General features: G+C 44.7%; 2 protein-coding genes across 3 annotated transcripts; both read right to left on the bottom strand.

The window, feature by feature from the left end:
- Positions 1 to 10,222: 10,222 nt before the first annotated feature.
- Positions 10,223 to 38,930, bottom strand: pkz (protein kinase containing Z-DNA binding domains). 2 transcript variants are annotated; one of them, XM_046368410.1, is made up of 11 exons: positions 37,872 to 38,930; positions 35,960 to 36,470; positions 35,521 to 35,562; positions 34,608 to 34,727; positions 32,636 to 32,749; positions 32,375 to 32,527; positions 27,852 to 28,029; positions 27,599 to 27,739; positions 27,292 to 27,393; positions 11,900 to 11,962; positions 10,223 to 11,811 (listed from the first exon to the last, which is right to left on the bottom strand). In XM_046368410.1, the coding sequence occupies exons 2-11, from the start codon at positions 36,463 to 36,465 to the stop codon at positions 11,686 to 11,688; spliced, it is 1,545 nt and encodes a 514-aa protein (XP_046224366.1). In that variant the 5' UTR covers positions 36,466 to 36,470; positions 37,872 to 38,930; the 3' UTR covers positions 10,223 to 11,685. The 2 variants fall into 2 exon arrangements, with proteins under 2 accessions (XP_046224366.1, XP_046224365.1); XM_046368409.1 differs by lacking the exon at positions 37,872 to 38,930 and adding an exon at positions 37,313 to 37,865.
- A 3,303-nt stretch (positions 38,931 to 42,233) lies between these two features.
- On the bottom strand, positions 42,234 to 51,966 carry LOC124048038 (double-stranded RNA-specific adenosine deaminase-like). The gene is made up of 5 exons (XM_046368411.1): positions 51,728 to 51,966; positions 51,549 to 51,597; positions 47,839 to 48,204; positions 46,114 to 46,624; positions 42,234 to 42,655 (listed from the first exon to the last, which is right to left on the bottom strand). The coding sequence occupies exons 2-5, from the start codon at positions 51,595 to 51,597 to the stop codon at positions 42,592 to 42,594; spliced, it is 990 nt and encodes a 329-aa protein (XP_046224367.1). The 5' UTR covers positions 51,728 to 51,966; the 3' UTR covers positions 42,234 to 42,591.
- Positions 51,967 to 72,089: the final 20,123 nt, after the last annotated feature.

Raw genomic sequence — 72,089 nt, forward strand, 5'->3', positions numbered from 1 at the left:
GCGTTAAAGAACCAAATGCTGCCCGCGGCCAGTGACGGACTTCTACGTCACATTACCTTCCTCCTCTCCTGAAGCGACCATGTACGGGAGCCTTGATAGGTAGTCCGCAGTAACGTTCTCTTTTCCTGCCTTGTGACGGACACAGAACCTGAAGGGCTGGAGCTCCAGATACCACCTGGTCACACGAGAATTCCGGTCCTTCATGGTCTGGATCCAGGTCAGTGCTCTGTGGTCCGTGTGCAGGTCAAATTCCCTCCCAAGAAGGTAGTAACGGAGGCTATCTAGGGCCCACTTTATAGCCAGGCACTCCTTTTCGATTGTAGAATACCTGGTTTCCCTGGGCAACAGCTTCCGACTCAGGTACAGCACAGGAAGCTCTTCTCTTGGCTCCCCTTGGGCCAGTACAGCTCCAATTCCTACAGCCGAAGCGTCCACCTGCACGAGAAATCTCTTCTGAAAATCAGGGGTCTGGAGAACAGGGAATGAGCACAGTCGGTTTTTCAGTGTCATGAAGGCTTCCTCACACTCCTCAGTCCACTTCACAGGGTTGCTGGCCCCCTTCGAAGTGAGGTTGGTCAGAGGGACAGCGATGGTCGAAAACTGTGGAATGAATCTCCGGTACCACCCTGCCAGACCTAGGAAGGACTTCACCTGTTTCTTGGTTCTGGGTTGAGGGCTATTCCTGATGGACTCCACTTTCTCCACCTGAGGCCGAACTTCACCCTTACCCAGCTGGTAACCCAGGTACTCTACAATCGAAAAGGAGTGCCTGGCTATAAAGTGGGCCCTAGATAGCCTCCGTTATGAGCAGTCAGTTTGCCAGTCTGATGTTCAGATGACATGTTCAGTTGTCACTCGTGCCAGGCCAAAGCTGGTTTACAACCTCTGCCTGACTTGTGTGATAGTCTGTGCGAGGGGGGAACCAAAGGGCCCAGAAAGTCTACTGTCTGCTGATGATCTGGTGTTTCTGTCCCCAACTAAGGAGGGCCTACAGCAGCACTTAGATCTTCTGCACAGATTATGTCAGACCTGTGCCCTGACAGTGAATCTTAGTAAGACAAAAATAATGGTGTTCCAAAAAAAGGTCCAGTAGCCAAAACAATAAATACAAATTCCATCTAGACACTGTTGCCCTAGGCAACACAAAGAATTACACCTACCTCGGTCTAAACATCAACAACACAGGAAACTTCAACAAGGCTGTGAACGATCTAAGAGACAAGAATGGCATCATTAAGTCATCAAAAGGAACATAAAAATCGACATCCCAATTAGAATCTGACAAAAAAAATACTTCAATCGGTTGTCGAACCCATTGCCCTCTATGGTTGTGAGGTCTGGGGTCCACTGACCAACCAATAATTCACAAAAAGAGCCCCAGGATAGCAACACAATTAGACCCAACCAAATCACGAGAAAACTAAAGTAAAAAGTATTACTTGACACGTTGGAAAGAATTAACAAAAAAACAGAGAATGCTATTTAGCCCTAAACAGACAGTACAGAGTGGCAGAATACCTGACCATTGTGACTGCCCCAAAATTAAGGAAAGCTTTGACTATGTACAGACTCAGCATATCATAGCCTTGCTATTGAGATAGGCCGCCGTGCTCACTGCCCACAAAATGAGGTGGAAACTAAGCTGCATTTCCTAACCTCTCCCCAAATGTATGTCCATATTAGAGACACATATTTCTCTCAGATTACACAGACCCACAAAGAATTCCCCAAAATATCAAATTTTGATAAGCTCCCATATCTACTGGGTGAAATACCACAGTGTGACATCACAGCAGCAAGATGTGTTTCCCCTGAGCCTGCCTGCCTCCCGGTACCGTTGCCCCACCTCTGGTTACCGACCCCTGCCTTACCCTGACCCTGACCCTGCCTGCCGCCCGGTACCGTTGTCCCGCCTCTGGTTACTGACCCCTGCCTTACCCTGACCCTGAGCCTGCCTGCCGCCCGGTACCGTTGTCCCGCCTCTGGTTACTGACCCCTGCCTTACCCTGACCCTGAGCCTGCCTGCCGCCCGGTACCGTTGCCCTACCTCTGGTTATCGACCCCTGCCTGCCTTGATCTGTCTATTGCCTGCCGCCCGGTACCGTTGCCCCACCTCTAGTTACTGAACCCTGCCTGCCTCGACCTGTCTATTGCCTGCCGCTCGGTACCGTTGCCCCACCTCTAGTTACTGACCCGTGCCTGCCTCGACCTGTCTATTGCCTGCCGCCCGGTACCGTTGCCCCACCTCTGGTTATCGACCCCTGCCTGCCGCCCGGTACCGTTGCCCCACCTCTGGTTATCGACCCCTGCCTGCCTTGACCTGTCTATTGCCTGCCGCCCGGTACCGTTGCGCCACCTCTAGTTACTGACCCTTGCCTGCCTCGACCTGTCTATTGCCTGCCGCCCGGTACCGTTGCCCCACCTCTGGTTACTGACTCCTGACTCCTGCCTGCCTTAACCTGTCTACTGTCTGCCGCCCGGTACCGTTGCCCCACCTCTGGTTACTGACCCCTGCCTGCCGCCCGGTACCGTTGCCCCACCTCTGGTTTACTGACCCCTGCCTGCCTCGACCTGTCTATTGCCTGCCGCCCGGTACCGTTGCCCCACCTCTGGTTTACTGACCCCTGCCTGCCACCCGGTACCGTTGCCCCACCTCTAGTTTACTGACCCCTGCCTGCCACCCGGTACCGTTGCCCCACCTCTAGTTTACTGACCCCTGCCTGCCACCCGGTACCGTTGCCCCACCTCTAGTTTACTGACCCCTGCCTTCCACCCGGTACCGTTGCCCCACCTCTAGTTACTGACCCCTGCCTGCCACCCGGTACCGTTGCCCCACCTCTAGTTTACTGACCCCTGCCTGCCACCCGGTACCGTTGCCCCACCTCTAGTTTACTGACCCCTGCCTGCCACCCGGTACCGTTGCCCCACCTCTAGTTAACTGACCCCTGCCTGCCACCCGGTACCATTGCCCCACCTCTAGTTTACTGACCCCTGCCTGCCACCCGGTAGAGTTGCCAACCCTCTAGTTTACTGACCCCTGCCTGCCTTGACCTGTCTATTGCCTGCCACCCGGTACCGTTGCCCCACCTCTAGTTACTGACCCCTGCCTGCCTCGACCTGTCTATTGCCCCACCTCTGGTTTACTGACCCCTGCCTGCCTCGACCTGTCTATTGCCTGCCGCCCGGTACCGTTGCCCCACCTCTAGTTACTGACCCCTGCCTGCCACCCGGTACCGTTGCCCCACCTCTAGTTTACTGACCCCTGCCTGCCACCCGGTACCGTTGCCCCACCTCTAGTTTACTGACCCCTGCCTGCCGCCCGGTACCGTTGCCCCACCTCTAGTTACTGACCCCTGCCTGCCTCAACCTGTCTATTGCCCCACCTCTAGTTTACTGACCCCTGCCTGCCACCCGGTACCGTTTCCCCACCTCTAGTTACTGACCCCTGCCTGCCTTGACCTGTCTATTGCCTGCCGCCCGGTACCGTTGCCCCACCTCTAGTTTACAGACCCCTGCCTGCCTCGACCTGTCTATTGCCTGCCACCTGGTACCGTTGCCCCACCTCTAGTTACTGACCCCTGCCTGCCACCCGGTACCGTTGCCCCACCTCTAGTTACTGACCCCTGCCTGCCACCCGGTACCGTTGCCCCACGTCTAGTTTCTGACCCCTGCCTGCCTCGACCTGTCTATTGCCCCACCTCTAGTTTACTGACCCCTGCCTGCCACCCGGTACCGTTGCCCCACCTCTAGTTACTGACCCCTGCCTGCCATCCGGTACCGTTGCCCCACCTCTAGTTACTGACCCTTGCCTGCCTCGACCTGTCTATTGCCCCACCTCTAGTTACTGACCCCTGCCTGCCACCCGGTACCGTTGCCCCACCTCTAGTTACTGACCCCTGCCTGCCACCCGGTACCGTTGCCCCACCTCTAGTTTACTGACCCATGCCTGCCGCCCGGTACCGTTGCCCCACCTCTAGTTACTGACCCCTGCCTGCCTCGACCTGTCTATTGCCCCACCTCTAGTTTACTGACCCCTGCCTGCCACCCGGTACCGTTGCCCCACCTCTAGTTACTGACCCCTGCCTGCCTCGACCTGTCTATTGCCTGCCGCCCGGTACCGTTGCCCCACCTCTAGTTTACAGACCCCTGCCTGCCTCGACCTGTCTATTGCCTGCCACCTGGTACCGTTGCCCCACCTCTAGTTACTGACCCCTGCCTGCCACCCGGTACCGTTGCCCCACCTCTAGTTACTGACCCCTGCCTGCCACCCGGTACCGTTGCCCCACGTCTAGTTTCTGACCCCTGCCTGCCTCGACCTGTCTATTGCCCCACCTCTAGTTTACTGACCCCTGCCTGCCACCCGGTACCGTTGCCCCACCTCTAGTTACTGACCCCTGCCTGCCATCCGGTACCGTTGCCCCACCTCTAGTTACTGACCCCTGCCTGCCTCGACCTGTCTATTGCCCCACCTCTAGTTACTGACCCCTGCCTGCCACCCGGTACCGTTGCCCCACCTCTAGTTACTGACCCCTGCCTGCCACCCGGTACCGTTGCCCCACCTCTAGTTACTGACCCCTGCCAGCCTCGACCTGTCTACTGTCTGCCGCCCGGTACCGTTGCCCCACCTCTAGTTACTGACCCCTGCCTGCCGCCCGGTACCGATGCCCCACCTCTAGTTACTGACCCCTGCCTGCCTCGACCTGTCTACTGTCTGCCGCCCGGTACCGTTGCCCCACCTCTGGTTTACTGACCCCTGCCTGCCTCGACCTGTCTATTGCCTGCCACCCGGTACCGTTGCCCCACCTCTGGTTTACTGACCCCTGCCTGCCTCGACCTGTCTACTGTCTGCCGCCCGGTACCGTTGCCCCACCTCTGGTTTACTGACCCCTGCCTGCCTCGACCTGTCTATTGCCCCACCTCTAGTTACTGACCCCTGCCTGCCTCGACCTGTCTATTGCCCCACCTCTAGTTACTGACCCCTGCCTGCCTCGACCTGTCTATTGCCCCACCTCTAGTTACTGACCCCTGCCTGCCTCGACCTGTCTATTGCCCCACCTCTAGTTACTGACCCCTGCCTGCCTTGACCTGTCTATTGCCCCACCTCTAGTTTACTGACTCCTGCCTCGACCTGTCTATTGCCCCACCTCTAGTTTACTGACTCCTGCCTCGACCTGTCTATTGCCCCACCTCTAGTTTACTGACTCCTGCCTCGACCTGTCTATTGCCCCACCTCTAGTTTACTGACTCCTGCCTCAACCTGTCTATTGCCCCACCTCTAGTTTACTGACTCCTGCCTCGACCTGTCTATTGCCCCACCTCTAGTTTACTGACTCCTGCCTCGACCTGTCTATTGCCCCACCTCTAGTTTACTGACCCCTGCCTCGACCTGTCTATTGCCCCACCTCTAGTTTACTGACTCCTGCCTCGACCTCGCCCCACCTGTCTATTGCCCCACCCCACCTCTAGTTACTGACCCCTGCCTCGACCTGTCTATTGCCCCACCTCTAGTTTACTGACTCCTGCCTCGACCTGTCTATTGCCCCACCTCTAGTTTACTGACTCCTGCCTCGACCTGTCTATTGCCCCACCTCTAGTTTACTGACTCCTGCCTCGACCTGTCTATTGCCCCACCTCTAGTTTACTGACTCCTGCCTCGACCTGTCTATTGCCCCACCTCTAGTTTACTGACTCCTGCCTCGACCTGTCTATTGCCCCACCTCTAGTTTACTGACCCCTGCCTCGACCTGTCTATTGCCCCACCTCTAGTTTACTGACTCCTGCCTCGACCTGTCTATTGCCCCACCTCTAGTTACTGACCCCTGCCTCGACCTGTCTATTGCCCCACCTCTAGTTTACTGACTCCTGCCTCGACCTGTCTATTGCCCCACCTCTAGTTTACTGACTCCTGCCTCGACCTGTCTATTGCCCCACCTCTAGTTTACTGACTCCTGCCTCGACCTGTCTATTGCCCCACCTCTAGTTTACTGACTCCTGCCTCGACCTGTCTATTGCCCCACCTCTAGTTACTGACCCCTGCCTCGACCTGTCTATTGCCCCACCTCTAGTTTACTGACTCCTGCCTCGACCTGTCTATTGCCCCACCTCTAGTTACTGACTCCTGCCTCGACCTGTCTATTGCCCCACCTCTAGTTTACTGACTCCTGCCTCGACCTGTCTATTGCCCCACCTCTAGTTTACTGACTCCTGCCTCGACCTGTCTATTGCCCCACCTCTAGTTTACTGACTCCTGCCTCGACCTGTCTATTGCCCCACCTCTAGTTTACTGACTCCTGCCTCGACCTGTCTATTGACCCACCTCTAGTTTACTGACTCCTGCCTCGACCTGTCTATTGCCCCACCTCTAGTTTACTGACTCCTGCCTCGACCTGTCTATTGCCCCACCTCTAGTTACTGACCCCTGCCTCGACCTGTCTATTGCCCCACCTCTAGTTTACTGACTCCTGCCTCGACCTGTCTATTGCCCCACCTCTAGTTACTGACCCCTGCCTCGACCTGTCTATTGCCCCACCTCTAGTTTACTGACTCCTGCCTCGACCTGTCTATTGCCCCACCTCTAGTTACTGACCCCTGCCTGCCTCGACCTGTCTATTGCCCCATCTCTAGTTTACTGACTCCTGCCTCGACCTGTCTATTGCCCCACCTCTAGTTACTGACCCCTGCCTGCCTCGACCTGTCTATTGCCCCACCTCTAGTTTACTGACTCCTGCCTCGACCTGTCTATTGCCCCACCTCTAGTTACTGACCCCTGCCTGCCTCAACCTGTCTATTGCCCCACCTCTAGTTTACTGACTCCTGCCTCGACCTGTCTATTGCCCCACCTCTAGTTACTGACCCCTGCCTGCCTCGACCTGTCTATTGCCCCACCTCTAGTTTACTGACTCCTGCCTCGACCTGTCTATTGCCCCACCTCTAGTTACTGACCCCTGCCTGCCTCGACCTGTCTATTGCCCCACCTTTAGTTTACTGACTCCTGCCTCGACCTGTCTATTGCCCCACCTCTAGTTACTGACCCCTGCCTCGACCTGTCTATTGCCCCACCTCTAGTTTACTGACTCCTGCCTCGACCTGTCTATTGCCCCACCTCTAGTTACTGACCCCTGCCTCGACCTGTCTATTGCCCCACCTCTAGTTTACTGACTCCTGCCTCGACCTGTCTATTGCCCCACCTCTAGTTACTGACCCCTGCCTGCCTCGACCTGTCTATTGCCCCATCTCTAGTTTACTGACTCCTGCCTCGACCTGTCTATTGCCCCACCTCTAGTTACTGACCCCTGCCTGCCTCGACCTGTCTATTGCCCCATCTCTAGTTTACTGACTCCTGCCTCGACCTGTCTATTGCCCCACCTCTAGTTACTGACCCCTGCCTGCCTCGACCTGTCTATTGCCCCACCTCTAGTTTACTGACTCCTGCCTCGACCTGTCTATTGCCCCACCTCTAGTTACTGACCCCTGCCTGCCTCGACCTGTCTATTGCCCCACCTCTAGTTTACTGACTCCTGCCTCGACCTGTCTATTGCCCCACCTCTAGTTACTGACCCCTGCCTGCCTCGACCTGTCTATTGCCCCACCTCTAGTTTACTGACTCCTGCCTCGACCTGTCTATTGCCCCACCTCTAGTTACTGACCCCTGCCTGCCTCGACCTGTCTATTGCCCCACCTTTAGTTTACTGACTCCTGCCTCGACCTGTCTATTGCCCCACCTCTAGTTACTGACCCCTGCCTGCCTCGACCTGTCTATTGCCCCACCTCTAGTTACTGACCCCTGCCTGCCTCGACCTGTCTATTGCCCCACCTCTAGTTACTGACCCCTGCCTGCCTTGACCTGTCTATTGCCCCACCTCTAGTTTACTGACTCCTGCCTCGACCTGTCTATTGCCCCACCTCTAGTTACTGACCCCTGCCTGCCTCGACCTGTCTATTGCCCCTGCTGGATTATTAACCTGTTGTTTCTGTGATGTGGTTTGCATCCGTCTTACCTTCATACCTGATATGTGTGACCTGTTAAGGAAAGGTCAACCAGTAAACCCCAACACCATTGTAAATATAGCCCATATTTTTTGCTTATTTATTTTCCCTTTAGTACTTTAAATATATATATATATGTGTTTATATATATATATGTTGTATTATATATATATGTGTTTATATTATATATATATATGTGTTTATATTATATATATATATGTGTTTATATTATATATATATATATATATATGTGTTTATATTATATATATGTGTTTATATTATATATATGTGTTTATATTATATATATGTGTTTATATTATATATATATGTGTTTATATTATATATATGTGTTTATATGATATATATATATATATATATGTGTTTATATGATATATATATATATATGTGTGTTTATATTATATATATATATGTGTTTATATTATATATATATATGTGTTTATATTATATATATATATATATATATGTGTTTATATTATATATATATGTGTTTATATTATATATATATATATGTGTTTATATTATATATATATATATGTGTTTATATTATATATATATGTGTTTATATTATATATATATATATGTGTTTATATTATATATATATATGTGTGTTTATATTATATATATATGTGTTTATATTATATATATATGTGTTTATATATATATATGTGTTGTATTATATATATATATATATATATATATGTGTGTTTATATATTTGCACATCGTTACAACACTGTATATAGACATAATGTGACATTTGAAATGTCTCTATTCCTTTGGATGTTTTGTGAGTGTAACATTTACTGTTCATTTTTTATTGTTCATTTAACTTTTGTAGATTATCTATTTTATTTTATTTATTGGCATGTTTCCCAAATAATAAAGCCCCTTACATTTAAATTGAGAGAGAGAGAGACAACTAACCTATGAGTAAAAGGTTTATAAATGGTCTACTGCTTTGAAATAATTGAGTTTTTTTTTGCCCTCATTAAGTCCCCTTCCACGGGTTCATGGTGAGAACGTAGGCTACATGGCTCTAATGCAAATATGATCTGTTACATGGTTCCATGATGTCTATAAAACATGACATTTGTGAGCAGTACAACCGAGTGGAAATTCTCTTTATATCGGATCTATATTCAGCTCCTGTGAACAGTTTGGATGTGCATAAAACCCTCCCTCTAAGTTCCCTTGTCTGTATTGTCATCGACTGTATTTAGACTAGGGCTCTATTTTCTGCTGGCGTTAAAGCGGCGTAAGTGTCAAACGCACGTTTGTTTGAAATCTCGTCATGTAAAAAACTGGCACAGTGGCATTTTCCAGCCCTAATAATAGGTTCGGCAATTGACCTGTTTAATATCAGCTCATTGTGCTCAGATGGGCGGGGGGGGTATTTGAGGTGTGTCCTTAAAATCATGGTCCAAAGTGGTCATTTCAGGCAGCGCTGATAGGAATATTCAAGACAAACCACAAGCTGGTTTTAGCGGTAACGCGGTTGGTTATGGCATGGATTTTGACAGCACAAACGCACCCAATCCAGCCGTGACACCCACTGCCCATGTGTGCATGGAACAAGAGAAGCCGAATGTGCTTTTGCTGCCCGTCTACTTCCTATTTACAAACATAAAAACACGTTTTTTCCCCCTTCCATTTTGTTTTATTTAATTAAATACCAAGCCTCCTCTCAACGAAGGCTTTATAGTGTCTGTCAATAAGGGGTTAAATATTAAAATCACCAAAGCTTTATTAAATTAACGCCAAGTTTGAGAGGAGTAAATCCTCTCCTGCATATTATGCAATGGCATGCATAAAACAGTTATATCATCGCATTATTATTGCATAAAACAGACCCATCACTGCAGTACAAAAAACCTGGGCTCACAATTTCAACCAATCACTGCATTTACTACGTGATCTGGTTGAATCAAGCCACACGTCAACAACTTTCCCCCTCGTCATTGCATTTGTGATAAAATCATTGCATATTGCCATGCAAAATGTCAGAATTGCCGCCGCAAAATCAAGCATTTTTCACCAAATATCACCAACAATCCCCGCAAAATCTTGAAGGGACTGCTAAAAGCTCGAGTCATCCGTATCGCGGAGACTGAATTCACGGTAAACGCTACATACGTCTGATCAATTGGAAGCTCTGAGACTCACAGCTGTAATCGTTGCCCAAGGTGCTTCTAAAATGTGTCGACTCAGGACTGCGAATTCTTATGTCAATTAGATAGTTCATTTTATTAGCAAACATTTCTAGAAACATGTTTTCACTTTGTCATTATGGGGTATTGAGTGTAGATTAAAAAATAAATATTGAATCCATTTTGAATGCAGGCTGTAACGTCACAGAATATGATATGTCAAGGGGTGTGAATACTCTGAAAACACTGACTGCCATATAACAACTAGACCGAGACCGCCCCCATGTGTTACAAAGTATACATCTCTTCTAAACATCGAGGTACGGGCTTTATGGTCTTAATAATATACAGAAAATAAAAACAACTTAACATTGGCGTTGGACATTTATTTCATAAGCTCTTTATACAGTATGCGTCTGTAACATTTAATTCTAAATCACGTTAATTATATATATATATTTTTTTTTTAAAGCACAAGTTGCGTAGACTTGCCACATTGGGAAGAAACCATATGAGTGCCCATCTCCCTGTAACAACATTCAATGTTTTCATTTACTTTTAAATAAACTCCATGATTCTGTCAATGTGCCCTTTAAAAAAAAAAGTAGAAATGATCACAATAAAATTATCATTTCAACTCCCTACATGTTGTGATTACTAACCAGATCAGTCACTCAATACAGTCTTCGTTCACAATCGCTGCTGTCCTTGTCTGTTCCTAGGGCTACAACTGAGATGGGGAAACAATATTTGTCCCCACAATTCCTCTTCATCTTTGAACATGCTTCAGAAGATTGTAAAGTTAGGGGAGTTAGTGTCCTTGTCTGTTTTTAAGACACTGATCGACAACACTGTTTGTGACAACTGCAGTTGTTTCTGATCTTCAATTGTATCTTTAACTTGTGAAATTGTCTTGTGTGTATTCTGTATCTTTCTGTCATGTTTTATGGACACGGCTTCTATTTCCCTGTTTTGACTTCTTGCCAGGTCACCCTCGAAAAATAGTTTGTTACTTAAAAATGGGTCTTACCTGGTTAAATTAAGGTTAAAAAACCTCTAAGAAGAACACCTTGGGTTCTGCATTAGAAATATGTGGTGGACTTTTTCCTACACATAATATTAACCCTCTATTCCGTAACTTTTAAAAAGTTATCACATTTGAGAAACCATACAGCAGAAACAAAAGTGAAAAGATAAGTGCCAAAATGTTCCTGAGAAATACAGTAGGATACTGTACTGATACCGATCCCCCTCCCAGTTCACTGCTAACCATGTGTATGTGACAAATAAAATTTGATTTGAGTTGATTTGCTTCAGTTGAGGCATGGCATCATCACTATGCGCTCTGTCTGGAAGAGAACGTGTCTTCTATCAAATCAAGTGTATTTATACAGCCCTTCGTACATCAGCTGATATCTCAAAGTGCTGTACAGAAACCCAGCCTAAAACCCCCAAAACAGCAAACAATGCAGGTGTTCTATGCCGACATCACTGTTTTCCCCAAAGCATTTCAAGCCACTACCCTGCAACATTTCATACAGTTTTCTGTTGTAATCCAGTTTGGTTTCCGAGCAGGTTTCTTTTCAGGATCGCAGCGATCTCTTCTGCGTTTGGTCGGTTTGCTGGAGTCTCCGAGAGCATTTTACTGATGAGTTTATGCTGTGGCAGAAAACACATGGGACAAAATGAAGATACTGTGTACTCACTCTAAAACAAGTTGTATAGACAGGCAAAACAGACTCCTTACCTCTAAGATAAACTTCTCACGGAAGTCAGAAGGAAATGTCCTTGTCTGCAGGCTCTGGAACACCTATGATAACATGGGGCAAAACTACAGAGTAAAAAGTGATGCTTTAGAAGTCAACAGCTTCTATAATATAATAGGTTTCCATCCAATTGGCGACAGCTTCTCATGCAAATACCCTACAATCTGCATAAAAACAGCACTTTCCAACCAGAGATGTTTCCATCAAATGTACTTGTTTCAGATAAAAGGCTGTGATGACGTAGTGATGATAGTAGATGGGGGTTATATGATGATGATAGGGGGTTATATGACGGTGATAGTAGATGGGGAGGGGGGGGAGGGGGGTATATGACGGTGATAGTAGATGGAGGGGGGTTATATGATGATGATAGGGGGGTTATATGACGGTGATAGTAGATGGGGAGGGGGGGGCTATGGATGGGGGAGGGGGTTTATATGACGGTGATAGTAGATGGGGGTTATATGACGGTGATAGTAGATGGGGGGGGGGTTATATGACGGTGATAGTAGATGGGGGGGGGTTATATGACGATGATAGTAGATGGGGGGGGGGTTATATGACGGATGGGGGGGGGGTTATATGACGATGATAGTAGATGGGGGGGTTATATGACGGTGATAGGGGGGGGGGGTATATGACGGTGATAGTAGATGGGGGGGGGTTATATGACGGTGATAGTAGATGGGGTGGGGGGGTTATATGACGGTGATAGTAGATGGGGGGGGGGTTATATGACGATGATAGTAGATGGGGGGTTATATGACGGTAGATGGGGGGGGGTTATATGACGATAGTAGATGGGGGATGGGGGGGTTATATGACGGTGATAGTAGATGGGGGGGGGGTTATATGACGGTGATAGTAGATGGGGGGGGGTTATATGACGGTGATAGTAGATGGGGGGGGGGGGGGTTATATGACGGTGATAGTAGATGGGGGGGGTTATATGACGGTGATAGTAGATGGGGGTGGGGTTATATGACGATGATAGTAGATGGGGGGGTTATATGACGATGATAGTAGATGGGGGGGTTATATGACGATGATAGTAGATGGGGGGGTTATATGACGGTGATAGTAGATGGGGGGGTGGGGTTATATGACGGTGATAGTAGATGGGGGGGTTATATGACGGTAAGATGGGGGGGGGCTTATATGACGATGATAGTAGATGGGGGGGGGGTTATATGACGGTGATAGTAGATGGGGGGGGGTTATATGACGGTGATAGTAGATGGGGGGGGGGTTATATGACGGTGATTATGTGATGGGGGGGTTATATGACGGTGATAGTAGATGGGGGGGGGTTATATGACGATGATAGTAGATGGGGGGGTGGGGTTATATGATAGTAGATGGGGAGGGGGTTATATGATGATGGGGGGGGGGGTTATATGACATAGTAGATGGGGGGGTGGGGTTATATGATGATGATAGGGGGGTTATATGACAGTAGATAGTAGATGGGGGGGTTATATGACAGTGATAGTAGATGGGGGGGGGGTTATATGACGGTGATAGTAGATGGGGGGTGGGGTTATATGACGATGATAGTAGATGGGGGGGGTTATATGACGGTGATAGTAGATGGGGGGGGGGGGTATATGACGATGATAGTAGATGGGGGGGGGTATATGACGGTGATAGTAGATGAGGGGGGTTATATGACGGTGATGGGGGGGGGGAGGGGGTTATATGATAGTAGATGGGGGGGGGGGTTATATGACGGTGATAGTAGATGGGGGGGGGGTTATATGACGATGATAGTAGATGGGGGGGTGGGGTTATATGACGATGATAGTAGATGGGGGGTGGGGTTATATGACGGTGATAGTAGATGGGGGGGGGGTTATATGACGGTGATAGTGATGGGGGGTTATATGACGGTGATAGTAGGGGGGTTATATGACGGTGATGGGGGGAGGGTTATATGACGGTGATGGGGGGGGGTTATATGACGGTGATGGGGGGAGGGTTATATGACGGTGATGGGGGGAGGGTTATATGACGGTGATGGGGGGGAGGGTTATGTGACGGGGATGGGAGGGGGTTATGTGACGATAGGGGGAGGGGGTTATGTGACGGTGGGAGGGGATGGGGGGGGAGGGGTTATGTGATGGGGGGAGGGGGCTATGTGATGGGGGGGTTATGTGATGGGGGGAGGGGGGGGTTATGTGATGGGGGGAGGGGGTTATATGACGGTGATGGGGGGAGGGGGGGGGTATATGACGGTGATGGGGGGTTATATGACGGTGATGGGGGGGGTTATATGACGGTGATAGTAGATGGGGGGGGGGTTATATGACGATGATGGGGGGGGGGGGGGTTATATGACGGTGATGGGGGGGTTATATGACGGTGATAGTAGATGGGGGTGGGGTTATATGACGATGATAGTAGATGGGGGGTGGGGTTATATGACGATGATAGTAGATGGGGGGTGGGGTTATATGACGATGATAGTAGATGGGGGGGGGGGCTTATATGACGTGATGGGGGGGGGGGGCTTATATGACGGGGGGAGGGGGTTAGTGATGGGGGGGGGGGGGGTTATATGACGGTGATGGGGGGGTTATATGACGGTGATAGTAGATGGGGGGTGGGGTTATATGACGATGATAGTAGATGGGGGGTAGATGGGGTTATATGACAGTAGATGGGGGGGGGTGGGGTTATATGACGATGATAGTAGATGGGGGTGGGGTTATATGACGATGATAGTAGATGGGGGGTGGGGTTATATGACAGTAGATGGGGGGGGGGTTATATGACGATGATAGTAGATGGGGGTTTATATGACGATGATAGTAGATGGGGGGTGGGGTTATATGACAGTAGATGGGGGGGGGCTGGGGTTATATGACGATGATAGTAGATGGGGGGTGGGGTTATATGACGATGATAGTAGATGGGGGGGGGTTATATGTGATAGTAGATGGGGGGTGGGGTTATATGACGATGATAGTAGATGGGGGGGTGGGGTTATATGACGATGATAGTAGATGGGGGGGGGGGTTATATGACGATGATAGTAGATGGGGGTGGGGTTATATGACGATGATAGTAGATGGGGGTGGGGTTATATGACGATGATAGTAGATGGGGAGGGGGGGCTATGTGATGGGGGGGAGGGGGGTTATATGACGGTGATAGTAGATGGGGGGGGGTTATATGATGATGATAGGGGGGTTATATGACGGTGATAGTAGATGGGGAGGGGGGGCTATGTGATGGGGGGAGGGGGGGTTATATGATGATGATAGGGGGGTTATATGACGGTGATAGTAGATGGGGGGTTATATGACGGTGATAGTAGATGGGGGGGGTTATATGACGGTGATGGGGGGGGTTATATGACGGTGATGGGGGGGGGGGTTATATGACGATGATAGTAGATGGGGGGGGGTTATATGACGGTGATAGTAGATGGGGGGGGGGGGGTTATATGACGATGATAGTAGATGGGGGGGGGGTTATATGACGATGATAGTAGATGGGGGGGTGGGGTTATATGACGGTGATAGTAGATGGGGGGGTTATATGACGGTGATAGTAGATGGGGGGGTTATATGACGGTGATGATGGGGGGGGGTTATATGACGGTGATGGGGGGAGGGTTATATGACGGTGATGGGGGGAGGGTTATATGACGGTGATGGGGGAGGGTTATATGACGGTGATGGGGGGAGGGTTATATGACAGTGATGGGGGGTGGGTTATATGACGGTGATGGGGGGGGGGTTATATGACGGTGATGGGGGGAGGGTTATGTGATGGGGGAGGGGGGTTATGTGACGGGGGGGGGGGGGGTTATGTGACGGGGGGGTTAGATGACGGGGGGAGGGGTTATGTGATAGGGGGGAGGGGGTTATGTGACGGGGGAGGGGGGTTATGTGATGGGGGGGAGGGGGCTATGTGATGGGGGGGGGTTATGTGATGATTATGTGATGGGGGGAGGGGGGTTATATGATGGGGGGAGGGGGGGGTTTATATGACGGTGATGGGGGGGGGGGGGGGTTATATGACGGTGATGGGGGGGGGGTTATATGACGGTGATGGGGGGGGTTATATGACGGTGATAGTAGATGGGGGGGGTGGGGTTATATGACGATGATGGGGGGAGGGGGTTATATGACGGTGATGGGGGGGGGGTTATATGACGGTGATAGTAGATGGGGGGTGGGGTTATATGACGATGATAGTAGATGGGGGGGTGGGGTTATATGACGATGATAGTAGATGGGGGTGGGGTTATATGACGATGATAGTAGATGGGGGGGGGCTTATATGACGGATGGGGGGGGGGGTTATATGACGGTGATGGATGGGGGGGTGGGGTTATATGACGGTGATGGGGGGGGGTTATATGACGGTAGATGGGGGGGGGTTATATGACGGTGATAGTAGATGGGGGGTGGGGTTATATGACGGTGATAGTAGATGGGGGTGGGGTTATATGACGATGATAGTAGATGGGGGTGGGGTTATATGACGATGATAGTAGATGGGGGGTGGGGTTATATGACAGTAGATGGGGGGGGGTATATGACGATGATAGTAGATGGGGGGGGGGTTATATGACAGTAGATGGGGGGTGGGGTTATATGACGATGATAGTAGATGGGGGGGTGGGGTTATATGACAGTAGATGGGGGGGGGTGGGGTTATATGACAGTAGATGGGGGGTGGGGTTATATGACAGTAGATGGGGGGGGGTGGGGTTATATGACGATGATAGTAGATGGGGGGTGGGGTTATATGACGATGATAGTAGATGGGGGTGGGGTTATATGACGATGATAGTAGATGGGGGGGGGGGGGTTATATGACGATGATAGTAGATGGGGGGGTGGGGTTATATGACGATGATAGTAGATGGGGGGTGGGGTTATATGACGGTGATGGGGGGTAGGGGTTATGTGACGGGGGGAGGGGTTATGTGATGGGGGGGGGGGTTATGTGATGGGGGGAGGGGGTTTATATGACAGTAGATGGGGGTGGGGTTATATGACAGTAGATGGGGGGTGGGGTTATATGACAGTAGATGGGGGGTGGGGTTATATGACAGTAGATGGGGGGTGGGGTTATATGACAGTAGATGGGGGGGTGGGGTTATATGACAGTAGATGGGGGGTGGGGTTATATGACAGTAGATGGGGGTGGGGTTATATGACAGTAGATGGGGGGTGGGGTTATATGACAGTAGATGGGGGGTGGGGTTATATGACAGTAGATGGGGGGGTGGGGTTATATGACAGTAGATGGGGGGGGGGGTTATATGACAGTAGATGGGGGTGGGGTTATATGACAGTAGATGGGGGTGGGGTTATATGATAGTAGATGGGGGGTGGGGTTATATGATAGTAGATGGGGGTGGGGTTATATGATAGTAGATGGGGGGTGGGGTTATATGATAGTAGATGGGGGGTGGGGTTATATGATAGTAGATGGGGGGTGGGGTTATATGATAGTAGATGGGGGGTGGGGTTATATGATAGTAGATGGGGGGTGGGGTTATATGATAGTAGATGGGGGGTGGGGGTTATATGATAGTAGATGGGGGTGGGGTTATATGATAGTAGATGGGGGGTGGGGTTATATGATAGTAGATGGGGGGTGGGGTTATATGATAGTAGATGGGGGTGGGGTTATATGATAGTAGATGGGGGGTGGGGTTATATGATAGTAGATGGGGGGGTGGGGTTATATGATAGTAGATGGGGGGTGGGGTTATATGATAGTAGATGGGGGGTGGGGTTATATGATAGTAGATGGGGGGGTGGGGTTATATGATAGTAGATGGGGGTGGGGTTATATGACGATGATAGTAGATGGGGGGGTGGGGTTATATGACGATGATAGTAGATGGGGGGTGGGGTTATATGACGATGATAGTAGATGGGGGTGGGGTTATATGACGATGATAGTAGATGGAGGGGGTGGGGTTATATGACAATGATAGTAGATGGGGGGGTGGGGTTATATGACGGTAATAGTAGATAGGGGGGTGTGATGGGGGGAGGGGGGGGGTTTATATGACGGTGATAGTAGATGGGGAGGGGGGGGGGATGTGATGGGGGGGGAGGGGGGGGGTTATATGATGATGATAGGGGGTTATATGACGGTGATAGTAGATGGGGGGGGGGGGGGTTATATGACGGTGATAGTAGATGGGGGGGGTTATATGACGGTGATAGTAGATGGGGGGGGGTTATATGACGGTGATGGGGGGGGGTTATATGACGATGATAGTAGATGGGGGGGTTATATGACGGTGATAGTAGATGGGGGGGGGTGGGGTTATATGACGATGATAGTAGATGGGGGTGGGGTTATATGACGATGATAGTAGATGGGGGGTGGGGTTATATGACGGTGATAGTAGATGGGGGGGGGGGTTATATGACGGTGATAGTAGATGGGGGGGGTTATATGACGGTGACGGTGATGGGGGGTTATATGACGGTGATAGTGATGGGGGGTTATATATGACGGTGATGGGGGGAGGGTTATATGACGGTGATGGGGGGAGGGTTATATGACGGTGATGGGGGGGTGGGTTATATGACGGTGATGGGGGGGGAGGGTTATATGACGGTGATGGGGGGAGGGTTATGTGACGGGGGGGGGGTTATGTGACGGGGGGAGGGGGGGTTATATGACGGGGGGAGGGGGTTATGTGACGGGGGGGGGGGTTATGTGACAGGGGGGGGGGGGTTATGTGACGGGGGGAGGGGGTTATGTGATGGGGGAGGGGGTTATGTGACGGGGGAGGGGGCTATGTGATGGGGGGTTATGTGATGGGGGAGGGGGGTTTATATGACGGTGATGGGGGGAGGGGGGGTTATATGACGGTGATGGGGGGGTTATATGACGGTGATAGTAGATGGGGAATGGGGTTATATGACGATGATGGGGGAGGGGGGTTATATGACGGTGATGGGGGGGGGGGTTATATGACGGTGATAGTAGATGGGGGTGGGGTTATATGACGGTGATAGTAGATGGGGGTGGGGTTATATGACAGTAGATGGGGGGTGGGGTTATATGACGATGATAGTAGATGGGGGGGTGGGGTTATATGACAGTAGATGGGGGGGTGGGGTTATATGACGATGATAGTAGATGGGGGGTGGGGTTATATGACAGTAGATGGGGGGTGGGGTTATATGACAGTAGATGGGGGGTGGGGTTATATGACAGTAGATGGGGGGGGGGGTTATATGACGATGATAGTAGATGGGGGGTGGGGTTATATGACGATGATAGTAGATGGGGGGTGGGGTTATATGACGATGATAGTAGATGGGGGTGGGGGGGTTATATGACGATGATAGTAGATGGGGGGTGGGGTTATATGACGATGATAGTAGATGGGGGGGGTGGGGTTATATGACGATGATAGTAGATGGGGGGTGGGGTTATATGACGATGATAGTAGATGGGGGGGTGGGGTTATATGACGATGATAGTAGATGGGGGGGTGGGGTTATATGACGATGATAGTAGATGGGGGGGTTATATGACGGTGATGGGGGGGGGTTATATGACGGTGATGGGGGGGTTATATGACGGTGATGGGGGGGGTTATATGACGGTGATAGTAGATGGGGGGGGGGGTTATATGACGATGATAGTAGATGGGGGGGGTTATGACGGTGATAGTAGATGGGGGGGGGGGTTATATGAAGGTGATAGTAGATGGGGAGGGGGGGGCTATGTGATGGGGGGGGGGGTTTATATGACGGTGATAGTAGATGGGGAGGGGGGGGCTATGTGATGGGGGGGGGGTTTTATATGACGGTGATGGGGGGGGGGTTATATGACGATGATAGTAGATGGGGGGGTTATATGACGGTGATGGGGGGGGGTTATATGACGGTGATGGGGGGTTATATGACGGTGATAGTAGATGGGGGGGGTTATATGACGATGATAGTATTTGGGGGGGGGTTATGACGGTGATAGTAGATGGGGGGGGGTTATATGACGGTGATAGTAGATGGGGGGGGGTTATATGACAGATGGGGAGGAGGGGGGTTTATATGATGATGATAGGGGGGTTATATGACGGTGATAGTAGATGGGGAGGGGGGCTATGTGATGGGGGGAGGGGGTTTATATGACGGTGATAGTAGATGGGGGGGGTTATATGACAGTGATAGTAGATGGGGGGGGTTATATGACGGTGATGGGGGGGTTATATGACGGTGATGGGGGGGTTATGTGACGGGGGGAGGGGGTTATGTAGACGGGGGGAGGGGGTTATGTGACGGGGGGAGGGGGTTATGTGACGGGGGGAGGGGTTATGTGACGGGGGGGAGGGGTTATATGACGGGGGGGGGGGTTATGTGACGGGGGGAGGGGGTTATGTGATGGGGGGAGGGGGCTATGTGATGGGGGGGTTATGTGATGGGGGGAGGGGGTTTATATGACGGTGATGGGGGGAGGGGGGGTTATATGACGGTGATGGGGGGGGTTATATGACGGTGATGGGGGGGTTATATGACGGTGATAGTAGATGGGGGTGGGGTTATATGACGATGATGGGGGAGGGGGTTATATGACGGTGATGGGGGGGGGTTATATGACGGTGATAGTAGATGGGGGTGGGGTTATATGACGATGATAGTAGATGGGGGGGGTGGGGTTATATGACGATGATAGTAGATGGGGGGTGGGGTTATATGACGATGATAGTAGATGGGGGGGGCTTATATGACGTGATGATGGGGGGGGTTATATGACGGTGATGGGGGGTGGGGTTATATGACGGTGATGGGGGGGTGGGGTTATATGACGGTGATGGGGGGTGGGGTTATATGACAGTAGATGGGGGGGTGGGGTTATATATGATGATGATAGTAGATGGGGGGGGTGGGGTTATATGACAGTAGATGGGGGGTGGGGTTATATGACGATGATAGTAGATGGGGGGTGGGGTTATATGACAGTAGATGGGGGGTGGGGTTATATGACAGTAGATGGGGGGGTGGGGTTATATGACGATGATAGTAGATGGGGGGGTGGGGTTATATGACGATGATAGTAGATGGGGGGTGGGGTTATATGACAGTAGATGGGGGGTGGGGTTATATGACGATGATAGTAGATGGGGGGGGGGGTTATATGACAGTAGATGGGGGGGTGGGGTTATATGACAGTAGATGGGGGGTGGGGTTATATGACGATGATAGTAGATGGGGGGTGGGGTTATATGACGATGATAGTAGATGGGGGGGTGGGGTTATATGATATGATAGTAGATGGGGGTGGGGTTATATGACGATGATAGTAGATGGGGGTGGGGTTATATGACGATGATAGTAGATGGGGGGTGGGGTTATATGACGATGATAGTAGATGGGGGGTGGGGTTATATGACGATGATAGTAGATGGGGGGTGGGGTTATATGACGATGATAGTAGATGGGGGTGGGGTTATATGACGATGATAGTAGATGGGGGTGGGGTTATATGACGATGATAGTAGATGGGGGGTGGGGTTATATGACGATGATAGTAGATGGGGGGTGGGGTTATATGACGGTGATGGGGGGGGTTATATGACGGTGATGGGGGGGTTATATGACGGTGATAGTAGATGGGGGGGGGTTATATGACGATGATAGTAGATGGGGGGGGGTTATATGACGGTGATAGTAGATGGGGGGGGGTTATATGAAGGTGATAGTAGATGGGGGGGGGGGGCTATGTGATGGGGGGAGGGGGGTTTATATGACGGTGATAGTAGATGGGGGGGTGGGGTTATGATGGGGGGAGGGGGGTTTATATGACGGTGATGGGGGGGGGTTATATGACGGTGATAGTAGATGGGGGGGGGGGTTATATGACGGTGATGGGGGGTTATATGACGGTGATGGGGGGGGGGTTATATGACGGTGATAGTAGATGGGGGGGGGGTTATATGACGATGATAGTAGATGGGGGGGTTATGACGGTGATAGTAGATGGGGGGGGGTTATATGACGGTGATAGTAGATGGGGAGGGGGTTATGTGACGTAGGGGGGGGGGGTTTATATGACGGTGATAGTAGATGGGGGGGTTATATGATGATGATAGGGGGTTATATGACGGTGATAGTAGATGGGGGGGGGGCTATGTGATGGGGGGGGGGGGGGTTTATATGACGGTGATAGTAGATGGGGGGGGTTATATGACAGTGATAGTAGATGGGGGGGGGGTTATATGACGGTGATAGTAGATGGGGGGGGGGGGCTATGTGATGGGGGGAGGGGGTTTATATGACGGTGATGGGGGGGGGTTATATGACGGTGATGGGGGGGGTTATATGACGGTGATGGGGGGGGGGTTATATGACGGTGATGGGGGGGGGTTATATGACGGTGATAGTAGATGGGGGGGGGTTATGACGGTGATAGTAGATGGGGGGGGGTTATATGACGGTGATAGTAGATGGGGGGGGGGGCTATGTGATGGGGGGAGGGGGTTTATATGACGGTGATAGTAGATGGGGGGGGGTTATATGATGATGATAGGGGGTTATATGACGGTGATAGTAGATGGGGAGGGGGGCTATGTGATGGGGGGGGGTTTATATGACGGTGATAGTAGATGGGGGGTGGGGTTATATGACGGTGATAGTAGATGGGGGGGTTATATGACGATGATAGTAGATGGGGGGGGGGGTTATATGACGGTGATAGTAGATGGGGGGGGTTATATGACGGTGATAGTAGATGGGGGGGGGTTATATGACGGTGATGGGGGGGGTTATATGACGGTGATGGGGGGGGTTATATGACGGTGATGGGGGGGTTATATGACGGTGATGGGGGGGTTATATGACGGTGATGGGGGGGGTTATATGACGGTGATGGGGGGGGGTTATATGACGGTGATGGGGGGGGGTTATATGACGGTGATGGGGGGGTTATATGACGGTGATGGGGGGAGGGTTATATGACGGTGATGGGGGGGTTATGTGACGGTGATGGGGGGAGGGTTATGTGACGGGGGAGGGTTATGATGGGGGATGGGTTATGTGACGGGGGGGGGGGTTATGTGACGGGGGGGGGTTATGTGACGTGGGGGGGGTTATGTGACGTAGGGGAGGGGGGTTATATGTGACGGGGGGAGGGGGTTATGTGACGGGGGGAGGGTTATATGACGGGGGGGGGGTTATGTGATGGGGGGAGGGGGTTATATGACAGTAGATGGGGGGAGGGGGTTATATGACGTAGATGGGGAGGGGGTTATGTGATGGGGGGGTTATGTGATGGGGGGAGGGGGGTTATGTGATGGGGGGAGGGGGTTATATGACGGTGATGGGGGGTTATATGACGGTGATGGGGGGGGTTATATGACGGTGATAGTAGATGGGGGTGGGGTTATATGACGATGATAGTAGATGGGGGTGGGGTTATATGACGATGATAGTAGATGGGGGGTGGGGTTATATGACGATGATCGTAGATGGGGGGGGTTATATGACGATGATGGGGGGAGGGGGGTTATATGACGGTGATGGGGGGGTTATATGACGATGATAGTAGATGGGGGGGTGGGGTTATATGACGATGATCGTAGATGGGGGGTTATATGACGATGATGGGGGGAGGGGGTTATATGACGGTGATGGGGGGGTTATATGACGGTGATAGTAGATGGGGGTGGGGTTATATGACGATGATAGTAGATGGGGGGTGGGGTTATATGACGATGATAGTAGATGGGGGGGGGTTATATGACGGTGATGGGGGGGGGGGGTTATGACAGTGACGGGGGGAGGGGGTTATGTGATGGGGGGTTATGTGATGGGGGAGGGGGGTTATATGACGGTGATAGTAGATGGGGGGTGGGGTTATATGACGATGATAGTAGATGGGGGTGGGGTTATATGACGATGATAGTAGATGGGGGGGTGGGGTTATATGACGATGATAGTAGATGGGGGTGGGGTTATATGACGATGATAGTAGATGGGGGGTGGGGTTATATGACGATGATAGTAGATGGGGGTGGGGTTATATGACAGTAGATGGGGGGGTGGGGTTATATGACGATGATAGTAGATGGGGGGGGTTATATGACGATGATAGTAGATGGGGGGGGGTTATATGACGGTGGTAGTAGATGGGGGGTGGGGTAATATGACGATGATAGTAGATGGGGGGGGGGTTATATGACGATAGATAGTAGATGGGGTGGGGTTATATGACAGTAGATGGGGGGGTGGGGTTATATGACGATGATAGTAGATGGGGGTGGGGTTATATGACGATGATAGTAGATGGGGGTGGGGGTTATATGACGATGATAGTAGATGGGGGGTGGGGTTATATGACGATGATAGTAGATGGGGGGTGGGGTTATATGACAGTAGATGGGGGGTGGGGTTATATGACGATGATAGTAGATGGGGGGTGGGGTTATATGACGATGATAGTAGATGGGGGGGTGGGGTTATATGACGATGATAGTAGATGGGGGGGGGGTTATATGACGGTGATAGTAGATGGGGGGTGGGGTTATATGACGATGATAGTAGATGGGGGGGGGGTTATATGACGATGATAGTAGATGGGGGTGGGGTTATATGACGATGATAGTAGATGGGGGGGTGGGGTTATATGACAGTAGATGGGGGGGTGGGGTTATATGACAGTAGATGGGGGGGTGGGGTTATATGACGATGATAGTAGATGGGGGGTGGGGTTATATGACAGTAGATGGGGGGTGGGGTTATATGACAGTAGATGGGGGGGTTATATGACGATGATAGTAGATGGGGGGGTTATATGACGGTGATGGGGGGAGGGGTTATGTGATGGGGGTGGGGTTATATGACGGTGATAGTAGATGGGGGTGGGGTTATATGATAGTAGATGGGGGTGAGGTTATATGATAGTAGATGGGGGGTGGGGTTATATGATAGTAGATGGGGGGGTGGGGTTATATGATAGTAGATGGGGGGGTGGGGTTATATGATAGTAGATGGGGGGTGGGGTTATATGACAGTAGATGGGGGGTGGGGTTATATGACAGTAGATGGGGGTGGGGTTATATGACAGTAGATGGGGGGTGGGGTTATATGACAGTAGATGGGGGTGGGGTTATATGACAGTAGATGGGGGGTGGGGTTATATGACAGTAGATGGGGGGGTGGGGTTATATGACGATGATAGTAGATGGGGGTGGGGTTATATGACGATGATAGTAGATGGGGGGGGGTGGGGTTATATGACGATGATAGTAGATGGGGGGGTGGGGTTATATGACGATGATAGTAGATGGGGGGGTGGGGTTATATGACAGTAGATGGGGGGTGGGGTTATATGACAGTAGATGGGGGGTGGGGTTATATGACAGTAGATGGGGGTGGGGTTATATGACAGTAGATGGGGGGGTGGGGTTATATGACGATGATAGTAGATGGGGGGGTGGGGTTATATGACGATGATAGTAGATGGGGGGTGGGGTTATATGACGATGATAGTAGATGGGGGGGTGGGGTTATATGACGATGATAGTAGATGGGGGGGTGGGGTTATATGACAGTAGATGGGGGGTGGGGTTATATGACAGTAGATGGGGGGGGTTGGGGTTATATGACAGTAGATGGGGGGTGGGGTTATATGACAGTAGATGGGGGTGGGGTTATATGACAGTAGATGGGGGGGTGGGGTTATATGACAGTAGATGGGGGGGGTGGGGTTATATGACAGTAGATGGGGGGTGGGGTTATATGACAGTAGATGGGGGGTGGGGTTATATGACAGTAGATGGGGGTGGGGACCAAAGTATATGACGATGATAGTAGATGGGGGGTGGGGTTATATGACATGATAGTAGATGGGGGGTGGGGTTATATGACAGTAGATGGGGGGGTGGGGTTATATGACGATGATAGTAGATGGGGGGTGGGGTTATATGACAGTAGATGGGGGGGGGTGGGGTTATATGACGATGATAGTAGATGGGGGGTGGGGTTATATGACAGTAGATGGGGGTGGGGTTATATGACAGTAGATGGGGGTGGGGTTATATGACAGTAGATGGGGGGGTGGGGTTATATGACAGTAGATGGGGGGGTTATATGACGATGACAGTAGATGGGGGGGTTATATGACGGTGAGATGGGGGGGGGGTTATATGACGGTGATAGTAGATGGGGGGGTTTATATGACGATGATAGTAGATGGGGGGGGTTATATGACGATGACAGTAGATGGGGGGGTGGGGTTATATGACATGATAGAGATGGGGGTGGGGTTATATGACGATGATAGTAGATGGGGGTGGGGTTATATGCCGATGATAGTAGATGGGGGTGGGGTTATATGACGATGATAGTAGATGGGGGGTGGGGTTATATGACGATGATAGTAGATGGGGGTGGGGTTATATGACGATGATAGTAGATGGGGGGTGGGGTTATATGACGATGATAGTAGATGGGGGGTGGGGTTATATGACGATGATAGTAGATGGGGGGTGGGGTTATATGACGATGATAGTAGATGGGGGGTGGGGTTATATGACGATGATAGTAGATGGGGGGTGGGGTTATATGACGATGATAGTAGATGGGGGGTGGGGTTATATGACGATGATAGTAGATGGGGGGACGATGGGGTTATATGACGATGATAGTAGATGGGGGGTGGGGTTATATGACGATGATAGTAGATGGGGGTGGGGTTATATGACGATGATAGTAGATGGGGGTGGGGTTATATGACGATGATAGTAGATGGGGGGTGGGGTTATATGACGATGATAGTAGATGGGGGGTGGGGTTATATGACGATGATAGTAGATGGGGGGATGGGGTTATATGACGATGATAGTAGATGGGGGGTGGGGTTATATGACGATGATAGTAGATGGGGGTGGGGTTATATGACGATGATAGTAGATGGGGGTGGGGTTATATGACGATGATAGTAGATGGGGGTGGGGTTATATGACGATGATAGTAGATGGGGGTGGGGTTATATGACGATGACAGTAGATGGGGGGTGGGGTTATATGACGATGACAGTAGATGGGGGGGGGTTATATGACGATGACAGTAGATGGGGGGTTATATGACGATGACAGTAGATGGGGGGGGTTATATGACGATGACAGTAGATGGGGGTTATATGACGATGACAGTAGATGGGGGTTATATGATGATGATAGTAGATGGGGGGGACGGTGTTTAACATGACACAGAACCAGATGTGAAAGCTACTGGGCAGGTGTTTAACATGACACAGAACCAGATGTGAAAGCTACTGGGCGGTGTTTAACATGACACAGAACCAGATGTGAAAGCTACTGGGCGGTGTTTAACATGACACAGAACCAGATGTGAAAGCTACTGGGTGGTGTGCTCACCTTGATCTTCTCTGAGACAGTGGACATGTGCCACAGGAGTTCAAACCATATCAGTCCCAGAGAGAATATATCCGTTTTCTCATCATATTTCCCCCCAGTCTTCTGGAAATACAAAAGTAATTTGTGGTTTGGGAGAGAATAACTAAATAGGAGTTGTTATGGACCTGACCAGAAGTCAAATGTATGCACCCATGACTAAATCGCTATGGATTAAAGCATCTGCTGAATGGCATATATTATGGCTAGACCAAGGATCAATTTCTTGAGCTGAAAATATTATTCATTGGCAAAACAAAAACTCCATTACCTGCTCAGGGCTCATGTAAATTGGTGTTCCTTTGTTGACAGTCCTGTACACTGATGCTCCACTCGGAGTGGTGATCGTGGTCACAAGACCAAAGTCTCCAATCTTCACCATGCCATCACTTCCAAACAATATGTTCTCTGGCTAAAAACAAAAAGGTATCACATTTATTAGGCGTCATTTCTCCATAAATGTCATCAATAATGTGGTTAAACTTGGCATCTGAAAACACAGGAAGACAGATTCTCACAAATACCTTTAAGTCTCTGTGAATAAGTCCTTCAGAGTGGATGTATTCCACTCCACAAACTATTTGCTGAAATATTCCATGTGCCTTGTCCTTCGTTCTAGCATTATTTTTGCTAATCCAGTCCTTCAGCGTCCCTCCCTCACAGAACTCCATCTGAATGAACAAACAAGACCAGTCTCCATTTCTGAAATAAAATAAAAACAGACAAATACAGAAGTCAAGAAACTTCCTCAGGGACATTCTAGAATATGACAGATGTAGTAAGTAGCCTATTGAATATCATTCTAGAATATGACAGATGTAGTAAGTAGCCTATTGAATATCATTCTAGAATATGACAGATGTAGTAAGTAGCCTATTGAATATCATTCTAGAATATGACAGATGTAGTAAGTAGCCTATTGAATATCATTCTAGAATATGACAGATGTAGTAAGTAGCCTATTGAATATCATTCTAGAATATGACAGATGTAGTAAGTAGCCTATTGAATATCATTCTAGAATATGACAGATGTAGTAAGTAGCCTATTGAATATCATTCTAGAATATGACAGATGTAGTAAGTAGCCTATTGAATATCATTCTAGAATATGACAGATGTAGTAAGTAGCCTATTGAATATCATTCTAGAATATGACAGATGTAGTAAGTAGCCTATTGAATATCATTCTAGAATATGACAGATGTAGTAAGTAGCCTATTGAATATCATTCTAGAATATGACAGATGTAGTAAGTAGCCTATTGAATATCATTCTAGAATATGACAGATGTAGTAAGTAGCCTATTGAATATCATTCTAGAATATGACAGATGTAGTAAGTAGCCTATTGAATATCATTCTAGAATATGACAGATGTAGTAAGTAGCCTATTGAATATCATTCTAGAATATGACAGATGTAGTAAGTAGCCTATTGAATATCATTCTAGAATATGACAGATGTAGTAGCCTATTGAATATCATTCTAGAATATGACAGATGTAGTAAGTAGCCTATTGAATATCATTCTAGAATATGACAGATGTTGTAGCCTATTGAATATAATTCTAGAATATGACAGATGTTGTAGCCTATTGAATATCATTCTAGAATATGACAGATGTAGTAAGTAGCCTATTGAATATCATTCTAGAATATGACAGATGTAGTAAGTAGCCTATTGAATATCATTCTAGAATATGACAGATGTTGTAGCCTATTGAATATCATTCTAGAATATGACAGATGTTGTAGCCTATTGAATATCATTCTAGAATATGACAGATGTTGTAGCCTATTGAATATCATTCTAGAATATGACAGATGTTGTAAGTAGCCTATTGAATATCATTCTAGAATATGACAGATGTTGTAGCCTATTGAATATCATTCTAGAATATGACAGATGTAGTAGCCTATTGAATATCATTCTAGAATATGACAGATGTTGTAGCCTATTGAATATCATTCTAGAATATGACAGATGTAGTAAGTAGCCTATTGAATATCATTCTAGAATATGACAGATGTTGTAGCCTATTGCATATCATTCTAGAATATGACAGATGTTGTAGCCTATTGAATATCATTCTAGAATATGACAGATGTAGTAGCCTATTGAATATCATTCTAGAATATGACAGATGTAGTAGCCTATTGCATATCATTCTAGAATATGACAGATGTAGTAGCCTATTGAATATTATTCTAGAATATGACAGATGTTGTAGCCTATTGAATATCATTCTAGAATATGACAGATGTAGTAGCCTATTGAATATCATTCTAGAATATGACAGATGTAGTAGCCTATTGAATATCATTCTAGAATATGACAGATGTAGTAGCCTATTGAATATCATTCTAGAATATGACAGATGTAGTAGCCTATTGAATATCATTCTAGAATATGACAGATGTAGTAGCCTATTGAATATCATTCTAGAATATGACAGATGTTGTAGCCTATTGAATATCATTCTAGAATATGACAGATGTTGTAGCCTATTGAATATCATTCTAGAATATGACAGATGTAGTAAGTAGCCTATTGAATATCATTCTAGAATATGACAGATGTTGTAGCCTATTGAATATCATTCTAGAATATGACAGATGTAGTAGCCTATTGAATATCATTCTAGAATATGACAGATGTTGTAGCCTATTGAATATCATTCTAGAATATGACAGATGTTGTAGCCTATTGAATATCATTCTAGAATATGACAGATGTAGTAAGTAGCCTATTGAATATCATTCTAGAATATGACAGATGTTGTAGCCTATTGCATATCATTCTAGAATATGACAGATGTTGTAGCCTATTGAATATCATTCTAGAATATGACAGATGTAGTAAGTAGCCTATTGAATATCATTCTAGAATATGACAGATGTAGTAAGTAGCCTATTGAATATCATTCTAGAATATGACAGATGTTGTAGCCTATTGCATATCATTCTAGAATATGACAGATGTTGTAGCCTATTGAATATCATTCTAGAATATGACAGATGTAGTAGCCTATTGAATATCATTCTAGAATATGACAGATGTAGTAGCCTATTGAATATCATTCTAGAATATGACAGATGTAGTAGCCTATTGAATATTATTCTAGAATATGACAGATGTTGTAGCCTATTGAATATCATTCTAGAATATGACAGATGTAGTAGCCTATTGAATATCATTCTAGAATATGACAGATGTAGTAGCCTATTGAATATCATTCTAGAATATGACAGATGTAGTAGCCTATTGAATATCATTCTAGAATATGACAGATGTAGTAGCCTATTGAATATCATTCTAGAATATGACAGATGTAGTAGCCTATTGAATATCATTCTAGAATATGACAGATGTAGCCTAAATATCATTCTAGTAGCCTATTGAATATCATTCTAGAATATGACAGATGTAGTAAGTAGCCTATTGAATATCATTCTAGAATATGACAGATGTAGTAGCCTATTGAATATCATTCTAGAATATGACAGATGTAGTAGCCTATTGAATATCATTCTAGAATATGACAGATGTAGTAAGTAGCCTATTGAATATCATTCTAGAATATGACAGATGTAGTAAGTAGCCTATTGCATATCATTCTAGAATATGACAGATGTTGTAGCCTATTGCATATCATTCTAGAATATGACAGATGTTGTAGCCTATTGAATATCATTCTAGAATATGACAGATGTTGTAGCCTATTGAATATCATTCTAGAATATGACAGATGTAGTAGCCTATTGAATATCATTCTAGAATATGACAGATGTTGTAGCCTATTGAATATCATTCTAGAATATGACAGATGTAGTAAGTAGCCTATTGAATATCATTCTAGAATATGACAGATGTAGTAAGTAGCCTATTGAATATCATTCTAGAATATGACAGATGTAGTAAGTAGCCTATTGAATATCATTCTAGAATATGACAGATGTAGTAAGTAGCCTATTGAATATCATTCTAGAATATGACAGATGTAGTAAGTAGCCTATTGAATATCATTCTAGAATATGACAGATGTAGTAAGTAGCCTATTGAATATCATTCTAGAATATGACAGATGTAGTAAGTAGCCTATTGAATATCATTCTAGAATATGACAGATGTAGTAAGTAGCCTATTGAATATCATTCTAGAATATGACAGATGTAGTAGCCTATTGAATATCATTCTAGAATATGACAGATGTAGTAAGTAGCCTATTGAATATCATTCTAGAATATGACAGATGTTGTAGCCTATTGAATATCATTCTAGAATATGACAGATGTTGTAGCCTATTGAATATCATTCTAGAATATGACAGATGTTGTAGCCTATTGAATATCATTCTAGAATATGACAGATGTTGTAGCCTATTGAATATCATTCTAGAATATGACAGATGTAGTAAGTAGCCTATTGAATATCATTCTAGAATATGACAGATGTAGTAAGTAGCCTATTGAATATCATTCTAGAATATGACAGATGTTGTAGCCTATTGAATATCATTCTAGAATATGACAGATGTTGTAGCCTATTGAATATCATTCTAGAATATGACAGATGTAGTAAGTAGCCTATTGAATATCATTCTAGAATATGACAGATGTAGTAAGTAGCCTATTGAATATCATTCTAGAATATGACAGATGTTGTAGCCTATTGAATATCATTCTAGAATATGACAGATGTTGTAGCCTATTGAATATCATTCTAGAATATGACAGATGTTGTAGCCTATTGCATATCATTCTAGAATATGACAGATGTAGTAGCCTATTGAATATCATTCTAGAATATGACAGATGTTGTAGCCTATTGAATATCATTCTAGAATATGACAGATGTTGTAGCCTATTGAATATCATTCTAGAATATGACAGATGTTGTAGCCTATTGAATATCATTCTAGAATATGACAGATGTTGTAGCCTATTGAATATCATTCTAGAATATGACAGATGTTGTAGCCTATTGCATATCATTCTAGAATATGACAGATGTAGTAGCCTATTGAATATCATTCTAGTGATTCACCTTGAGCTGGAATCGGTCATCGAGTGGTTTGCTTGGTCTTCGCTGGCTGTTTCAGAAAGGTCTAAATCTGATTGCTTTGTTACATGTGTAGATCCATCTCCCTGGTCTGAATAATTGTCAGAGTCTTCTGAGATTTCAGACTGGACCGACGACCTAAGAGTTGAACACAATAAATACGCTCCAGAATTTAACATTTTTGATGATCACAAATTAACTCATCTAAATGGCAAAATTAGACTTAATAATACTGTCTTTACTAACTCTGTGCTGTAGCCCCCATCGACCCAATTGGCATCCTCAGGCCAAGTCGTAGAGTAGCGAACAATGTTAGAATGTTCCAAGGTAGCCAGTGCTTTCACTTCACGATTTGCTTCTCTGTAAGAGAAAGGATCATAATTACAACATGTAAATGAACAGCTGATAGTTGCTGATAGAGCATCATGTTTAGGGGGAACAGAATGGGGACAGTAATGTCTTAAGCAATGACTGTATATATGAATGGACAAAGCCATTGATCACGTGACACCATTCATTCCTATGTGAAGACTCAATGAAGCCAAATCCGTGGTTGAATACCCATATTAACATACTCTATTTTTTATTAAGCTAAGAATGACGGGAATAGTCAAGTCAATAAACGTTGGGTAGTTAGATAGTCAAGTCAATAAACGTTGGGTAGTTAGATAGTCAAGTCAATAAACGTTGGGTAGTTAGATAGTCAAGTCAATAAACGTTGGGTAGTTAGATAGTCAAGTCAATAAACGTTGGGTAGTTAGATAGTCAAGTCAATAAACGTTGGGTAGTTAGTCAAGTCAGATAGTCAAGTCAATAAACGTTGGGTAGTTAGATAGTCAAGTCAATAAACGTTGGGTAGTTAGATAGTCAAGTCAATAAACGTTGGGTAGTTAGATAGACTATAGTTAATACACTGACAAGTTTGATGCATAACTACTAACGTTAGGTAGCATACCGGCACAAACTGCTGTAATGATATGCTATGTGGTTCGTAAGGACAGCGTAGCTAAAAAATTGTCAGCCAACATAACGTGTAACTTATTTGAAAAGTAATTAATTTATTACATTTGCTCAACATTTTATTAACATGTTTTTTATTTTATTTTACCTTTATTTAACCAGGCAAGTCAGTTAAGAACACATTCTTATTTTCAACGACGGCCTGGGAACAGTGGGTTAACTGCCTGTTCAGGGGCAGAACGACAGATTTGTACCTTGTCAGCTCGGGGGTTTGAACTCGCAACCTTCCGGTTACTAGTCCAACGCTCTAACCACTAGGCTACGCTGTGTCATAATTAGTTAAAGCAAAGGATTTGTATCGGCTCTCGTTGTACTTCGGCTGCATATTTTCCGCCATCTTTTCCAAATCTGAAAACGATGTAAAGCCACGACCATTTCCTGAAGAATTGCATTATGGGCCCTAAATTACAGAAATAGTGTCCCCTGCTTGTATACTTCATATTTTGGCGAATTTAGTCCTGTGTGGTCCTGTGTAGCTCAGTTGGTAGAGCATGGCGCTTGTAATGCCAGGGTAGTGGGTTCGATCCCCGGTACCACCCATACGTGAATGTATGCACACATGACTGTAAGTCGCTTTGGATAAAAGCGTCTGCTAAATGGCATATATTATTATATTAGTCACTTTTGGCATACTCACTACATCCATACTATGACCAATAAGCATACTATATACTCACTACACATCACAAATAGAACAGTTAGTATGAGTATTTGAACACAGCTCATATTTGAACACAGCTCATATGAAAACATGGCATCTCGCGGAAACATAACATGCAGATTGAGCTACTCCTGGAAGTGACGTTGTAGGCTGGCTCAGTGCTGCCCCCTCTCATTGAGTAAATCATGTTGAAGGCCGACCGAGGTACTGCAGGCTGCCATTAGACATAACATGCAGGCTGGCTCAGTGCTGCCCCCTCTCATTGAGTAAATCATGTTGAAGGCCGACCGAGGTACTGCAGGCTGCCATTAGACATAACATGCAGGCTGGCTCAGTGCTGCCCCCTCTCATTAAGTAACTCATGTTGAAGGCCGACCGAGGTACTGCAGGCTGCCATTAGCAACTAAACTATCCATATAACTTCTTCTCTTTGATTTGACTATAACGGAGAGCCTGTTTTCCTGCTGCAGTACCATGGTCGGCCTTTAACTTGGTGGCTTCAATGAGAGGGGGGCCGTCGTTCTCCTCTGGTCTTACCCCATATTCTTCACAATCTTCACAGCGTACGTTTTCCCATCCAATTTGTGTTGGGCTTTAGTGACACACCCAAAGCCTCCTGCACCCAGAACACTCAATAATTTGAAATCTTTGGAAAACCTGAAATGAAAACATAATTCAGATGTTGAGTATTTTAATAGTGAGGGTATGGTGATTTTTTTTAACCATTTTATCTTTATTTAACTAGGCAAGTCAGTTAAGAACAAATTTATTTTCATTGACGGCCTAGGAACAGGGACAGAACAACAGATTTGTACCTTGTCAGCTCGGGACTTGAACTTGCAACCTTTCGGTTACTAGTCCAACGCTCTAACCACTAGGCTACCCTGCCGCCCCTAATGTTTTAATAGGGAGGGTAGCCTATGGTGAGTGTTTTAATAGGGAGGGTAGCCTATGGTGAGTGTTTTAATAGGGAGGGTAGCCTATGGTGAGTGTTTTAATAGGGAGGGTAGCCTATGGTGAGTGTTTTAATAGGGAGGGTAGCCTATGGTGAGTGTTTTAATAGGGAGGGTAGCCTATGGTGAATGTTTTAATAGGGAGGGTAGCCTATGGTGAATGTTTTAATAGGGAGGGTAGCCTATGGTGAATGTTTTAATAGAGAGGGTAGCCTATGGTGAATGTTTTAATAGTGATGGTAGCCTATGGTGAGTGTTTTAATAGGGAGGGTAGACTATGGTGAGTGTTTTAATAGGGAGGGTAGCCTATGGTGAATGTTTTAATAGTGATGGTAGCCTATGGTGAGTGTTTTAATAGGGAGGGTAGACTATGGTGAATGTTTTAATAGGGAGGGTAGCCTGTGAGGTAATATGTGTTTTACTCCATTTCTTCACAGGCGAAGAAATTGGTCAGGTTGGTTACCTAGGAACAGTTTGATTAATAAAGAGTGGTCTACCTGGAGCGTTCAGTCAGTCTGATGGAAATATCTTGATCATAACTGGAGAGAGGGAGAGACAGAGAACACTTTCCAAGTCACCTGGCCCAAATATATATATCAATTAGAAACTCCTTCCCCAAATTCAAAATTAAAAGTTTAACATTCACAGAACAATGTAACAAGAGAAACTTTATAATTTTGGGGGAAAGGTCTGATGTTATAGAGTTGGCAGCACAGTATGTAACAGCTTGCCACTAGCTTAGGGAGGAAACATCATGTACTATTTCATATATTAATTATAAGTAATAGAATATATAAGTACCTGCAGTCATTTACTATTTTGTTTGTGAAATTGGATACTAAATGTTGAACATTATTTCATTTCTGCATTTGATATCTTTTAGTTTCATTTGTTATATATATTTTTCCCCTATGTGTGCCACATTCACAGACTTACCTCTGGTATTTAATAAACTCTACTCCACAGCTTGCTTCATCCTTCATTTTCCACACTTTCTCTCCCAACTTTTCTGCCTTGCCGCTACTTTGCAGGTCATAAAGATGCTTATTCACACATTTTCGTGTTTGGCCCAATTCTCTGGCAATTTCTTGCACACTCATCGCTCTTCCATCACTCTGTGACATCAGCACCCTCCTCAGTTCCTCCAATGTGTTGCCAGGGGTCTCAGAAGGACTAGGCACTCGATCTGACTCTGGAACAATCACAGAGACTGACGCCGCCCCTGGTTTCTCCACAGACCAGACTGGTGGTTTGTCTGTGGTTGCATAAAGAAGTCCAGCTCTGTTTAAAGTGTACAGGACACTGTTTACATCCTTGGCCTTCTTCAGTCCAACAGCCTTAGCTATCTGGAGGGCAGTGGATCCTTGTTTCTTCACCTCTAAAAAGTCACATATTCTCTTCTTCAAGGCCGACTGGTCTCCTTGCTGGTTGTCGCAGGACATAGTTACTAGAATGTTGAAGCATGGGAGTAAAGGCAAAAAATTACAGACTTTAGCCAGTTGATGTTAAAAGTTAAGTTACAATTATGAAATCATTGTCATATACTGATGGAAGTTAGCCTGTTGGAACCAGCCTGATTGCTGCGTCAACTTAAGGGATACTTAAGAGATTTTGGCAATGAAGCCCTTTAAACTACTTCCCCAGAGTCTGGTGAACTCACGGTTACCCTTTTTATGATTCTGCATCCAGTATGAAGGACGTTATAGGTAGTTTCACAAGCCAATGCTAACTAGCGTTAGCGCAAAGACTGGAAGTCTATAGTATCTACTAGCAAGCTAGAAGTTACCATATACAACCAGTCATTGCGCTAACGCTAGTTAGCAACTTCCTCCAAACTGCACGCAGACATACAAACGATATCTACGAGTTCATCCGACTCAAAGGAAGTAGATAAAGGCCTTCATTGCCAAAATCCTGAATGAAATAGAATGTTGAACGCAGCAATCAGGCTGGTTCCACCAATCAGTATGTTGGAAACCTCTGAGCATAAAGAACACAGTTCATGCTTTTCAACCATAAATAATACAAACTGCTGAAAAGCAGCTATTCATTTGACAAACTATTACTAATACAAACAGATATATACAGTTAAATGTATTTATTAATGTAATCAGTGTGAAACATGATGAATACTTGAGCAGTATTTCTAAAATGGTCTCATAACGAACATATAGTTGCTAACCTATATGATCCCTCATGGTCACCTGGTAAGTTCATATTTCATATGAATAAACAGATTTGAAATTTACATTTATAGAAGTACTAGGTCTATGTCGGATTTCGTCTTACCTTCCAGGTGACGAGATAAGATGACTCGCGAGTGTTTTCTCTAGATGGGATCCAGCTTTCGTCAATTCAGGTCAAAAGCATTTATTTATTTTTGCATTTCAGCTTACCCTTTCCTAATATTTTCCTAATTCTCATAACCTGTCACTCCTAACCTGCTGCGTCAATTCTCCTAAACCTGCTTCAAAAAGTCAATTCTGACAAAAACGTAACCCTTCTAACCATTACCCTGCTTTTGTAGTTCTACAACCCGGAAATGAGTTACGTCTGATTCGTTCAGCCATCCCTATGGCGGAAATGAATGTGGAGAGAATAGGGTTTAGGAATAAACGCCGAAAATAAGGTCCGAGGTTAACACAGGTTTTGGAGATCTTATACTTATTTTTTTTTATATGAGATAATAGGAGTCAGCTAACATGACCTTTATAAATTATGAAGCCTTTATGTGCTTTAAAAAAATAATATACATTCTTCAAAAGTCACAAAAAAATACGTTAATTGATGAATATTATTCCACAGAGCAAAACGTATAAAACCTTTTAAGCCTGCGTTTAACACATACCCAACTTATTTTCGTCGTTTATCCAAAAACGCCATTCATTTTCTCCATAAGATCTGTCCAAAGAACCATGCCGGAGTTAGTGCCTACAAAAAGACGCCATTACTATTTCTCTATAGTGTCCTGTAGACAATTTCGTTTTCGATTCGCCTGAAAACAGTACTGAAACTGATATGCGTCAGCCTGTGATTAGCCTGAACAGCTGATAGTGGTCGCTGTAGACCATAAAAATAGTTGCAAGTAAGCGCCACCTAGCGGCTGTTCAGGCTACCTGTTACTCAGCCATGATGTCTTGTCAATTATTGAAAACGATTATAGTTTTATTGTAGGCAAATGTCCACTGTTATTACTTAGGTTTTATGTCTATTTTGAGTGAAATGAAATGCCTGACTAACACATGTATTCTTATCAAACAGGGCTACCTGCTTTTCACAATACCCCAAATCCAGAACACATACAGTAGTATATAGAGCTGTTATAACATCAAACCCCCTTGCTCAAATGAACAGCAAACCTGGTTTCAAAAAAAGTCTGTATCATCTCATATTTCATGTGGACCCCATGTAGAGTAGCTGCTGCTTTCACAACAGCTAATGGGGATCCTAATAAAATACCAATATTTATTCAGTTCGTGAGATGTAGCTCTCAAAGCCCATCTAATCAACAGTATAAGTCTGAAACATTCATAACATTCCTGGCCATTTAAGAAAAGCACATCGTGTATTACTTCCTGTTGATCTGCTTTATCTATCTATATCCATAGTTGTTAATAACTTCCTGTTAATCTGCTTTATCTATCTATACCCATAGTTGTTAATAACTTCCTGTTGATCTGCTTTATCTATCTATACCCATAGTTGTTAATAACTTCCTGTTAATCTGCTTTATCTATCTATACCCATAGTTGTTAATAACTTCCTGTTAATCTGCTTTATCTATCTATATCCATAGTTGTTAATAACTTCCTGTTAATCTGCTTTGTCTATCTATACCCATAGTTGTTAATAACTTCCTGTTAATCTGCTTTATCTATCTATACCCATAGTTGTTAATAACTTCCTGTTAATCTGCTTTATCTATCTATACCCATAGTTGTTAATAACTTCCTGTTAATCTGCTTTATCTATCTATACCCATAGTTGTTAATAACTTCCTGTTAATCTGCTTTATCTATCTATATCCATAGTTGTTAATAACTTCCTGTTAATCTGCTTTGTCTATCTATACCCATAGTTGTTAATAACTTCCTGTTAATCTGCTTTATCTATCTATACCCATAGTTGTTAATAACTTCCTGTTAATCTGCTTTGTCTATCTATACCCATAGTTGTTAATAACTTCCTGTTAATCTGCTTTATCTATCTATACCCATAGTTGTTAATAACTTCCTGTTAATCTGCTTTATCTATCTATACCCATAGTTGTTAATAACTTCCTGTTAATCTGCTTTATCTATCTATATCCATAGTTGTTAATAACTTCCTGTTAATCTGCTTTATCTATCTATACCCATAGTTGTTAATAACTTCCTGTTAATCTGCTTTATCTATCTATATCCATAGTTGTTAATAACTTCCTGTTAATCTGCTTTGTCTATCTATACCCATAGTTGTTAATAACTTCCTGTTAATCTGCTTTGTCTATCTATACCCATAGTTGTTAATAACTTCCTGTTAATCTGCTTTATCTATCTATACCCATAGTTGTTAATAACTTCCTGTTAATCTGCTTTGTCTATCTATACCCATAGTTGTTAATAACTTCCTGTTAATCTGCTTTATCTATCTATATCCATAGTTGTTAATAACTTCCTGTTAATCTGCTTTATCTATCTATATCCATAGTTGTTAATAACTTCCTGTTAATCTGCTTTGTCTATCTATACCCATAGTTGTTAATAACTTCCTGTTAATCTGCTTTATCTATCTATATCCATAGTTGTTAATAACTTCCTGTTAATCTGCTTTGTCTATCTATACCCATAGTTGTTAATAACTTCCTGTTAATCTGCTTTATCTATCTATATCCATAGTTGTTAATAACTTCCTGTTAATCTGCTTTGTCCATCTATACCCATAGTTGTTAATAACTTCCTGTTAATCTGCTTTATCTATCTATATCCATAGTTGTTAATAACTTCCTGTTAATCTGCTTTGTCTATCTATACCCATAGTTGTTAATAACTTCCTGTTAATCTGCTTTATCTATCTATACCCATAGTTGTTAATAACTTCCTGTTAATCTGCTTTATCTATCTATACCCATAGTTGTTAATAACTTCCTGTTAATCTGCTTTGTCTATCTATACCCATAGTTGTTAATAACTTCCTGTTAATCTGCTTTATCTATCTATACCCATAGTTGTTAATAACTTCCTGTTGCATATTGGTTTCGTGGAATGATGTTCAGTTCAATATCTTTATGCCTCATACCATAGCCTACATAACAAACCGCAGCCTACAGTACATACAGTAGTCTACATAACAAACCGCAGTCTACAAAACAAACCGTAGTCTACTTAAAATACAGTAGCCTACATAACATACCGTAGCCTACAGTACATACCATACCGTAGCCCACAGTACATACCATACCGTAGCCTACAGTACATAACATACAGTACATGGTGTATAGTATCAACATCAAGGACCAGGTAAACTAAAGCAATGGTTTCAACATGGGACTTGTACCCTTATAGTATGTCAACTGTTTCTTCATGGATAGACAGGATCCTGCATTCATGACAAGTAGGAAACTACATTCAAATGAATGTAAGTTATTAACATAGAGCTTCCTATTGGTTGATTCAGATTCTATGTTAATAACTTACATTCATTTGAATGTAGTTTCCCACTTGATAGAATCTGAATCAACCAATAGGAAGCTCTATGTTAATAACTTATATTCATTTGAATGTAGTTTCCCACTTGATAGAATCTGAATCAACCAATAGGAAGCTCCATGTTAATAACATATTCATTTGAATGTAGTTTCCCACTTGATAGAATGTGAATCAACCAATAGGAGGCTCTATCAAGTGGGAAACTACATTCAAATGAATGTAAGTTATTATCATAAGGTGAATGCACCAATTTGTAAGTCGCTCTGGATAAGAGCGTCTGCTAAATGACTTAAATGTAAATGTAACATGGAGCTTCCTATTGGTTGATTCAGGCATCCTCTACTGACGGGATGAGGTCAATATGCTTCCAGGATACCCCGGCCAGGTCGATTAGAAAGGCCTGCTCGCTGAAGTGTTTTAGGGAGTGTTTTACAGTGATGAGGGGTGGTCGTTTAGCCGCAGACCCATTACGGATGCAGGCAACGAGGCAGTGATCGCTGAGATCTTGGTTGAAGACAGCAGAGGTGTATTTAGAGGGGAAGTTGGTTAGGATGATATCTATGAGGATGCCTGTGTTTACGAATTTGGGGTTGTAACTAGTAGGTTTATTGATAATTTGTGTGAGAATGAGGGCATCAAGCTTAGATCGTAGGATGGCCGGCGTGTTAAGCATGTCCCAGTTTAGGTCGCCTAACAGCACGAGCTCTGAAGACAGATGGGGGGGCAATCAATTCACTTATGGTGTCCAGGGCACAGCTGGGGGCAGAGGGTGATCTATAGCAAGCAGCAACTGTGAGAGACTTGTTTCTGGAAAGGTGGATTTTTTAAAGTAGAAGCTCAAATTGTTTTGGTACAGACCTGGATATTAGACATAACTCTGCAGGCTATCTCTGCAGGAGATTGCAACTCCACCCACTATGCAGTTCTATCTTGTCGAAAAAATGTTATAGTTAGGGATGGAAATTTCAGGGTTTTTGGTGGTCTTCCTAAGCCAGGGTTCAGACACGGCCAGGACATCAGGGATGTAGATGTAGCCTATTGAATATAATTCTAGAATATGACAGATGTAGTAGCCTATTGAATATCATTCTAGAATATGACAGATGTAGTAGCCTATTGCATATCATTCTAGAATATGACAGATGTAGTAGCCTATTGAATATCATTCAGATGAAGTAGCCTATTGAATATCATTCTAGAATATGACAGATGTAGTAGAATATGACAGATGTAGTAGCCTATTGAATATCATTCTAGAATATGACAGATGTAGTAGCCTATTGAATATCATTCTAGAATATGACAGATGTAGTAGCCTATTGAATATCATTCTAGAATATGACAGATGAAGTAGCCTATTGAATATCATTCTAGAATATGACAGATGTAGTAGCCTATTGAATATCATTCTAGAATATGACAGATGTAGTAAGTAGCCTATTGAATATCATTCTAGAATATGACAGATGTAGTAAGTAGCCTATTGAATATCATTCTAGAATATGACAGATGTAGTAGCCTATTGAATATCATTCTAGAATATGACAGATGTAGTAGCCTATTGAATATCATTCTAGAATATGACAGATGTAGTAGCCTATTGAATATCATTCTAGAATATGACAGATGTAGTAGCCTATTGAATATCATTCTAGAATATGACAGATGTTGCTGGGTGAGTGTTTTAATAGTGAGGGTAGACTATGGTGAGTGTTTTAATAGTGAGGGTAGACTATGGTAAATGTTTTAATAGTGAGAGTAGCTTGTGAGGTAATATGCATTTTTCTCAATTTCTTCAGGGGAGAATGGGATCGTAGTCCTCTGGGTCAGGTAGTCCTCTGGGTCAGGTAGTCCTCTGGGTCAGGTAGTCCTCTGGGTCATCTAGGAACAGTTTGATGTAATAAAGAGCGGTCTACTTGGTGTGATGGAAATATCTTGATCATAACTGCAGAGAGAGAGAGAGAGAGAGAGAGAGAGAGAGAGAGAGAGAGAGAGAGAGAGAGAGAGAGATTCAGTTGATGTTACCATGTAAAAGAGCACAAACAAAGCCAAACCTTAACCAAATACAGAATTACAGACACCATCAGAAAAACATGGTTAGCCAGAGAACAGACTGGCATCACTGTGGGTCAGGAAGCCAGAGAGAACAGACTGGCATCACTGTGGGTCAGGAAGCCAGAGAGGACAGACTGGCATCACTGTCAGTCAGGAAGCCAGAGAGGACAGACTGGCATCACTGTCAGTCAGGAAGCCAGAGAGGACAGACTGGCATCACTGTGGGTCAGGAAGCCAGAGAGGACAGACTGGCATCACTGTGGGTCAGGAAGCCAGAGAGGACAGACTGGCATCACTGTGGGTCAGGAAGCCAGAGAGGACAGACTGGCATCACTGTGGGTCAGGAAGCCAGAGAGGACAGACTGGCATCACTGTGGGTCAGGAAGCCAGAGAGGACAGACTGGCATCACTGTCAGTCAGGAAGCCAGAGAGGACAGACTGGCATCACTGTGGGTCAGGAAGCCAGAGAGGACAAACTGGCATCACTGTGGGTCAGGAAGCCAGAGGACAGAATGGCATCACTGTGGGTCAGGAAGCCAGAGAGGACAGACTGGCATCACTGTGGGTCAGGAAGCCAGAGAGAACAGACTGGCATCACTGTGGGTCAGGAAGCCAGAGAGAACAGACTGGCATCACTGTGGGTCAGGAAGCCAGAGAGGACAGACTGGCATCACTGTCAGTCAGGAAGCCAGAGAGGACAGACTGGCATCACTGTCAGTCAGGAAGCCAGAGAGGACAGACTGGCATCACTGTGGGTTAGGAAGCCAGAGAGGAGACTGGCATCACTGTGGGTCAGGAAGCCAGAGAGGACAGACTGGCATCACTGTGGGTCAGGAAGCCAGAGAGGACAGACTGGCATCACTGTGGGTCAGGAAGCCAGAGAGGACAGACTGGCATCACTGTCAGTCAGGAAGCCAGAGAGGACAGACTGGCATCACTGTGGGTCAGGAAGCCAGAGAGGACAGACTGGCATCACTGTGGGTCAGGAAGCCAGAGAGGACAGACTGGCATCACTGTGGGTCAGGAAGCCAGAGGACAGACTGGCATCACTGTGGGTCAGGAAGCCAGAGAGGACAAACTGGCATCACTGTGGGTCAGGAAGCCAGAGGACAGACTGGCATCACTGTGGGTCAGGAAGCCAGAGAGGACAGACTGGCATCACTGTGGGTCAGGAAGCCAGAGGAGACTGGCATCACTGTGGGTCAGGTAGCCAGAGAGGACAGACTGGCATTACTGTGGGTCAGGAAGCCAGAGGACAAACTGGCATCACTGTGGGTCAGGAAGCCAGAGAGGACAAACTGGCATCACTGTGGGTCAGGAAGCCAGAGGACAGACTGGCATCACTGTGGGTCAGGAAGCCAGAGAGGACAAACTGGCATCACTGTGGGTCAGGAAGCCAGAGGACAGACTGGCATCACTGTGGGTCAGGTAGCCAGAGAGGACAGACTGGCATTACTGTGGGTCAGGAAGCCAGAGAGGACAAACTGGCATCACTGTGGGTCAGGAAGCCAGAGAGGACAGACTGGCATTACTGTGGGCCAGGAAGCCAGAGAGGACAGACTGGCATCACTGTGGGTCAGGGAGCCAGAGGAGACTGGCATCACTGTGGGTCAGGAAGCCAGAGAGGACAGACTGGCATCACTGTCGGTCAGGACGCCAGAGTGGAGACTGGCATCACTGTTGGTCAGGAAGCCAGAGAGGACATATTGGCATCACTGTGGGTCAGGAAGCTAGAGAGGACAGACTGGCATCACTGTGGGTCAGGGAGCCAGAGAGGACAGACTGGCATCACTGTGGGTCAGGAAGCCAGAGAGGACATATTGGCATCACTGTGGGTCAGGGAGCCAGAGAGGACAGACTGGCATCACTGTGGGTCAGGAGCGATAGAAAGTTCTAAATCACCTTCCCCAAATATATATATCAATTAGAAACTCCTTCCCCAAATATATATCAATTAGAAACTCCTTCCCCAAATATATATATATACCAATTAGAAACTCCTTCCCCAAATATATATATCAATTAGAAACTCCTTCCCCAAATATATATATATACCAATTAGAAACTCCTTCCCCAAATATATATATCAATTAGAAACTCCTTCCCCAAATATATATATATAACCAATTAGAAACTCCTTCCCCAAATATATATATCAATTAGAAACTCCTTCCCCAAATATATATATATACCAATTAGAAACTCCTTCGCCAAATATATATATATACCAATTAGAAACTCCTTCCCCAAATATATATATCAAAACTTAAAACTCCTTCCTCCTTCGCAAATATATATATATACCAATTAGAAACTCCTTCCCCAAATATATATATCAATTAGAAACTCCTTCCCCAAATATATATATATACCAATTAGAAACTCCTTCCCCAAATATATATATATACACCAATTAGAAACTCCTTCCCCAAATATATATATATATACCAATTAGAAACTCCTTCCCCAAATATATCAATTAGAAACTCCTTCCCCAAATATATATATATACCAATTAGAAACTCCTTCCCCAAATATATATATCAATTAGAAACTCCTTCCCCAAATATATATATATACCAATTAGAAACTCCTTCCCCAAATATATATATATACCAATTAGAAACTCCTTCCCCAAATATATATATATACCAATTAGAAACTCCTTCCCCAAATATATATATCAATTAGAAACTCCTTCCCCAAATATATCAATTAGAAACTCCTTCCCCAAATATATATATATCAATTAGAAACTCCTTCCCCAAATATATATATATCAATTAGAAACTCCTTCGCCAAATATATATATCAATTAGAAACTCCTTCCCCAAATATATATATATACCAATTAGAAACTCCTTCCCCAAATATATATATATACCAATTAGAAACTCCTTCCCCAAATATATATATCAATTAGAAACTCCTTCCCCAAATATATCAATTAGAAACTCCTTCCCCAAATATATATATATCAATTAGAAACTCCTTCGCCAAATATATATATCAATTAGAAACTCTTTCCCCAAATTCAAAATGAAAAGTTTAACATTCACAGAACAATGTAACAAGAGAAACTTTATAATTTTGGGGGAAAGGTCTGATGTTATAGAGTTGGCAGCACAGTATGTAACAGCTTGCCACTAGCTTAGGGAGGAAACATCATGTACTATTTCATATATTAATTATAAGTAATAGAATATATAAGTACCTGCAGTCATTTACTATTTTATTTGTGAAATCGGATGCTAAATGTTGAACATTATTTCATTTCTGCATTTGATAACTTTTAGTTTCATTTGTTATATATATTTTTCCCTATGTGTGCCACATTCACAGACTTACCTCTGGTATTTAATAAGCTCTACTCCACAGCTTGCTTCATCCTTCATTTTCCACACTTTCTCTCCCAACTTCTCTGCCTTGCCGCTACTTTGCAGGTCATAAAGATGCTTATTCACAAATTTTCGTGTTTGGCCCAATTCTCTGGCAATTTCTTGCGCACTCATTCCTCTTCCATCACTCTTTGACATCAGCACCCTCCTCAGTTCCTCCAATGTGTTGCCAGGGGTCTCAGAAGGACTAGGCACTCGATCTGACTCTGGAACAATCACAGAGACTGACGCCGCCCCTGGTTTCTCCACAGACCAGACTGGTGGTTTGTCTGTGGTTGCATAAAGAAGTCCAGCTCTGTTTAAAGTGTACAGGACACTGTTTACATCCTTGGCCTTCTTCAGTCCAACAGCCTTAGCTATCTGGAGGGCAGTGGATCCTTGTTTCTTCACCTCTAAAAAGTCACATATTCTCTCCTTCAAGTCCAACTGGTCTCCTTGCCGGTTGTCGCAGGACATAGTTACTAGAATGTTGAAGCATGGGAGTAAAGGCAAAAAATTACAGACTTTAGCCATTTGATGTTCAGTGTAGAATTCGGTGATAACGCCTGAGAAGCCGGTGTTTGGAGGATATATTGGTACATCGAAGGCTGGCAAACCGTGCCAATATATCCTCCAAAACACCGGCTTCGAAGACATTGTCACTGTTATAAAACCGGTTACCAACATGTTTAATTAATGATTTGACATATTTTCATTAAAAACATTGAGGAATTTATTAATTCTATTTCATCCTTCCACAAGATATAGTCCCGACACTAATCTAGGGTCGCTACCCAAGCCGCATGGTCGTTCGTCCTATCGGTTCGGTTGCCAGAGCCAGTATTTAAGTATTCTTGTTCTGTATCTATGGACGCGACCCAGTCGGTCATTCTAAATATTCTATTGCCATACTGGAGGGCAACGTTCTTATCCCTTGCCAGCTCGCCAGCCAACTACGACTAACTTACAGTCACGTCAAACAGTGCAGACAGAATAACAACAAAGTAGCTGTATTTGTTTAAGTTGTTTTCTGGTGACGTTTATGTGGATAACATAAACAATAACAATAACAATGAGCTAATGAGGCGTGATTTCACCTGGTATAGAAAATGGGCTCACTCGTCTGGACACTGTTGTTCAGAGGAGCTAGCCAACAACACAGCTAACGCATTCATTTCAGACTGAAGCTGGAAAGACTGCAAACAAGCTGCACTTTGTATTGTTTTAACTGGTATCTATTATAAGTTCTTTGTATATATATGCATAAAAATTATGCCGATTTCATTATTTCGACTGCTTGTGAAAACCTGCCTGCCTGCCTGCCTGTCTCATCCCGACTCGTTCATAACTACAATGCGACAGCTGGAGATCGAATTTGAATATTGAAACAATGTTACAAATGTCGGACAGACAGCGAGGTTATTACCAAACTCTGCTGTTGAAAACTAAATGTTAGTGTGAAAGAAATGTGAGATAACGTCTAGATGCTTTTTATAGTGGAGATCTAGTTTATAAATTGCCTGGCTGGGCTGATGAGACAGTGGATTGCGCAATCAGATGGAACCGAGTAAATAGGCATTTTAACGTCATAGATTTAGCGGGTGGTAACTTGTGGAATATACACCGGCTGGAATGAGGTTTTAGCTAATCAGCATTCAGGATTAGACACACCTGTTGTATAAAGATTCTTATTCACCTAATTTTTGTAATTGGCCCAATTCTCTGGCAATTTGTGGCGCACTCATCCCTCTTCCATCACTCTTTGACATCAGCACCCTCCTCAGTTCCTCCACTGTGATGCCAGGGGTCTCAGAAGGACTAGGCACACGATCTGACTCTGGAACACTCACAGACCAGACTGGTGGTTTGTCTGGTGTTACATCAAGAAGTCCAGCTCTGTTTAAAGCGTACAGGACACTGTTTACATCCTTGGCCTTCATTAGTCCAACAGCCTTAGCTATCTGGAGGGCAGTGGATCCTTGTTTCTTCACCTCTAAAAAGTCACATATTCTCTCCTTCAAGGCCGACTGGTCTCCTTGCTGGTTGTCGCAGGACACAGTTACTAGAATGTTGAAGCATGGGAGTAAAGGAAACAATGACAGACTTAAGTCAGTTGATGTTAAAAGTTAAGTTACAATTATGAAATCTTGTCATATACTGTTGGAAGAAGCCTGATTGCTGCGTCAACTTAAGGGATACTTAGAGATTTTGGCAATGAAGCCCTTTAAACTACTTCCCCAGAGTCTGGTGAACTCATGGTTACAATTTTTATGATTCTGCATCCAGTATGAAGGACGTTATAGGTAGTTTCACAAGCCGATGCTAACTAGCGTTAGCGCAAAGACTGGAAGTCTATAGTATCTACTAGCAAGCTAGAAGCTACCATAGACATCGCCATTACGCTAACGCTAATTAGCATCTTCCTCCAAACTGCACACACAGATATACAAATGGTATCCACCAGTTCATCCGACTCAAAGGAAGTAGATAAAGGCCTCCATTGCCAAAATCCTGAATGAAATAGAATGTTGAACGCAGCAATCAGGCTGGTTCCACCAATCAGTATGTTGGAAACCTCTGAGCATAAAGAACACAGTTCATGCTTTTCAACCAGAAATAATACAAACTGCTGAAAAGCAGCTATTCATTTTACAAACTATTACTAATACAAACAGATATATACAGTTAAATGTATTTATTAATGTAATCAGTGTGAATACTTGAGCAGTATTTCTAAAATGGTCTCATAGCTAACCAATAGTAGCTAACCTATAACTTTAGTGGCAGCTAACCTATAATGTTAGTAGTAGCTAACCTATAATGTTAGTAGTAGCTAACCTCTAGTAGCAGCTAACATATAGTAGTAGCTAACCTATAATGTTAGTAGAAGCTAACCTATAGCAGCAGCTAACCTATAATGTTAGTAGCAACTAACCTGTAGGATCAGCTAACCTGTAGGATCAGCTAACCTGTAGGATCAGCTAACCTATAGTAGCAGCTAACCTATAGTAGCAGCTAACCTATAGTAGTAGCTAACCTATAGTAGTAGCTAACCTATAGTAGTAGCTAACCTATAGCAGCAGCTAACCTATAGCAGCAGCTAACCTATAGTAGCTAACCTATAGTAGCTAACCTATAGTAGCTAACCTATAGTAGCAGCTAACCTATAGTAGTAGCTAACCTATAGCAGCAGCTAACCTATAGCAGCAGCTAACCTATAGTAGCTAACCTATAGTAGCTAACCTATAGTAGCTAACCTATAGTAGCTAACCTATAGTAGTAGCTAACCTATAGTAGTAGCTAACCTATAGTAGTAGCTAACCTATAGTAGCTAACCTATAGTAGCTAGCCTATAGTAGCTAGCCTATAGTAGCTAACCTATAGTAGTAGCTAACCTATAGTAGCAGCTAACCTATAGTAGTAGCTAACCTATAGTAGTAGCTAACCTATAGTAGTAGCTAACCTATAGTAGCAGCTAACCTATAGCAGCAGCTAACCTATAGTAGTAGCTAACCTATAGTAGCAGCTAACCTATAGTAGCAGCTAACCTATAGTAGCAGCTAACCTATAGTAGCAGCTAACCTATAGTAGTAGCTAACCTATAGTAGTAGCTAACCTATAGTAGCAGCTAACCTATAGTAGCAGCTAACCTATAGTAGCTAACCTATAGTAGCTAACCTATAGTAGTAGCTAACCTATAATGTTAGTAGCAACTAACCTGTAGGATCAGCTAACCTATAATGTTAGTAGCAACTAACCTATAGTAGTAGCTAACCTATAGTAGTAGCTAACCTATAATGTTAGTAGCAACTAACCTATAGTAGTAGCTAACCTATAATGTTAGTAGCAGCTAACCTATAGTAGTAGCTAACCTATAATGTTAGTAGCAACTAACCTGTAGGATCAGCTAACCTATAGTAGCAGCTAACCTATAGTAGTAGCTAACCTATAATGTTAGTAGCAACTAACCTGTAGGATCAGCTAACCTATAGTAGCAGCTAACCTATAGTAGTAGCTAACCTATAATGTTAGTAGCAACTAACCTATAGTAGTAGCTAACCTATAATGTTAGTAGCAGCTAACCTATAGTAGTAGCTAACCTATAATGTTAGTAGCAACTAACCTATAGTAGCAGCTAACCTATAGTAGTAGCTAACCTATAATGTTAGTAGCAACTAACCTGTAGGATCAGCTAACCTATAGTAGCAGCTAACCTATAGTAGTAGCTAACCTATAATGTTAGTAGCAACTAACCTATAGTAGTAGCTAACCTATAATGTTAGTAGCAGCTAACCTATAGTAGTAGCTAACCTATAATGTTAGTAGCAACTAACCTATAGTAGCAGCTAACCTATAGTAGTAGCTAACCTATAGTAGTAGCTAACCTATAGTAGTAGCTAACCTATAGTAGTAGCTAACCTATAATGTTAGTAGCAGCTAACCTATAGTAGCAGCTAACCTATAGTAGTAGCTAACCTATAGTAGTAGCTAACCTATAGTAGTAGCTAACCTATAATGTTAGTAGTAGCTAACCTATAGTAGTAGCTAACCTATAGTAGCTAACCTATAGTAGCAACTAACCTATAGTAGTAGCTAACCTATAATGTTAGTAGCAACTAACCTATAGTAGTAGCTAACCTATAATGTTAGTAGCAGCTAACCTATAGTAGTAGCTAACCTATAATGTTAGTAGCAACTAACCTATAGTAGCAGCTAACCTATAGTAGTAGCTAACCTATAGTAGTAGCTAACCTATAGTAGTAGCTAACCTATAATGTTAGTAGCAGCTAACCTATAGTAGCAGCTAACCTATAGTAGTAGCTAACCTATAGTAGTAGCTAACCTATAGTAGTAGCTAACCTATAATGTTAGTAGTAGCTAACCTATAGTAGTAGCTAACCTATAGTAGCAGCTAACCTATAGTAGTAGCTAACCTATAGTAGTAGCTAACCTATAGTAGTAGCTAACCTATAATGTTAGTAGTAGCTAACCTATAGTAGTAGCTAACCTATAGTAGCAGCTAACCTATAGTAGCAGCTAACCTATAGTAGTAGCTAACCTATAGTAGCAGCTAACCTATAGTAGTAGCTAACCTATAGTAGCAGCTAACCTATAGTAGCTAACCTATAGTAGTAGCTAACCTATAGCAGCAGCTAACCTATAGCAGCAGCTAACCTATAGCAGCTAACCTATAGTAGCTAACCTATAGTAGCTAACCTATAGTAGCTAACCTATAGTAGCTAACCTATAGTAGCTAACCTATAGCAGCAGCTAACCTATAGTAGCTAACCTATAGTAGCTAACCTATAGTAGTAGCTAACCTATAGTAGCAGCTAACCTATAGTAGTAGCTAACCTATAGTAGCAGCTAACCTATAGTAGTAGCTAACCTATAGTAGCAACTAACCTGTAGGATCACTCCAGCTGGCTACAGTATCCAACCGCGACATGGTCATCTGGTAAAGTCGTTTTTCATATAAAGAAACAGATTGGAACGTTATATTTATAGAGATACAAGGCATACGTCGAATTTCATATACATAAACAAATAGGAACATTTATAGCATTAGTAGGATTTCGTCTTACCTTCCAGATGAGATAAAATGACTTGCCGAATATTTTATTTTCGGTCTTGTCTAGATGGGATCCAGTTTTTGTCCAATTTAGGTCAAAGGCAGATAGTTTTTTGCATTTCAGCTAACCCTAACTATTTTCCTAACCTTAACCTAATTCCCATAGCCTGTCGCGTTTATTCTCCTAAACCTGCTTTCGAAGAGTAAATTCTGACAAAAGCTGGAGCCTTTCTAGCCATTACCCTACAACCCGGAAATGAGTTACGTCTGATTCGTTCAAAATGAATGTGGAGAGAATAGGGTTTAGGAATAAACGCCGAAAATAAGGTCCGAGGTTAAACACAGGTTTTGGAGATTTTATACTTATTTTTTATACGAGATAAAGGGAGTCAGCTAACATGACCTTTATAAATTATGAAGCCTTTATGTGCTTTTCTTTCTTTTCTAACACGTTTAAAAAAAAATAACAAAAAGTGATGTTAATTGAAAAACATTATATCATAGAACAAAACGTATAATATGTCCTAGGCCTGTTTTTTTATTTTTTTATTTAACCTTTATTTTAAGAGCAAATTCTTATTTACAATGACAGCCTATCAAAAGGCCTCCTCCTCCTAAATTAAATACAAATATAGGACAAAACACACACCCTGACAAGAGAGACAACCCAACACCACATATTTAGAGACCTAAAAGACAACAACATAGCAAGGCAGCAACACATGACAACAACATAGCAAGGCAGCAACACAAGACAACAACATAGCAAGGCAGCAACACATGACAACAACATAGCAAGGCAGCAACACAAGACAACAACATAGCAAGGCAGCAACACAAGACAACAACATAGCAAGGCAGCAACACATGACAACAACATGATGGCAACACAACATGGCAGCAGCACAGAACATGGTACAAACATTATTGGGCACAGACAACAGCATAAAGGGCAAGAAGGTAGAGACAACAATATATCACGCAACGCAGCCACAACTGTCAGTAAGAGTGTCCATGATTGAGTCTTTGAATGATGAGATTGAAGAGGTATAGAGATTACTTGTTTACAGAAGAGTACAGTGATGTGTCCTATAAGGAACATTGGTGACAAATCTGATGGCCGAATGGTAAAGAACATCTAGCCGCTCGAGAGCACCCTTACCTGCCGATCTATAAATTACGTCTCCCGTAATCTAGCATGGGTAGGATGGTCATCTGAATCAGGGTTAGTGAGGCAGCTGGGGTTATTAGCAACATATACCCACGTGGGTGATTGATAGATGAACTGAGGTCGGTTGTGGTAATTCATCGTATTATGAAAGTTAGCTGCCAATAGCCATATAAAGTGCAAAGAAGAAGAAGAAGCCTGATGGAGGAGAGATGACTAGAAACAAACTCGGTTTATCCTTTTAGCTGTGGATTAGTCGTCGGAGTAGAGGACCTTGTGCATTTCAGGTAAAATAACAACTCAATGTTTATATCCCAGGACAAATGAATAGCAACAGCAAGCTATGTAGCTAAATTGCCCTAAAAGCTTAATGATTTTCGACCTGTCCTTAAATTAATATAATTGGTTCAGAGTTTGTTTTGATGTTTCAACAAAATATATTTGTGCGCGTCCGGTTTAGGCATGGTGTAAGGGCAGAAAAAGCATGTTGGACACGAAGAAAACTTTTTCGGTATAGAGTTTAACACAAAATCCGGCGAGGGGCCAGCTGAGTATAAGACTGTATCATCTGCCTATAAATGGATGAGAGAGCTATGTTGTTGATGTAAATTGAGAAGAGCTTGGGGCCTAGGATAGAGCCAAGGGTACTCCCTTGGTGACTGGCAGTGGCTGAAACAGCAGATGTTCTGACTTTATACACTGCACTCTTCGAGAGAGGTAGTTAGCAAACCAGGCCAAAGACCCCTCAGAGACACCAATACTCCTTAGCCGGCCCACAAGGATGGAATGGTCTACCATTACTGTCATGTTTTGTCTTATATTGTCTTGTCATTATGCTTTCCCTTCTGTTCGTTTCCCCCTGCTGGTCTTATTAGGTTCATTCCCTTTTTCTATCCCTCTCTCTCCCCCTCCCTCTCTCTCCTCTCTCTATCGTTCTGTTCCTGCTCCCAGCTGTTCCTCATTCTCCTACTCACTCATTTAGTCTTTTCACACCTGTTCCCTATCTTTTCCTCTGATTAGAGTCCCTATTTCTCCCCTTGTTTTCCGTTTCTGTCCTGTCGGATCCTTGTATGATGTTCGCTGTGCTGTGTCATTGTCTCGCCCTGTCGTGTCTTGTCTCCTTCAGATGCTGCATGTGAGCAGGTGTCTGAGTCTGCTACGGTCGGTGCCTTCCCGAGGCAACCTGCAGTTAATGGTCGAGTCTCCAGTCTGTCCTCGTCACTACGAGTGGATTTAAGTTTTTTCATGTTTTGTTTTCTGCATTGATTGTCCAGGAGTATTGCTTTTATCCTTTACTGGAATAAAGACTCTGTTTTCGCCAAGTCGCTTTTGGGTCCTCATTCACCTGCATAACAGAAGGATCCGACCAAGAATGGACCCAGCGACTACGGATTCTCGTAACACTGCCGTCGAGATCCAGGGAGCTATGCTCGGCAGACACGAGCAGGAATTGTCTGCTGCTCGTCATGCCGTTGAGACCCTGGCCGCTCAGGTTTCCGACCTCTCTGGACAGTTCCAGAGTCTTCGTCTCGTGCCACCAGCTACTTCCTGGTCTGCCGAGTCTCCGGAACCTAGGGTTAATAACCCACCTTGTTACTCCGGGCAGCCCACTGAGTGCCGCTCCTTTCTCACCCAGTGTGATATTGTGTTCTCTCTCCAACCCAACACATACTCTAGAGAGAGAGCTCGGGTTGCTTACGTCATATCACTCCTTACTGGCCGGGCTCGAGAGTGGGGCACAGCTATCTGGGAGGCAAGGGCTGATTGTTCTAACAATTACCTGAACTTTAAAGAGGAGATGATACGGGTTTTTGATCGTTCAGTTTTTGGTAGGGAGGCTTCTAGGGCCCTGGCTTCCCTATGTCAAAGTGATCGATCCATAACGGATTACTCTATAGAGTTTCGCACTCTTGCTGCCTCTAGTGACTGGAACGAGCCGGCGCTGCTCACTCGTTTTCTGGAGGGACTCCACGCAGAGGTTAAGGATGAGGTTCCTTCCAGTGTGGACTCTTTGATTGCACTCGCCATCCGCATAGAACGACGGGTAGATCTTCGTCACCGAGCTCGTGGAAGAGAGCTCGCGTTAACGGTGTTTCCCCTCTCCGCATCGCAACCATCTCCCTCCTCCGGCTCAGAGACTGAGCCCATGTAGCTGGGAGGTATTCGCATCTCGACTAAGGAGAGGGAACGGAGGATCACCAACCGCCTGTGCCTCTATTGCGGACTTGCTGGACATTTTGTCAATTCATGTCCAGTAAAAGCCAGAGCTCATCAGTAAGCGGAGGGCTACTGGTGAGCGCTACTACTCAGGTCTCTCCATCAAGATCCTGTACTACTATGTCGGTCCATCTACGCTGGACCGGTTCGGCTGCTACATGCAGTGCCTTGATAGACTCTGGGGCTGAGGGTTGTTTTATGGACAAAGCATGGGCTCGGAAACATGACATTCCTCTCAGACAGTTAGGGAAGCCTACGCCCATGTTCGCCTTAGATGGTAGTCATCTCCCCAGTATCAGATATGAGACACTACCTTTAACCCTCACAGTATCTGGTAACCACAGTGAGACTATTTCCTTTTTGATTTTTCGTTCACCTTTTACACCTGTTGTTTTGGGTCATCCCTGGCTAGTATGTCATAATCCTTCTATTAATTGGTCTAGTAATTCTATCCTATCCTGGAACGTTTCTTGTCATGTGAAGTGTTTAATGTCTGCTATCCCTCCTGTTTCTTCTGTCCCCTCTTCTCAGGAGGAACCTGGTGATTTGACAGGAGTGCCGGAGGAATATCATGATCTGCGCACGGTCTTCAGTCGGTCCAGAGCCAACTCCCTTCCTCCTCACCGGTCGTATGATTGTAGTATTGATCTCCTTCCGGGGACCACTCCTCCTCGGGGTAGACTATACTCTCTGTCGGCTCCCGAACGTAAGGCTCTCGAGGATTATTTGTCTGTGTCTCTTGACGCCGGCACCGTAGTGCCTTCTTCCTCTCCTGCCGGGGCGGGGTTTTTTTTTTGTTAACCTCTTAAGACTCTAGGGGCAGTATTTCATTTTTGGATAAAAAGACGTGCCCGTTTTTAGCGCAATATTTTGTCACGAAAAGATGCTCGACTATGCTTGGAATTGATAGTTTTGGAAAGAAGACACTGACGTTTCCAGAACTACAAAAATTTTCACTGTGAGTGCCATAGAACAAAATCTACAGGCAAAACCAAGATGTTTGAGCGACCAGGAAATCAACAGGATTTCTGATGGCACGTTTTCCATGATTGCCTTATATGGCTGTGAATGCGACAGGAATGAACGGACACTTTCTATCGTTTCCCCAAGGTGTCTGCAGCATTGTGATGTATTTGTAGGCATATCATTGGAAGATTGACCATAAGAGACTACATTTACCAGGGGTCCCGCACGGTGTCTGTGTGGAAATTGGTGCGCAAAAGTCACCTACCAGTATTTTTCCATCCGAATCTGAGAACAATGCAGGCTTCCAGGAACGGCATTTCAATGAAGAGATATATGACAAAACACCTTGAGGATTGATTCAAACAACGTTTTCCATGTTTCAGTCGATATTATGGAGTTAATTCGGAAAAAAGTTCGACATGTAGGTGACTGAATTTTCGGTTAGTTTCGGTAGCCAAATGCATAGTAACAAAACGGAACGTTGTGTCCTACACAAGCATCTTTCAGGAAAAACTGGACATCTGCTATGTAACTGAGAGTCTCCTCATTGAAACATCTGAAGTTCTTCAAAGGTAAATTATTTTATTTGATCCCTTTGCTGGTTTTTGTGAATATGTTGCGTGCTAAATGCTAACGCTAAATGCTAAGCTAGCTATCACCACTCTTACACAAATTATTGATTTTCTCTGGTTCTAAAGCATATTTTGAAAATCTGAGACGACAGGATTGTTAAGAAAAGGATAAGCTTGAGAGCAGGCATATTTATTTCATTTCATTTGCGATTTTTAGAAATCGCTAACGTTGCGTTATGGTAATGAGCTTGAGGCTATGATTACGCGACCGCATGCGGTGTGGGTCGGGCCTAAGAGGTTAAGAAGAAAGACGGTACTCTGCGCCCCTGCGTGGATTATCGAGGGCTGAATGACATAACGGTTAAGAATCGTTATCCGCTTTCCCTTATGTCATCAGCCTTCGAGATTCTGCAGGGAGCCAGGTTCTTTACTAAGTTGGACCTTCGTAACGCTTACCATCTCGTGCGCATCAGAGAGGGGGACGAGTGGAAAACGGCGTTTAACACTCCGTTAGGGCATTTTGAGTACCGGGTTCTGCCGTTTGGTCTCGCTAATGCTCCAGCTGTTTTTCAGGCATTAGTTAATGATGTACTGAGAGACATGCTGAACATCTTTGTTTTTGTCTACCTTGACGATATCCTGATTTTTTCACCGTCACTCGAGATTCATGTTCAGCACGTTCGACGTGTACTCCAGCACCTTTTAGAGAATTGTCTCTACGTGAAGGCTGAGAAGTGCGCCTTTCATGTCTCCTCCGTCACTTTTCTCGGTTCTGTTATTTCCGCTGAAGGCATTCAGATGGATCCCGCTAAGGTCCAGGCTGTCAGTGATTGGCCCGTTCCAAGGTCACGTGTCGAGTTGCAGCGCTTTCTAGGTTTCGCTAATTTCTATCGGCGTTTCATTCGTAATTTCGGTCAAGTTGCTGCCCCTCTCACAGCTCTTACTTCTGTCAAGACGTGCTTTAAGTGGTCCGGTTCCGCCCAGGGAGCTTTTGATCTCCTCAAGAAACGTTTTACGTCCGCTCCTATCCTCGTTACTCCTGACATCACTAAACAATTCATTGTCGAGGTTGACGCTTCAGAGGTGGGTGTGGGAGCCATTCTATCCCAGCGCTTCCTGTTATGCTGGTGAATGAGGACCCAAAAGCGACTTGGCGAAAACAGAGTTTTTAATCCAGTAAAGTTACTTTACAAACAAAAGGCATAATACTACTCGTAATGACGAGAACAGACTGGAGACTTGATCAAGAACTGCAGGTTGCCTCGGGAAGGCACTTGAACGTAGCAGACTCAGACACCTGCTCACCACGCAGCATCTGAGGGAAACACGACACGACAGGGCAATACATAGACACAGCACGGTGAACAATAGACAAGGATCCGACAGGACAGGAACGGAAAACAAGGGAAGAAATAGGGACTCTAATCAGGGGAAAAGATAAGGAACAGGTGTGGGAAGACTAAATGATGATTAGGGGAATAGGAACAGCTGGGAGCAGGAACGAACGATAGAGAGAGGAGAGAGAGGGAGGGGGAGAGAGAGGGATAGAAAAAGGGAACGAACCTAATAAGACCAGCAGGGGGAAACGAACAGAAGGGAAAGCATAATGACAAGACAATCTAAGACAAAACATGACAGTACCCCCCCACTCACCGAGCGCCTCCTGGCGCACTCGAGGAGGAATCCTGGCGGCAACGGAGGAAATCATCAATAAGTGAACGGTCCAGCACGTCCCGAGACGGAACCCAACTCCTCTCCTCAGGACCGTAACCCTCCCAATCCACTAAGTATTGGTGACCCCGTCCCGAGAACGCATGTCCATGATCTTACGTACCTTGTAAATAGGTGCGCTCTCGACAAGGACGGGAGGGGGAGGGAAGACGAACGGGGTGCGAAGAAAGTGCTTGACACAGGAGACATGGAAGACAGGATGGACGCGACGAAGATGTCGCGGAAGAAGCAGTCGCACAGCGACAGGATTGACGACCTGGGAGACACGGAACGGACCAATGAACCACGGAGTCAACTTACGAGAAGCTGTCGTAAGAGGAAGGTTGCGAGTGGAAAGCCACACTCTCTGGCCGCAACAATACCTTGGACTCTTAATCCTGCGTTTATTGGCGGCTCTCACAGTCTGTGCCCTGTAACGGCAAAGTGCAGACCTCACCCTCCTCCAGGTGCGCTCACAACGTTGGACAAACGCTGAGCGGAGGGAACGCTGGACTCGGCAAGCTGGGATGAGAACAGAGGAGGCTGGTAACCCAGACTACTCTGAAACGGAGATAACCCGGTAGCAGACGAAGGAAGCGAGTTGTGAGCGTATTCTGCCCAGGGGAGCTGTTCTGCCCAAGACGCAGGGTTTCTGAAAGAAAGGCTGCGTAGTATGCGACCAATCGTCTGATTGGCCCTCTCTGCTTGACCGTTAGACTGGGGATGAAACCCGGAAGAGAGACTGACGGACGCACCAATCAAACGACAGAACTCCCTCCAAAACTGTGACGTGAATTGCGGACCTCTGTCTGAAACGGCGTCTAACGGGAGGCCATGAATTCTGAACACATTCTCGATGATGATTTGTGCCGTCTCCTTAGCGGAAGGAAGTTTAGCGAGGGGAATGAAATGTGCCGCCTTAGAGAACCTATCGACAACCGTAAGAATCACAGTCTTCCCCGCAGACAAAGGCAGACCGGTAATGAAGTCTAGGGCGATGTGAGACCATGGTCGAGAAGGAATGGGGAGCGGTCTGAGACGACCGGCAGGAGGAGAGTTACCCGACTTAGTCTGCGCGCAGTCCGAACAAGCAGCCACGAAACGGCGCGTGTCACGCTCCTGAGTCGGCCACCAAAAGCGCTGGCGAATAGACGCAAGAGTGCCTCGAACACCGGGATGACCAGCTAACTTGGCAGAGTGAGCCCACTGAAGAACAGCCAGACGAGTGGAAACAGGAACGAAAAGGAGGTTACTAGGACAAGCGCGGCGGCGCAGTGTGCGTGAGTGCTTGCTTAACCTGTCTCTCAATTCCCCAGACTGTCAACCCGACAACACGCCCATAAGGAAGAATCCCCTCGGGATCAGTAGAAGCCACAGAAGAACTAAACAGACGGGATAAGGCATCAGGCTTGGTGTTTTTGCTACCCGGACGGTAAGAAATCACAAACTCGAAACGAGCGAAAAACAACGCCCAACGAGCTTGACGGGCATTAAGTCGTTTGGCAGAACGGATGTACTCAAGGTTCTTATGGTCTGTCCAAACGACAAAAGGAACGGTCGCCCCCTCCAACCACTGTCGCCATTCGCCTAGGGCTAAGCGGATGGCGAGCAGTTCACGGTTACCCACATCATAGTTGCGCTCAGATGGCGACAGGCGATGAGAAAAATAAGCGCAAGGATGAACCTTATCGTCAGACTGGAAGCGCTGGGATAGAATGGCTCCCACGCCTACCTCTGAAGCGTCAACCTCGACAATGAATTGTCTAGTGACGTCAGGAGTAACGAGGATAGGAGCGGACGTAAAACGTTCTTTTAGAAGATCAAAAGCTCCCTGGGCGGAACCGGACCACTTAAAACACGTCTTGACAGAAGTAAGAGCTGTGAGAGGGGCAGCAACTTGACCGAAATTACGAATGAAACGCCGATAGAAATTAGCGAAACCTAAAAAGCGCTGCAACTCGACACGTGACCTTGGAACGGGCCAGTCACTGACAGCTTGGACCTTAGCGGAATCCATCTGAATGCCTTCAGCGGAAATAACGGAACCGAGAAAAGTAACGGAGGAGACATGAAAAGAGCACTTCTCAGCCTTTACGTAGAGACAATTCTCTAAAAGGCGCTGTAGAACACGTCGAACGTGCTGAACATGAATCTCGAGTGACGGTGAAAAAATCAGGATATCGTCAAGATAGACAAAAACAAAGATGTTCAGCATGTCTCTCAGAACATCATTAACTAATGCCTGAAAAACAGCTGGCGCATTGGCGAGACCAAACGGCAGAACCCGGTACTCAAAATGCCCTAACGGAGTGTTAAACGCCGTTTTCCACTCGTCCCCCTCTCTGATGCGCACAAGATGGTAAGCGTTACGAAGGTCCAACTTAGTAAAGCACCTGGCTCCCTGCAGAATCTCGAAGGCTGATGACATAAGGGGAAGCGGATAACGATTCTTAACCGTTATGTCATTCAGCCCTCGATAATCCACGCAGGGGCGCAGAGTACCGTCCTTCTTCTTAACAAAAAGAACCCCGCCCCGGCCGGAGAGGAAGAAGGCACTATGGTACCGGCGTCAAGAGACACAGATAAATAATCCTCGAGAGCCTTACGTTCGGGAGCCGACAGAGAGTATAGTCTACCCCGAGGAGGAGTGGTCCCCGGAAGGAGATCAATACTACAATCATACGACCGGTGAGGAGGAAGGGAGTTGGCTCGGGACCGATTGAAGACCGTGCGCAGATCATGATATTCCTCCGGCACTCCTGTCAAATCGCCAGGTTCCTCCTGAGAAGTGGGGACAGAAGAAATGGGAGGGATGGCAGACATTAAACACTTCACATGACAAGAAACGTTCCAGGATAGGATAGAATTACTAGACCAATTAATAGAAGGATTATGACATACTAGCCAGGGATGACCCAAAACAACAGGTGTAAAAGGTGAACGAAAAATCAAAAAAGAAATAGTCTCACTGTGGTTACCAGATACTGTGAGAGTTAAAGGTAGTGTCTCAAATCTGATACTGGGAAGATGACTACCATCTAAGGCAAACATGGGCGTAGGCTTGTCTAACTGTCTGAAAGGAATGTCATGTTTCCGAGCCCATGCTTCGTCCATGAAACAACCCTCAGCCCCAGAGTCAATCAAGGCACTGCATGTAGCACCCGAACCGGTCCAGCGTAGATGGACCGACATAGTAGTTGTTATGCAGGTGAATGAGGACCCAAAAGCGACTTGGCGAAAACAGAGTATTTAATCCAGTAAAGTTACTTTACAAACAAAAGGCATAATACTACTCGTAATGACGAGAACAGACAGGAGACTTGATCAAGAACTGCAGGTTGCCTCGGGAAGGCACTTGAACGTAGCAGACTCAGACACCTGCTCACCACGCAGCATCTGAGGGAAACACGACACGACAGGGCAATACATAGACACAGCACGGTGAACAATAGATAAGGATCCGACAGGGCAGGAACGGAAAACAAGGGAAGAAATAGGGACTCTAATCAGGGGAAAAGATAAGGAACAGGTGTGGGAAGACTAAATGATGATTAGGGGAATAGGAACAGCTGGGAGCAGGAACGGAACGATAGAGAGAGGAGAGAGAGGGAGGGGGAGAGAGAGGGATAGAAAAAGGGAACGAACCTAATAAGACCAGCAGGGGGAAACGAACAGAAGGGAAAGCATAATGACAAGACAATCTAAGACAAAACATGACAGTAGTACAGGATCTAGATGAAGAGACCTGAGTAGTAGCGCTCACCAGTAGCCCTCCGCTTACTGATGAGCTCTGGCCTTTTACTGGACATGAATTGACAAAATGTCCATCAAATCCGCAATAGAGGCACAGGCGGTTGGTGATCCTCCGTTCCCTCTCCTTGGTCGAGATGCGAATACCTCCCAGCTGCATGGGCTCAGTCTCTGAGCCAGAGGAGGGAGATGGTTGCGATGCGGAGCAGGGAAACACCGTTGACGCGAGCTCTCTTCCACGAGCTTGGTGACGAAGATCTACCCGTCGTTCTATGCGGATGGCGAGAGCAATCAAAGAGTCCACACTGGAAGGAACCTCCCGAGAGAGAATCTCATCTTTGACCACTGCGTGGAGTCCCTCCAGAAAACGAGCGAGCAGCGCCGGCTCGTTCCAGTCACTAGAGGCAGCAAGAGTGCGAAACTCTATAGAGTAATCCGTTATGGATCGATCACCTTGGCATAGGGAAGTCAGGGCCCTAGAAGCCTCCCTACCAAAAACTGAACGGTCAAAAACCCGAATCATCTCCTCTTTAAAGTTCTGGTAATTGTTAGAACAATCAGCCCTTGCCTCCCAGATAGCTGTGCCCCACTCTCGAGCCCGGCCAGTAAGGAGTGAAATGACGTAAGCAACCCGAGCTCTCTCGCTAGAGTATGTGTTGGGTTGGAGAGAGAACACAATATCACACTGGGTGAGAAAGGAGCGGCACTCCGTGGGCTGCCCGGAGTAGCAAGGTGGGTTATTAACCCTAGGTTCCGGAGGCTCGGCAGGCCAGGAAGTAACAGGTGGCACGAGACGAAGACTCTGGAACTGTCCAGAGAGGTCGGAAACCTGAGCGGCCAGGTTCTCCACGGCATGGCGAGCAGCAGACAATTCCTGCTCGTGTCTGCCGAGCATGGCTCCTTGGATCTCGACGGCAGTGTTACGAGCATCTGTAGTCGCTGGGTCCATTCCTTGGTCGGATCCTTCTGTTATGCTGGTGAATGAGGACCCAAAAGCGACTTGGCGAAAACAGAGTTTTTAATACAGTAAAGTTACTTTACAAACAAAAGGCATAATACTACTCGTAATGACGAGAACAGACTGGAGACTTGATCAAGAACTGCAGGTTGCCTCGGGAAGGCACTTGAACGTAGCAGACTCAGACACCTGCTCACCACGCAGCATCTGAGGGAAACACGACACGACAGGGCAATACATAGACACAGCACGGTAAACAATAGACAAGGATCCGACAGGACAGGAACGGAAAACAAGGGAAGAAATAGGGACTCTAATCAGGGGAAAAGATAAGGAACAGGTGTGGGAAGACTAAATGATGATTAGGGGAATAGGAACAGCTGGGAGCAGGAACGGAACGATAGAGAGAGGAGAGAGAGGGAGGGGGAGAGAGAGGGATAGAAAAAGGGAACGAACCTAATAAGACCAGCAGGGGGAAACGAACAGAAGGGAAAGCATAATGACAAGACAATCTAAGACAAAACATGACACTTCCAGTCTGACGATAAGGTTCATCCTTGCGCTTATTTTTCTCATCGCCTGTCGCCATCGGAACGCAACTATGATGTGGGTAACCGCGAACTGCTCGCCATCCGCTTAGCCCTAGGCGAATGGCGACAGTGGTTGGAGGGGGCGACCGTTCCTTTTGTCGTTTGGACTGACCATAAGAACCTTGAGTACATCCGTTCTGCCAAACGACTTAATGCACGTCAAGCTCGTTGGGTGTTGTTTTTCGCTCGTTTCGAGTTTGTGATTTCTTATCGTCCGGGTAATAAGAACACCAAGCCTGATGCCTTATCCCGTCTCTTTAGTTCTTCTGTGGCTTCTACTGATCCCGAGGGGATTCTTCCTTATGGGCGTGTTGTCGGGTTGACAGTCTGGGGAATTGAGAGACAGGTTAAGCAAGCACTCACTCACACTGCGTCGCGCGCGCTTGTCCTAGTAACCTTCTTTTCGTTCCTGTTTCTACTCGTCTGGCTGTTCTTCAGTGGGCTCACTCTGCCAAGTTAGCTGGCCATCCCGGCGTTCGAGGTACTCTTGCTTCTATTCGCCAGCGCTTTTGGTGGCCTACTCAGGAGCGTGACACGCGCCGTTTCGTGGCTGCTTGTTCGGACTGCGCGCAGACTAAGTCAGGTAACTCTCCTCCTGCCGGTCGTCTCAGACCGCTTCCCATTCCTTCTCGACCATGGTCTCACATCGCCTTAGACTTCATTACCGGTCTGCCTTTGTCTGCGGGGAAGACTGTGATTCTTACGGTTGTCGATAGGTTCTCTAAGGCGGCACATTTCATTCCCCTCGCTAAGCTTCCTTCCGCTAAGGAGACGGCACAAATCATCATCGAGAATGTGTTCAGAATTCATGGCCTCCCGTTAGACGCCGTTTCAGACAGAGGTCCGCAATTCACGTCACAGTTTTGGAGGGAGTTCTGTCGTTTGATTGGTGCTTCCGTCAGTCTCTCTTCCGGTTTTCATCCCCAGTCTAACGGTCAAGCAGAAAGGGCCAATCAGACGATTGGTCGCATACTACGCAGCCTTTCTTTTAGAAACCCTGCGTCTTGGGCAGAACAGCTCCCCTTGGCAGAATACGCTCACAACTCGCTTCCTTCGTCTGCTACCGGGCTATCTCCGTTTCAGAGTAGTCTGGGTTACCAGCCTCCTCTGTTCTCGTCCCAGCTCGCCGAGTCCAGCGTTCCCTCCGCTCAGGCGTTTGTCCAACGTTGTGAGCGCACCTGGAGGAGGGTGAGGTCTGCACTTTGCCGTTACAGGGCGCAGACTGTGAGAGCCGCCAATAAACGTAGGATTAAGAGTCCTAGGTATTGTTGCGGCCAGAGAGTGTGGCTTTCCACTCGTAACCTTCCCCTTACGACAGCTTCTCGTAAGTTGACTCCGCGGTTCATTGGTCCGTTCCGTGTCTCCCAGGTCGTCAATCCTGTCGCTGTGCGACTGCTTCTTCCGCGACATCTTCGTCGCGTCCATCCTGTCTTCCATGTCTCCTGTGTCAAGCCCTTTCTTCGCACCCCCGTTCGTCTTCCCTCCCCCGTCCTTGTGGAGGGCGCACCTATTTACAAGGTACGTAGGATCATGGACATGCGTTCTCGGGGACGTGGTCACCAATACTTAGTGGATTGGGAGGGTTACGGTCCTGAGGAGAGGAGTTGGGTTCCATCTCGGGACGTGCTGGACCGTTCGCTGATTGATGATTTCCTCCGTTGCCGCCAGGATTCCTCCTCGAGTGCGCCAGGAGGCGCTCGGTGAGTGGGGGGTACTGTCATGTTTTGTCTTATATTGTCTTGTCATTATGCTTTCCCTTCTGTTCGTTTCCCCCTGCTGGTCTTATTAGGTTCGTTCCCTTTTCTATCCCTCTCTCTCCCCCTCCCTCTCTCTCCTCTCTCTATCGTTCCGTTCCTGCTCCCAGCTGTTCCTCATTCTCCTACTCACTCATTTAGTCTTTTCACACCTGTTCCCTATCTTGTCCTCTGATTAGAGTCCCTATTTCTCCCCTTGTTTTCCGTTTCTGTCCTGTCGGATCCTTGTATGATGTTCGCTGTGCTGTGTCATTGTCTCGCCCTGTCGTGTCTTGTCTCCTTCAGATGCTGCGTGTGAGCAGGTGTCTGAGTCTGCTACGGTCGGTGCCTTCCCGAGGCAACCTGCAGTTAATGGTCGAGTCTCCAGTCTGTCCTCGTCACTACGAGTGGATTTAAGTTTTTTCATGTTTTGTTTTCTGCTTTGATTGTCCAGGAGTATTGCTTTTATCCTTTACTGGAATAAAGACTCTGTTTTCGCCAAGTCGCTTTTGGGTCCTCATTCACCTGCATAACAATTACAGTACATGCATACTTCCTGTTAATCTGCTTTATCTATCTATACCCATAGTTGTTAATAACTTCCTGTTAATCTGCTGTATCTATCTATCTATCTATCTATCTATCTATCTATCTATCTATCTATCTATCTATCTATCTATACCCATAGTTGTTAATAACTTCCTGTTAATCTGCTTTATCTATCTATACCCATAGTTGTTAATAACTTCCTGTTAATCTGCTTTATCTATCTATACCCATAGTTGTTAATAACTTCCTGTTAATCTGCTTTGTCTATCTATACCCATAGTTGTTAATAACTTCCTGTTAATCTGCTTTATCTATCTATACCCATAGTTGTTAATAACTTCCTGTTAATCTGCTTTATCTATCTATACCCATAGTTGTTAATAACTTCCTGTTAATCTGCTTCATCTATCTATACCCATAGTTGTTAATAACTTCCTGTTAATCTGCTTTGTCTATCTATACCCATAGTTGTTAATAACTTCCTGTTAATCTGCTTTGTCTATCTATACCCATAGTTGTTAATAACTTCCTGTTAATCTGCTTTATCTATCTATACCCATAGTTGTTAATAACTTCCTGTTAATCTGCTGTATCTATCTATACCCATAGTTGTTAATAACTTCCTGTTAATCTGCTTTATCTATCTATACCCATAGTTGTTAATAACTTCCTGTTAATCTGCTTTATCTATCTATACCCATAGTTGTTAATAACTTCCTGTTAATCTGCTTTGTCTATCTATACCCATAGTTGTTAATAACTTCCTGTTAATCTGCTTTATCTATCTATACCCATAGTTGTTAATAACTTCCTGTTAATCTGCTTTATCTATCTATACCCATAGTTGTTAATAACTTCCTGTTAATCTGCTTCATCTATCTATACCCATAGTTGTTAATAACTTCCTGTTAATCTGCTTTGTCTATCTATACCCATAGTTGTTAATAACTTCCTGTTAATCTTCTTTGTCTATCTATACCCATAGTTGTTAATAACTTCCTGTTAATCTGCTTTATCTATCTATACCCATAGTTGTTAATAACTTCCTGTTAATCTGCTTTGTCTATCTATACCCATAGTTGTTAATAACTTCCTGTTAATCTGCTTTATCTATCTATACCCATAGTTGTTAATAACTTCCTGTTAATCTGCTTTATCTATCTATACCCATAGTTGTTAATAACTTCCTGTTAATCTGCTTTGTCTATCTATACCCATAGTTGTTAATAACTTCCTGTTAATCTGCTTTATCTATCTATACCCATAGTTGTTAATAACTTCCTGTTAATCTGCTTTATCTATCTATACCCATAGTTGTTAATAACTTCCTGTTAATCTGCTTTATCTATCTATACCCATAGTTGTTAATAACTTCCTGTTAATCTGCTTTGTCTATCTATACCCATAGTTGTTAATAACTTCCTGTTAATCTGCTTTATCTATCTATACCCATAGTTGTTAATAACTTCCTGTTAATCTGTTGTTAATAACTTCCTGTTAATCTATCTATACCCATAGTTGTTAATAACTTCCTGTTAATCTGCTTTATCTATCTATACCCATAGTTGTTAATAACTTCCTGTTAATCTGCTTTATCTATCTATACCCATAGTTGTTAATAACTTCCTGTTAATCTGCTTTGTCTATCTATACCCATAGTTGTTAATAACTTCCTGTTAATCTATACCCATAGTTGTTAATAACTTCCTAATCTATCTATCTACCCATAGTTGTTAATAACTTCCTGTTAATCTGCTTTATCTATCTATACCCATAGTTGTTAATAACTTCCTGTTAATCTGCTTCATCTATCTATACCCATAGTTGTTAATAACTTCCTGTTAATCTGCTTTGTCTATCTATACCCATAGTTGTTAATAACTTCCTGTTAATCTGCTTTGTCTATCTATACCCATAGTTGTTAATAACTTCCTGTTAATCTGCTTTATCTATCTATACCCATAGTTGTTAATAACTTCCTGTTAATCTGCTTTGTCTATCTATACCCATAGTTGTTAATAACTTCCTGTTAATCTGCTTTATCTATCTATACCCATAGTTGTTAATAACTTCCTGTTAATCTGCTTTATCTATCTATACCCATAGTTGTTAATAACTTCCTGTTAATCTGCTTTGTCTATCTATACCCATAGTTGTTAATAACTTCCTGTTAATCTGCTTTATCTATCTATACCCATAGTTGTTAATAACTTCCTGTTAATCTGCTTTATCTATCTATACCCATAGTTGTTAATAACTTCCTGTTAATCTGCTTCATCTATCTATACCCATAGTTGTTAATAACTTCCTGTTAATCTGCTTTGTCTATCTATACCCATAGTTGTTAATAACTTCCTGTTAATCTGCTTTGTCTATCTATACCCATAGTTGTTAATAACTTCCTGTTAATCTGCTTTATCTATCTATACCCATAGTTGTTAATAACTTCCTGTTAATCTGCTTTGTCTATCTATACCCATAGTTGTTAATAACTTCCTGTTAATCTGCTTTATCTATCTATACCCATAGTTGTTAATAACTTCCTGTTAATCTGCTTTATCTATCTATACCCATAGTTGTTAATAACTTCCTGTTAATCTGCTTTATCTATCTATACCCATAGTTGTTAATAACTTCCTGTTGATCTGCTTTATCTATCTATACCCATAGTTGTTAATAACTTCCTGTTAATCTGCTTTGTCTATCTATACCCATAGTTGTTAATAACTTCCTGTTAATCTGTGCCCCAAATTGATGAGGGTTTACTGTGTTCACACTTACAATTTGCCCCAGGACCTCAGCAACCTTCGCACAGGAATGAACATTTAAGAGGAAAGAAACAAGACCAGGAGGGAGCAGACAGGACAGAGAGAAGCTGCTTTGTCTATCTATACCCATAGTTGTTAATAACTTCCTGTTAATCTGCTTTGTCTATCTATACCCATAGTTGTTAATAACTTCCTGTTAATCTGCTTTATCTATCTATACCCATAGTTGTTAATAACTTCCTGTTAATCTGCTTTGTCTATCTATACCCATAGTTGTTAATAACTTCCTGTTAATCTGCTTTGTCTATCTATACCCATAGTTGTTAATAACTTCCTGTTAATCTGCTTTATCTATCTATACCCATAGTTGTTAATAACTTCCTGTTAATCTGCTTTATCTATCTATACCCATAGTTGTTAATAACTTCCTGTTAATCTGCTTTATCTATCTATACCCATAGTTGTTAATAACTTCCTGTTAATCTGCTTTATCTATCTATACCTATAAATAACATCAGGTTTCATGGAATGATGTACAGCTCAGCATCTTAATGCTTGTGGTAGCTGAATCAGGATTAGTTAGGTAACATTGATAAATAGGGAGGTTTTATTTACATAATAATGTTTGTCAGATATTTGTCATTAGGATGTTTTCTTTTTTAATAATACTGTTGGCAGTTTGCAGTTATTACATTTACATTACATTTAAGTCATTTAGCAGACGCTCTTATCCAGAGTGACTTATCCTTTCTCTGCTCGAGCTCAGTTACTTGGGGCCCAGAGAGGGGAGAGGTCAGGTCAGTCTTATCTGTGAATGTGTCTGTAACTATTCCTAAACCATGTGAAGGGAGGGCGTGATTAAAGGGGAACCAGTTAGGTGGCTCCACAATGTCTGTGTGCCAGTCACTCCTCTCATTTGATCTTGTCCAGGAGGGATTGTATTTGAGATGGGGGTATCTAGAATTGACAATATATGATATATGCCATTGGATAAGGTAATGTTTTGGTCCTAAGTGGTACCAAGAATGAGATAAGAACTTCCGTTTAGGAGACCAAACTGAACAATCATTTATAGCTAAGGCTATCTAGCTATCCTCTTTCAAGTAAAAGGTTCTTTGTGAAATGTTCCTAAGATCTGTGTTTTGTCATGTGAGTTGAGATGGATGTGTCTTGGCTATAAATGATACTAAGAACTGTTTTGTAAGCACTCTCATATAATTAATTTATAGACACTGAATCGATCTGAGAGTCACAGGGCTATGGTGAAGCTCATATAATTAAAGATGGACTTTATAAGAACTCTTGACTTGTGTGTGGTTTACTCTCTCATGATTTGGTAATATAGGAAATTTCCATAACATTCTTCATACCGTAGCCTACATAACAAACCGTAGCCTACAGTACATAACATACCGTAGTCTACATAACATACCGTAGTCTACAGTACATAACATACCGTAGCATACAGTACATATCGTAGTCTACATAACATACCGTAGCCTACAGTACATAACATACCGTAGCTTACATAACATACCGTAGCCTACAGTACATATCGTAGTCTACATAACATACCGTAGCCTACAGTATATAACATACCGTAGCCTACAGTACATAACATACCGTAGCTTACATAACATACCGTAGCCTACAGTACATAACATACCGTAGTCTACAGTACATAACATACCGTAGCCTACAGTACATACCGTAGCCTACATAACATACCGTAGTCTACATAACATACCGTAGCCTACAGTACATAACAAACCGTAGCCTACAGTACATAACAAACCGTAGCATACAGTATATAACATACCGTAGCCTACAGTACATACCATACCGTAGCCTACAGTACATGGTGTAGCCTACAGTACATGGTGTAGCCTACAGTACATGGTGTAGCCTACAGTACATACCGTAGCCTACAGTACATACCGTAGCCTACAGTACATAACATACCGTAGCCTACAGTACATACCATACCGTAGCCTACAGTACATAACATACCGTAGCCTACAGTACATAACATACCGTAGCCTACAGTACATAACATACCGTAGCCTACAGTACATAACATACCGTAGTCTACAGTACATAACATACCGTAGCCTACAGTACATAACATACCGTAGTCTACAGTACATAACATACCGTAGTGTTACGGTTTTCTTCCGTCAAAGGAGAGTCGGACCAAAATGCAGCGTGGTTAATTCGATACATGTTTATTGAAAGACAAAAACACGAACAATACAAAACAACAAACGGACCGTGAAAACCTATACAGCCTATCTGGTGACGACAAAAACAGAGACAGGAACAATCACCACGAAATACTCAAAGAATATGGCTGCCTAAATATGGTTCCCAATCAGAGACAACGAGAATCACCTGCCTCTGATTGAGAACCGCCTCAGGCAACCATAGACTTTGCTAGAACACCCCACTAAGCCACAATCCCGAAACCTACAAAAAAACCATACATAAACACAACACAAAAACCCCATGTCACACCCTGGCCTGACCAAATAAATGAAGACAAACACAATATATTTCTACCAGGGCGTGACACATAGCCTACATAAAATACCGTAGCTTACAATACATAACAAACCATATCTTACAGTACATATCGTAGCCTACATAACATAACACAACGTAGCCCACAGTACATATCGTAGCCTACATAACATACCGTAGCCTACAGTACATAACATACCGTAGCCTACAGTACATAACATACCGTAGCCTACAGTACATAACATACCGTAGCCTACAGTACATAACATACCGTAGCCTACAGTACATAACATACCGTAGCCTACAGTACATAACATACCGTAGCCTACAGTACATAACATACCGTAGCCTACAGTACATAACATACCGTAGCTTACAGTACATATCGTAGTCTGCATAACATACCGTAGCCCACAGTACATATCGTAGCCTACATAACATAACACAATGTAGCCCACAGTACATATCGTAGCCTACATAACATACCGTAGCCTACAGTACATAACATACCGTAGTCTACATAACATACCGTAGCCCACAGTACATATCGTAGCCTACATAACATACAGTAGCCTACAGTACATAACATACTGTAGCCTACAGTACATAACATACCGTAGCCTACAGTACATAACATACCGTAGCCTACAGTACATGGTGTAGCCTACAGTACATAACATACCGTAGCCTACAGTACATAACATACCGTAGCCTACAGTACATACCGTAGTCTACAGTACATAACATACCGTAGCCCACAGTACATATACCGTAGCCTACAGTAACATAACACAATGTAGCCCACAGTACATACCGTAGCCTACATAACATACCGTAGCCTACAGTACATAACATACCGTAGCCTACAGTACAC

The sequence above is a fragment of the Oncorhynchus gorbuscha genome, linkage group LG11 (assembly GCF_021184085.1).
Source record: "Oncorhynchus gorbuscha isolate QuinsamMale2020 ecotype Even-year linkage group LG11, OgorEven_v1.0, whole genome shotgun sequence".
NCBI classification, from domain to species: Eukaryota; Metazoa; Chordata; class Actinopteri; order Salmoniformes; family Salmonidae; genus Oncorhynchus; species Oncorhynchus gorbuscha.

Coding starts and splice junctions, on each gene's coding strand:
- pkz (XM_046368410.1), bottom strand. CDS start 36,465: ATGTCCTGCGACAACCAGCAAGGAGACCAGTCGGCCTTGAAGAAGAGA. Junction 34,728..35,520: donor AGACTGACTGAACGCTCCAG/GTAGACCACTCT, acceptor TTTTCATTTCAG/GTTTTCCAAAGATTTCAAAT. Junction 27,740..27,851: donor TTATTCACAGAGACTTAAAG/GTATTTGTGAGA, acceptor TTTTGTTTTTAG/CCAGAGAACATATTGTTTGG.
- LOC124048038 (XM_046368411.1), bottom strand. CDS start 51,597: ATGACCATGTCGCGGTTGGATACTGTAGCCAGCTGGAGTGATCCTACA. Junction 46,625..47,838: donor GGGCCAATTACAAAAATTAG/GTGAATAAGAAT, acceptor TCAACATTCTAG/TAACTATGTCCTGCGACAAC. Junction 42,656..46,113: donor GAGCTTATTAAATACCAGAG/GTAAGTCTGTGA, acceptor CTCTCTCTGCAG/TTATGATCAAGATATTTCCA.